This window comes from Loxodonta africana, chromosome 7 (assembly GCF_030014295.1).
Source record: "Loxodonta africana isolate mLoxAfr1 chromosome 7, mLoxAfr1.hap2, whole genome shotgun sequence".
In the NCBI taxonomy this organism is placed as follows: Eukaryota; Metazoa; Chordata; class Mammalia; order Proboscidea; family Elephantidae; genus Loxodonta; species Loxodonta africana.
Window position 1 is genome coordinate 27,461,429 of NC_087348.1, and position 72,089 is coordinate 27,533,517.

Consider the following 72,089-nt stretch of genomic DNA (forward strand, 5'->3'; position numbering starts at 1 on the left):
AAAAAGAATTTCTTTGAAGCCCTGTTTCAGTGTATACTGAGGAAAATGAAATTACAATGTGAGCTTAGTTTTATTTTTATTCATAAGAGAAAAAATATGTTTGCCTTTTATTCAGCCTCCAGAATGTCTCTATTAGTTTAATTCTAACCTCAAAGAGTAATTTATTCTACACTTTGGATGCCTTTTTGTCAATAAAGAGAAATATTCCTAGAGAATCCATTGAATTGACTTACTCATTCATTGTGATCATTTATTGCCTATTTCTTGCTTTAGAAATAGCAATGCTATTTTCAGTGCGGACGCTCATTCTTTCTCTACCTGTGGTTAACTTTCTACCCCAGATTTTTTCCATAGCATTTTTCATCTCAGAATTTCTCAGGGTGTATATCAGAGGATTCAACATGGGAGTAATAACTGTATAAACCACAGTCATGGATTTGTCAACAGGAAATTTGGAACGAGGTCTAACATACATGAAAATACAGGGAACAAAAAAGAGGGCAAACACTGGGATGTGGGAGCTGCAGTTAGACAGGGCTTTGCACCTCCCTTCCTGACTATGAGTCTTCAGGGAGCTTAGAATAACCCCATAGGAGATTAGTAGAAGGATAAAAATTACCATACTGATGGCTCCACCATTGGTAACAACAGTGAGGCCTATAAAATAGGTGTCAGTGCAAGCAAGTTCCAATAATGGGTACATATCACAGCAGAAGTGATCTACAATATTGGGGCCTCAGAAGGGGAGGTTGTACACAAAGAGAAGTTGAACCACAGAGTGAAAAAAACCTCCAACCCAGGCTACCACCAGCAACAGAATGCAAACCTGTTGATTCAGGATGGTCAAGTAATGTAGTGGTTTACAGATGGCCACACAGCGATCATAGGCCATTGCCACCAGAAGAAAGACCTCAGCACCACTAAATAAGTGTCCTATAAAGAGCTGGACCATGCAAGCTGGGAAGGAAATAGTCTTATCACAGAGTAAGTCTAGAATGATTTTGGGGGAAATGGCGGTGGAATAAACAGCATCCATGATTGACAGATAGGCAAGGAAGAAGTACATGGGAGAGCCAAGAGATGGGCTGACAATAACACTCATGACAATGAGCAGGTTGCCCACCATTGTCACAATGTAGATGAGCAAAAACATGACAAATAACACTTTTTGTCCCTCAGGATCCTGAGTGAGTCCCAGGAGTACAAATTCTGTTACATTGCTACTGTGTTCCATTTACTCTTCTGCAAAACCGGTTTCAGAGATGGGAGCTCAGGGGAACAAGCCTGTAATGAAATCATGGACATCACTATGAATATGTCCATTAGGTCATGGAGCACCTCAGTATTAATCTTCTACAGTGGCTTATACATAATAAACATTTAAGAATGTCTACTGGGGTTCTCTTCCAAAGATCCTAATATGTCTTCCCTTAACAATTCTACTTCTTCTCAGATGACTGGATTGGGCCTACGAATATCAAGTTCTATCTCTAAATCTTATCTTATCTCTGAATCTTATCTAAAATCTTTTCTTATCTCTAAATCTTAGTGGACCTTCTGTAGAGAAAATCAGTCAGAGGCCTAACAGACTTTCGTTCATTTAACATTCCTTTTTTAAACATGACCGTGCTTGGTACAGAGGTCAGCAATGACAAAGAGGAAAAGGGTTTCTGCTCTCAAGAAACTTATTCTCTGGTGGCGAAGATAAACTCTAAATTAATAAATTGAAATAGAATCAGTACTTAGAGTTGGTAATATTTGTGATGAGTACCTTTACAGTATATCTATATAAAACCAAATAATAGCACCAAAAATAACCCCTCTTCCGGAATATCTCATACATATTATGATATTCCACTATTAGAAGTGTGAGCCTTCCTGCCTCAAAGGTTGTTCAGTCTTTATGAATCTCTCACTAAATTTGAAGAGCCTGGACTTTGAAATGTATTGGATCACTATAAAATTATTTAGCACACTATTCCCTGAGCAATTATTTGGGCATAGAATGTCTTTTCTTAAGCATCCATAATTTTTTCCATTTCTTCTTTGCTTATCCCACAACTCTTAAAACACTTCTATACCCTACTGACATACAGTTAACACTTCAAGTTGGTAGGATTTGTGGTGAGTACCCTTACAATATGATACATATTTTAAGCAAACATTTTTGAACTGAAGTTAACTGACACATAAGAATTACCAACTAGTACATTAGTAGCCACTATTTTCATACCAATTGGGGGTAAGCTGGGCAGTGATGGGGGAGAAAATAGAAACTGTAAAGAAAGGTAGAAGACAGTGGAACAGAGTTTTGTGTATAATCCTTCTTAGGCACTGAGAGTGGTCAAATTTAAGAACTTCAATGACAAGATTCCCAAAAGGAACATACTCAAAGGAAAAGCCCGGTGTAAAAAAGTATGAGCTTTAGTAATTTTCTAAATTTAGTCACAAGTCTGTCTCAATTTACTCATTGGAAAATAAAGGGTTTAAACGAGATGATCTTAGAATGCTTCCTAGATCAACTGTCTATGATAAATGATACTATCTGTGAAAGCCCATCTTATTTTATTCTGCTGGGTACTTCTATTCGTATATTTGTAATTAAACAACAATCTCCAAGCTCATCGATGTTACTTTAAAAATGCTAGCCAGTGTTGGAATTGGATCATTACTGTGACCAAATATTGGGTAAGGTTTCTGGCGCAGTGTGCACCTTTGTACAGCTCAGGGCTTCCCTGAGGAGAGAGCACAGCACAGTGATGACTAATGTGCACTACAGAGCAACACTGTCTGGGTAGGAATTTCCCCTTCACCAATTAATATCCCTGTGACCCTGAGCAACTTAATAAACCTCTTTGTGACTCAGTTTTATAGTTTGTGAATGGGGAAACCAATCGTACCTATCTCTTAAGTTTTTGTGTGTGTTTGTTTACATGTAAAGTGCCTAGAGCACTCCCTGGATGGTGATAAAGGATCAATAAATAATAGCTTTTTATTATTGTTCTTGAATGTTTCTCCGTGGACATTTGATCAGAACAAATCACCTGGATCTTTGTCACATTAGTAATAAGTATATTACTTACAAAAGGAATATTATATGCCTATAACTCACAGACACAATTTTGGACATAGGATAAATTGTACATTATAAGAATTATCTATTTTATTCTATATGTGTGGTATTATCAGCCTGTCATGGTGTGTATATTGGTGGAAGTTAAGCAGAAAAAAAGGAAAAACTTGTACCCATGCATCAGCTGGAGGCCTAAAGAGTAGAAAATGAAAGAAAAGAAGAATCAAATCAGGAAGCAGAGAAATAATAGTTAAGAAATTAATATACACAAGTAATAGGGATATTAATGTGTTAAGTGGGGTTAGTATTCTTATGAAATCTTCAGAAAGACTTCTTCTAGTGAAAGAGAGCTGAAAGGCCAACCTCTGAGGCTTCCTGAACTTACTCAGGAGGTTTCTTGGGAAACCATTACAAATAGACATAGAGCCCATCCTAAAAAATAAAGAGTAAAAAAAGAAAAGAAAAGGAAAGCAAAAGAAGGGGAAAGGAGAGAAGAGATGAAAAGATAAAAGAGGAGAAGAGAGAAGATGGGAGGAGTGGAGAGGGAAGAAGGAAAGGGAAAGAAAGGGAAGGAAAAGGAGAAAAAGAAAAGATACTTCAATGGAAAAAAAAAAAGAACACTGATTCCTCAGATTCCCAAGCACTTAAGAGAAACTCAAGAGAGAATAGTACAAATGTAGATTCAAACACAATCTTTAGGATTATTCATTGTTACAGAAAATCACTGAATTACTACTCCTCAAGGGTAGACAAGCTGATTTCATTTATATTGGTTTGGTTGAGGGGAAAGAACATGCGCAGATGAATTCTGAGCTTTCTTTTAGAAACCAGCTGTAATGAGCGCTCTGTATGTCTAGGTGATTCAGGAGTTCTATCATTTTTGAAGCTGTAGATTAATAAAGGCACAGCTGTTGAAGAATATAATGGTAAAGATAGTTTATATCTAATTGTTTTTTAACTACTTATTTTCTGCAAGACCTAGTGTCCTTAATCTTAGTAATAATCAATGCTGGATTGCACTGAAATAAATATTCTACTGGCCAGCTAAATTATTTCCATGTAAAACAATCAGTATGTAAAGTATCCACTATAGTTTCAGTCCTCAAAGATTTGATATAATACAAACTAAAATAATTACTAAGCTTTCAACTTAAACCAGTAAGTTTACATCTTTATAGAAAAAAATCATTTAACTTATTTTTATAAGAATATGGCTTTTTACAAAGAGAAAATAAAATACCATAGTAACAAAAATTATCTCTATAGTACATTACAATTACAGTTTAATAAGTCTCTGTAAGTGACAGTAGGCAAGGTACTTCATGATCATTGCTTTCTTTTTGTATATGTAAAAAAGATATATATATATGGTTATTGTCATAATTTTGTATACACACAAAAAGGACATACAGTATAAAGTTGTCATAATTTTAAAATATTCACACTTAAAAGCACATATCACATTTCCAGGCATAACAGGCATTTTTTCTTTACACCTTGACACACTTGATATAATACACAGTTTAAAATTTTCTAGTTCAAATACGGAGCCTTGGTGGTGCAGTGGTGAAGAACATGGCTGCTAACCAAAAGGTCAGCAGTCTGAATCCACCAGCTGTCTTACAGGGTCCCTATGAGTTGGGATTTGGGTTTGGATTTTTTATTTAGTTCAAATATATCTAAATTAATTATAAATCATTATTAACATATCACATACCCTATGAACCAAGATGACAAACCTATTGACTTACTTGTAATGCATAACGTGCTTCTTTTGCTACCTGGTAAAAGGACAGTAAACGTCTATCAGGATAAAATACTAAAGCAGAATAAACTGTGTATGTTCTGGTTTATTTCTGTGTTTTTCTTGCTTAATTTTACAAACTCAAAATTAATATAAATGAAATGTATTTAAGAAATTAGCTCTATTTCAATATATCATGTAAATTTTTATAAGTGTCCTCTGTCAGATGTCTCAAAAACTCACCTCTTGGTTCTTGTCCTTGGTCCTGAAAATCAGGGCTTCTTTCCTTAAGAGTAACTGTAGATACCTCATGCATTTACCTGCAATCACAGAACACATGGCAAAATGTGGGTGATCAGTTACTATCTAGAAATAGTTCCAAGTGGTTACACTTTTCATACTTCCACACAAGCTACCCATCATATCATTTTTTTTTTCAGGTAACTGTAGAAGTGTGTATGTGGATGACTGGAACATGAAGATATTTAAAAATAATAATAAACAGTTGAACGTTCTCACTTGTTGGGAAAATGTGCTGGAAGAACAATGAAGATGCTGTGAGTACATGACTGTAGAAACTGGGCAAATTAATGGAAATTAATCTGGCCAAGACTGTTATTTAGTGACACAAACAAAAAAAAGGAAAAAAATCACTCAATTTAGTTTATTGAAATTTTCTCTTTTTCATCAATTTTGATGAAGTAAGCAAAAATTCCATTATTTTGACTGAGGTTTTAGAGTAACACTCTTATCTCTAGTCATTAAATCTGTACCTAGCAAGGCAAAGGCTGTGATTTAACTTCCCGGAAATGCCAATGATAGAGCTTCTCACAAATAGAAGCAGAACTTTTCAGCAATTCAGTCATTCAAAAACAGTATCCAAAGACCATTTCTTTCTTCATTAGAAGAATGCCCCTATATCTCTCTAACCACACTCTAGAAAATCGTGACATTCCATAAATTCCTACAAGCCATGGGAGGTACGTATCAATGGAAAATATAACAAGAGAACATCTGCAGGATTAGATGCCAGTTAAAGAGAGTGTCTCCAGCCTGGACAGGAATTTGAGTTTTAAGTAATCTCTTGGGTCATTCTGTCAGGACATAATTATTCCATTTATATGTGCAGAGGTAGTGTGTGGCTTTTTACAGCATCACTGTTTTAAATGAAAGACAATGCAAGTTCTTTGTAAATTAGTTTTTTAGAATATTTGGAACAAAGTCAAATGAAATTACCGCTCCTGGACACTTTTCTCCCCTAGATATCCCTAGAGGAAAAAGACTTGGGTCTTGCCAAGAAAAAGTAGCAGATGACCAAGTGATTAGAAAAGTCTGTGATGTGAGGAGAAAATTTTAATATAAAATGAATAATAAATTATGAGTTTTATATTAGTAAGTCTTTAGACAAAGTAAATAATATTTATTCTAAAATGAAGGAAGAACAAGCCCCAGATTCTCTTACCTAACCATATTCCTAGCAGAGGAAGGCCTTACTCTGACTATTAGAGGGTCTAATACCAAAAACCCCTATGACTCAGAGGCAGAGAACATTGGGACTAGGTAAGTTACTGAATTTTACCTTCCAATTCTTGAAAAGGCAGATAATCACAGTTCTGCACTTCTGGATTGAAGGAGATGTTGTTGATCTAAGCCTGAATCTAGGTCAGCTGGAACCGTAATGATCTATTTCTCAAACACAGTCAACAGTTGCTTTCATGAATAGTCACAACATGAAGATTTAACTCCTAATCCAAGAGGATGTCTCTTAACTTAATCACTTTGTTTTCATTTGGACCAAGACTCGACTAGGACTTCAAACTGTTACTTAACTTTGCATAAGCTAAAATTTTACTTACATGCATGGCTCCTTTACACAAAATTGATATACTTTATCAACTCACCCTGAACCTTGTCATAACCTTGAAGTTTATAGATATGGTGACCAAATAATAAATATCTTTATATTTCAAAAAGGTTTTAGTTGAGTTTTCTGTCATTTGTAACCAGAAGCATCCTATCTGAAACACCCTGAATTTAGCTTAGTTTACATTTCTGAGCAGTATCACTTAATTTTAATTTTTATAACATTAGAATCTGTCATATTACCAACAACAGCTCATTGCTTTTTCAAAATTTAGATGCAATTTCCATATTGTTCTTCTTCCAAATGAACTTTTAGAATTAGAGAAATGTTATTTGTGGAAAGAAGTGAATATATATTTACGTTTTTCTTCAAGGATTGACTTAGCAACTTAACAGTTCTGTGAGATAAAAACTTAGACATGATCATACTCAAAGTATGTTAATTCATTACAATCTTCAGGCAGTCCATAGTATGTTAAATATCCTTTGCTAACACCACAATTCAGATGTATCAATTCTTCTTTTGTCTTCTTTTTCTTTGTTCAGCTTTTCATTAGAAAGCCATAATACTAGTGCTCACATAATTTTGGAAATGTCTATTATATAAACATATGCAGATGGTGACACTGGCAGAAGCCGAATACTGCCATCCAGTGTTGAACACTAAGAGGTGGGATTCAAAAATTCCCTGACACAGTGACAAGATGCATGCTACTTGAAAGACTACTAGTGGAAGGTCACTGGGCTTTCATAGAGACACAAGAAGATCACATCATGAGTGCCCTTTAGTTCATGGGTGATGTCAGAGGGTCATTCACTAAAAGACTGAACAGCATAACAAAACACTTCAATACAAAAAATACTACATACAGATATATGACAAAGAATGTGGCTCAGGGGAAGTCTATCACTAAGGTATAATTTTCAGAACAAAATAGAACCTCTGGCAAGATGTCTATTTCTGTTGTTGAGTGATATGAATGATGCAACATTCACCTCCTGAAAGAAAAACACAATTCTTTGTTTTCCAAAGAGAGTTCTCTAATAGAATCATGTGGCTTAGTGGTTAAAGAGCTTTGCTGATAACTAAAAAGTCAGCACTTCGAATCCACCAGCTGCTCCTTGGAAACCCTACAGGGCAGCTATAGAGTGACTATGAATCAGAATAGACTTCATGGCAACAGATTTGGTTTCTTTCATTTTTTTTTGACCAGGTATAAATAATGCTAAAAATATGTGATTACTGAAATAGTGTGTGTTAGTGCCAGAGAAATAAGCCAAAAGGAAAAAAAAAGTAGAAGAAAAGATTGACACTTTTAGATGTATAAAATGACATATTAACAGAAAAAAAATTTAAGTTAGTACTGAAAATAATTAATAAACTATGATGTCAGAATATTTTACTCATTTGGAGAAAACAGGTTTAGGTTCCTTCACCACAAATGAAGATAAATTCTAGATGGTTGAAAGCAAAATTATTTCAAAAGTTATTTACAGAACAGAAAAAAAAAAGGTTAAAGTGTATATAAAGTCAATGAGAGGGAATGGAATTCTCCAAGTATATGTAAATGAAGAAATCAAAAAGTAAAAGAATTCTTAAATATAACATTTGTGTATAAAAAAGCCCATAATTTAATATGAAAAACATGGTACAGTAAACATTTACAGCAAATATCAAAGAAAAGTGCTACTTATATTTAATATATAAAAAGTTCATCAAAATTCTTCAGTAAAAATTCTAACTCCAATAGATTGAGAATTCAAGAATACAAATAATTTACAAAGTTTTTGGGGTGAATTCTTTATCCCAGGCATTGTGCAAGAAACAGAGAGCACAAAAATAATTATCTGCCTTCAGGTAACCTATAAATCAGTGAACATAAATAGCCAATTAACTAGAATTTTTATCTCATCACTTGATATAACTCTACAAATTTGAAAATTGATTAAATAGCCAAAAGGAGAGTGTTTAGTTATACTAACTCAGAACAACCAAATGTTTAATATTATTTAATGAGTAGTGTTATGCTTAGGAAGGGTTGAAATGGTATAAAAAATAGCAATGTAATAATACGGTAGATAAATACCAGGATACAAAGTCAAGCATACAGAACGCTTTACCAGTGTAATGGACTCAACCCCCCAACACATTTAAAAAAATTAGCCCTCATGAAATAACACTAAACAGGGGAGGCAGTGACCAGGAGTGCCTTTGACCACAAGTTTCCTATTATCACAGGGCCAGATAATATTTGAAGCCTGAGTCCAAAGAGAAATGTTCACAAAGATGTAATGAATGAGGTCTCTGTCAAATAAAACAATATATTCCGATGTCTTTATTACCAAATAGTCTTCATTCCCCTAAGAAGAGATGTGAGAATGGAAACAGCATGAATGGTCAGCATCATTCTTGGCAATGAAATGATGCAAGATAACCCAGTGTCAAGATCTGGACTGTATATATGAAGTTCACTGATTATGGATTTTGCTAATTTTCCATGTAAAAGGCAGGGCATGGGTCCATTTGGAAACACTGGTGACATAGTGGTTAAGAGCTACAGCTGCTAACCAAAAGGTCAGCAGTTTGATTCCACCAGGCACTCCTTGGAAACGCTATTGGGCAATTCTACTCTGTCCTATAGGGTCGCTATGAGTCGAAATCGGCAACAGGTTTGCTTTTTGTTTGTTTGTTTGTTTGTTTAAGACCTTTTAGAAGACCATGAAACACTATGAGCAAGAAGGAGATGAGATATTAAAAAACAACAAAGTCTTCATCAGATATTTTAAATGACCTTGGAAGATGAATACATGGTCTTTATGAAAATATAACACCGAACAAAGCTGCTCCACATGAGGAGATGATTAACCAACTGGGAAAAGAAACAAGATAGAGTCATTTTTCAGCCTACCTGTCCTGTTCATTCACATTCTTTATGCATGTTTAGCCTCCTTATGGTTAATTTAGAATTCTGAAGCATTCTTTCTCATAAACCTTAACATGCTAGCCAATATAAGTGAAACTACATATTTCAAATATTTGGCAGATACAAAAATAAATATATAAGCTTCTAAGTAGCAGGAGCTATCTCTGTATGGGGTGAAGGGAAAGATTTTTATATTTCAAAAAGTATTTTACAGAAATCAGCAATGAGCACTATTAATTGTGAAAAAAGGATTAGATTAATTTAAGAAAGAGAAATGAGAGAATCTTCTATCAACTAAAATAAATTTATGGCATTAGCTGTAGCATAAGTCATCACATACAACATAAATCTATAGACTTAACAGAACTAATCTACATCAAAAAAGTATGAATATTTTCTAAGGAAAAGAAAATCTTAAAAATATATTTTCAACAAAATTTATCACTGGAGATATCGCAATATATGTATTTCATCAGGCACAATCACAATGACTTGAGGAAATATTTACCACAATTAAATAATTACATACAACTTCCCTATAATCAACGGGATGGCAAAGGCATTCAGTGTTTTCTATTTTGTTTTCCTGGAAGGGACAGTTCTTTATTGAAAGTAGGTTATGCATTTGCCTGTCACCTCATTTTCTTTTTCTAGTCGAGAGCTTCTTCATGGCATTTTCATCTCTGCATTTCTCATAGATTAAGAGATTCAACATAGGGGTGAAAACAGTGCAAAACACAGTCAAGAATTTATCAATGGGCAAGGTGGAAAGAGGTTTCACATACAGAAAAGTACAAGGGACAAAGAGGACCACAACAGTAATGTGGGAGCCACACATGGATAATGCTTTGTGCATTCCTTCCTGATTAAGGTTCTTCAGGGACTGCATAATGACTCCATAGGAGATGAGTAACAGCATAAAAATGACCACACATATTGCCCCATCATCGGCAATCACAGTGAGACTACTGACTTAAGTATTAGTGCAGGCAAGTTTTAATAAGAGGTACATGTCACAACAGAAGTGGTCAATGACATTGGGACCACAGAAGGGAAGGTGGTAAACAAACAGAAGGTGAACTATAGCATGCACAAAACCTCCAAGCCAGGTCACCAGCAGCAGCAGGACACACACCTGTGGGTTCATGGTTATCATATAATGCAGGGGTCTACAGATAGCCAAGTATCGATCATAGGCCATGACCACCAGAAAGAAGTAAAATCTCAGAACCACCAAATAAGTGTTCTGCAATAAGCTGGGTCAGGCAACCTGAAAAGAAATGGTTTTCTTCTCATAGAGTAAGTCTGTAATTTTATTTGGGGTAGCTGTAGTAAATAAACAGCACCCACTAATGGTAAGTAATTAAGAAAGAAGTACATAGGGATATCCAGTGTTGGGCTCACCACAACCATCACGCCAAAAATTAGGTTTCCCACCATTGTCACAACGCAGATGAGCAAGAACACACCAAAAAATATTTTCTGACCCTGGAGACTCTGAGTGAGCCCTAAGAGGACAAACTCAGTCACATTGTTCCATTGTTCCATGTGTTCTTATGTGTGTCGTTATTTCAGAGTTCAGGACAAATTTACCTGTAAATATAATGGCAACTAGTGACTTTAAGAAATCTCCAGATAATTTATTTACTCATTCAACAAATAGGAATTATGACTTATTATGTTTCAACCCTGTACAATATTTTAGGAATGTAAGGTTGATTAAAATATGCTCTATAACTTCAGTAATCTTATCAAATAATGAAAGACAAACAAGTAATTAGAAACTTAAGGGAAAAGAGTAGATTATGAAATAATTACGGTTACCACACTAACTCGTCACATCTGGTTGAAAATAAAATTGTGTATATATAATTAATACTATTTATAAAAATAAAATCTAAATAGAATAAGGTTTTAATATAAAAATAAAGGAAGATTTACTTAATATTCACTCTCATGTTAATAAAAGAGATTTTTTTTTCGGCATTCTACGAATGGCAGAACCTTTTTAACTAATAACTGAAATCCCCATGGACATCTTCACAATTTTAAAAATTACTGCTGACAAGGTACTGTTGAGCAACAAAGAAATAAGCATAAAATTATGAACAATACTATTATAAAACAAAATAAAAATTTATGAGCATGAATAAAACATGGAAAGATACAATATTTGTTGTAAATAGTTTACTTTTTTTGCTGATGCTGTGTGTGCAGGAGTGAAAAAGATGAGAGAAGAGATTCCAAGGGAAAAATGAAAAAGATGGCGCACACACATACACACAAAGTATATCATAAATATCTTCAATATTAACCAACCCTGGTTTCTCTTAAAATAATCCTAGTAATGATATCCAGTTACTCTTGAAGCCCCTATTGACATTTGCTTCAATATCTGACATCATAATTCTGCTGGACCTCTTCTTAACAATGCATGAATTTTCTGTTTCTATGACCAAAACCTCTGTGTGTGCACTAGATCCCATCTCTTTATCACTCTTAAAATAGTCCTCCTGTAATTATCTCCTCCATTTCCTGCAGTAAAAATTTTTTGATTTTTCTACAGTGTTCTATCTCCATTGTTTAAAATATTAATCCATCTGCTCCACATCTATTTCAAGCACGCACCCCAATTCTGTGCTTTTCTTTATAAACACACCTTCTATTTGGTAAGTCTACTGAACAATTTCAGTCCTCTTCTTACCCAACCTATTACTCCTGTGAATTGAAATAATAACCTGCTTTTCATAAGTATCATCTTAGGTCCTTGAAAGTCACTCATTCAATGTTTAAAGATTTACATTATACTCTAATTATTAACAGATTACAGAGCACTTCTGTTGATACTATATGATATTTGCAAATCTCTGTCCATTAAAATAACCCCCACATACTTACCCTTTAAACTAGTTTCTAAGAATATTGATGTTACAGGAGGTAAATATCCTCTATATATGAATAGTATGAAAATATCCAAAAGGATATTTCAGAATTAAGTCAATCCCCATATTTTTTATCGACCACAAAGGTTCTCTAACATGGCTGATTATCAAAATAACTCCGGAGAACTTTTAAAGGACTACAACTTTCCAAATCACACTACCAATGTACTCTTGCATAATATAAACCCTAGTGAAGACTCTTACGTGTAAAAACATTTCCTGAGTTTCCCTCATAATGAAACAGTCATTCAGTCCAAGTTCTGGATTGTTATTCCTTCTCCCATGTCTTAAAAGATAACAGCCTCATACACTGTTGCCATCTCTGAGAACACAGACAGTAAGATAGTAGACGGACCATCACCTGAACTAGAAATGTTTCTCTGTGGCCAAACTTTCCATGCTTCAGGAAGTCTGCCTCAACCTTTCATAAAATTCTAACCTTTTAAATTATTGGGACTTCTAATACAAATATAAAAAATGTCCCCTAGGAATAAAGAAATTCATAGAATGCAATGAAACTGAAAACACTTCCTATCAAAACCTCTGGGACACAGCCAAATCAGTGTTCAAAGGTCAATTTATTTCAATAAATGCACACATGCATACAGAAGAGCCAAAATCAGAGAACTGTTCCTACAACTTGAACAAATAGAAAGAGAGCAACAAAAGAATCTGTCAGGTGCCGGAAGAAAACAAATGATAAAAATTAGAGCAGAATTAAATGAATTAGAGAACCGAAAGACAATTGAAAGAATTAAAAAAGCCAAAAGCTGGTTCTTTGAAAAAAATAAAAAAAAAAATGATAAACCATTGGCCAGACGGAGTAAAGAAATACAGGAAAGGAAACAAATAACCCGAATAAGAACGAGATGGGCCATATCACAACAGACCCAACTGAAATTAAAAGAATCATATCAGATTACTACGAAAAATTGTACTCTAAGAAATTTGAAAGCCTAGAAGAAATAGATGAACTCCTAGAACCTAAACTAACACAAACAGAAGTAGAACAACTAAATAAACCCATAATGAAAGAAGAGATTGAAAAGGTAATCAAAAAACTCCCAACAAAAAAAGCCCTGGCCCAGAGAGCTTCACTGCAGAACTCTACACAACTTTAAGAGAAGAGTTAACACCACTACTACTAAAAGTGTTTCAAAGCAGAGAAAAGGACAGAATACTCCCTAGCTCATTCTATGAAGCCAGCATATCCCTGATACAAAAACCAGCTAAAGACACCACGAAAAAAGAAAATTACAGACCTATGCCTTTCATGAACATAGATGTGAAAATCCTCAACAAAATTCTAGCCAATGGAATTCAACAACATATCAAAAAAATAATCCACCACGGCCAAGTGGGATTTATACCAGGTATGTTTTTGTTTTTTTATGCAATTTTGGTTCAATATTAGAAAAACAATTAAAGTAATCCACCATATATCCACCATCCACGAAAGACAAAAACCACATGATCTTATCAATTGATGCAGAAAAGGCATTTGACAAAGTCCAACACCCATTCATGAGGAAAACTCTCAGCAAAATAGGAATACAAGGAAAATTCCTCAACATAATGAAGGGCATTTATACAAACCCAACAGCCAACATCATCCTAAATGGAGAGACGCTGAAAGCATTTCCCTTGAGAATGGGAACCAGACGAGGATGCCATTTATCACCACTCTTATTCAACATTGTGTTGGAGGTCCTAGCCAGAGCAACTAGGCTGGATAAAGAAATAAAGGGCATCCAGATTGGCAAGGAAGATGTAAAATTATCTCTATTCGCAGATGACATGATCTTATACACAGAAAACCCTAAGGAATCCTCCAGAAAACTATTGAAACTAACAGAAGAATTCAGCAGAGTATCAGGTAACAAGATAAACATACAAAAATCAGTTGGATTCCTCTATATCAATAAAAAGAACATCGAAGAGGAAATCACCAAATCAATACCATTCACAGTAGCCTCTAAGAAGTTAAAATACTCAGGAATAAATCTTACCAAAGATGTAGAAGACCTATACAAAGAAAATTTCAAGGTACTACTGCAAGAAACCAAAAGGGACCTACATTAGTGGGAAAACATACCTTGCTCATGGATAGGAAGACTTACCATTATAAAAATGTCTATTCTACCAAAAGCGATTTGTACATTTAATGCAATTCCAATCCAAATTCCAATGACATTTTTTTAATGTGATGAAGAAACAAATCACCAACTTCATATGGAAGGGAAAGAAGCCTCGGATAAGTAAAGCATTACTGAAAAAGAAGAACACAGTGGGAGGCCTCGCTCTACCTGATTTCAGAACCTATTATACAGCCACAGTAGTCAAAACAGCCTGGTACTGGTACGACAACATACACATAGGCCAATGGAACAGAATTGAGAACCCAGATATAAATCCATCCACATGTGAGCAGCTGATATTTGACAAAGGCCCAGTGTCAGTTAATTGGGGAAAAGATAGTCTTTTTAACAAATGGTGCTGGCATAACTGGATATCCATTTGCAAAAAAATGAAACAGGACCCATACCTGGCACCATGCACAAAAACTAACTCCAAATGGACCAAAGACCTAAACATAAAGTCTAAAACGATAAAAATCATGGAAGAAAAAATAGGGACAACATTAGGAGTCCTAATAAAAGACTTAAACAGAATACAAACCATTACTAAAAATGCCGAAGAGAAGCCAGATCACTGGGAGCTCCTAAAATCAAACACCTATGCTCCTCTAAAGACTTCACGAAGAGAGTAAAGAGACCAGCTACAGATTGGGAAAAATTTTTCAGCTATGACATCTCAGAACAGCGCCTGATCTCTAAAATCTACATGATTCTGCTAAAACTCAACCACAAAAAGTCAAACAACCCAATTAAAAATTGGGCAAAGGATATGAACAGGCACTTCACTAAAGAAGACATTCAGGTGGCTAACAGATACATGAGGAAATTGTCTCTATTACTAGCCGTTAGAGAAACGCAAATGAAAACTACAATGAGATTCCATCTCACTCCAAACAGGCTGGCATTAATCCAAAAAATACAAAAGAATAAATGTTGAAGAGGCTTTGGAGAGATTGGAACATTTATACACTGCTGGTGGGAATGTAAAATGGTACAACCACTTTGGAAATCGATTTGGCGCTTCCTTAAAAAGCTATAAATAGGACGACCATACGATCCAGCAATCCCACTCCTCCTAATATATCCTAGAGAAACAAGAGCCTTTACATGAACAGATATATGCACACCCATGTTTATTGCAGCACTGTTTACCATAGCAAAAAGATGGAAGCAACCAAGGTGCCCATCAACGGATGAATGGATAAATAAATTATGGTACATTCACACAATGGAATGCTATGCAACAATAAAGAATTAGTGCGGAATCTGTGAAACATGTCATAACATGGAGAAACCCGGAAGGCATTACACTGAGTGAAATTAGTCAGTTGCAAAAGGACAAAAATTGTATAAGACCACTATTATAAGACCTTGAGAAATGGTTTAAACTGAGAAGAACACATTCTTTTGTGGTTACAAGAGTGTGGAGGGAGGGACGATGGGAGAGGGATATTTACTAATTAGTCGATAAGAACTACTTTAGATGAAGGGAGGGACAACACTTAATACAGGGGAGGTCAGCACAACTGGACTAAACCAAAAGCAAAGAAGTTTCCTGAATAAACTGAATGCTTCGAAGGTCAGAGTAGCAGGGGCAGGGGTTTAGGGGCCATGGTTTCAGGGGACATCTAAGTCACTTGGCATAATAAAATCTATTAAGAAAACATTCTGCATCCCACTTTGAAGACTGGTGTCTGGGGTCTTAAACGCTAGCAAGCGGCCATCTAAGATGCATTTAATAAGTCTCAACCTACCTGGACCAAAGGAGAATGAAGAACAGCAAGGACACAAGGTAATTACGACCCCAAGAGACAGAAAGGGCTGCATCAACTAGCGACTACATCATCCTGAGACCAGAAAAACTAGATGGTGCCTGGCCACAACCGATGACTGCCCTGACAGGGAACACAACAGAGAACCCCTGAGGGAGCAGGAGAACAGCGGGATGCAGACTCCAAATTCTCATAAAAAGACCAGACTTAATGGTCTGGCTGAGACTAGAAGGGCCCCGGTGGTCACGGTCCCCAAACCTTCCGTAGGCCCAGGACAGGAACCATTCCCAAAGCCAACTCATCAGACATGGATTGGACTGGACAATGAGTTGGAGAGAGATGCTGATGAGGAGTGAGCTACTTGCATCAGGTGGACACTTGAGACTATGTTGGCATCTCCTGTCTTTAGGGGAGATGGGAGGGTAGAGGGGGTTAGAAGCTGGCAAAAGATCACGAAAAGAGAGACTGGAAGGAGAGAGTGGGCTGTCTTATTAGGCAGAGAGTAATCGGGAGTATGTAGTGAGGTGTATATAAGTTTATATGTGAGAGACTGACTTGATTTGTAATCTTTCACTTGAAGAACAATAAAAATTATTTTTTAAAAAAGGTCTTCTAACCAAAAGAATTCCGAATCTTCATTATAAGCAAAGAGTCAAAAACCCTAATCCTGGCATAATCTGTTCTAAAAAAATCAAATGTTACATAAATCCTATTAGGTGAAAAAAATAAACAAAAAGAAAATTTTGTGGAAGAGAGAACTGTGAATAGTTTAGAGAAACATTTTGCATTTTGTGGTTTAGAAGTGAAGTAACCCTTACAACATTTTGATGCTCAATCTGTTATACTGGCCTGACTTCTTACAACATAGTTAAACTTTGATATGCATGAAGGATGGAGAATAATTTCATTTTAATATTTCATTATGCTTTGGCTCCAACATTTCAATTCCTAAAACAACCAGTCATGTAAATACTCACATAGGTAAGCACTCTCTGGGGTAATGTAAGAACCTTTGGACATTTTATTTACATATGAAGTACAAAAAATATTGTGGAGTCATTTAATTGATGCATCTCAAAGGGTGATGCTTCCATCATTAAATTCATTGGGACCTTAATCGTAATTCTGAGAGTAGGGTCTGCATCTCCAAAGATGCTACAAGAATAATCACCCATGTAAAATAGTATTTACAGACCCAGGTCTTCAGGGGAAAAAAAATCACAAAAGTATATAACCTGAGGTCAAGTCATCCAAAGGGAAGAGTCCAGATTGGGGAGAACCTAAATATGTAAAAATTCTCTTTTTTAAACCTTGACCTCCAAAATAGGCAAACCTTTCGAATGTGTAATACCTATCAGATGACATCTGAACTCGCTCCCACTGGACCAAGAATACTGATTTCAGAACAAATCATTCAAAGTTTAATTCAAATATGCATAAAGCAGGGTTCTCACCTGTTATGGATTGAATTGTGTCCCTCACAAACATAAGTTGAAGTTCAAACGCCTATGCTTGTGAATGTGACTCTGTTTGTAAATAGGTTCATGAAGATGTTATCAGTTAGATCAATATGAGATTTTATTGGAGTAGGGTGGGTCACACTGGTGATCTTATAAAAGAGAAGATACACACAAAGAGAGAGAGATGAAGGATGCCATGTGATGCTGCAGTAGAAACTCAGGAATTCCTGGAGCTATTAGGAGCTAGAAGAGGAATAGAGCAGAACTCCTTCAAAGCCTCAGAAAGAATCAACACAGTTGATACCCTGATGCTGAACCTCTGCCTCCAGAACTGAGACTAACTTTCTGTTGTTTAAAGCTACCTACTTTGCAGAATTTTCTTATCGCAGCCCTAGAAAACTAATATTTCACACTAGCAGTAAGAGTCTTGAGTTTTTTACAGAAGGAGTTTTCAGACAGGCAAATTGGTAAAATCTGTATTGAACAGGAAAAAAAAAGGAAGAATAAAAAAATTAAAGGAGTAGCTTGAAAATCTAGGAATTCTAAGTCTTATCACACAGCCCTTTCTGAGGAAAACACTACCAACTGTTTCTTTTTACAAAAAGCTTCAAGGAACTCTGTCCCTGTGGTTGGGAGGAAATTCCATCACTTGGAAATGGTCATAAAGAGAATGAAAATTTGTAGAAATTGTAGAGTTCTGGTTGCCTTCTTTATATTTTCTATCCCCTCCACCTTAGTGTTATACCTTATACTACCAGGGAAGCCAATAATCCCAGATTTAAAAAAAAAAAAATTAAATTTCCCAGCATTCTTTGAAAATTAATGTGGCATATTTTTATAAGACACAAGTTAAAGTCATTAAGTGAGACACACAGGAAGTGAGATGATTCAACTGGAAGCCAAACTCCCTTTTACCCTTCCTCTTTGATGTTTCTTTAGATCTCACATAAAATGTTCAGAGCTCCAACAGCCATCCTGTGATCACAATCATACCACAAGAATGGAAGTCAAGAGATTGGAAGTTGAGAGTCCTTCTACTCTGTTCCTTTTCAAGATTGTTTAAGCAATTAAGAGCCCTTGGCAGTTCCGTGCACATTTGAGGATTGATTTTTCCATTTCTTCAAAGAAGGCTGTTGAGATTTTTTGGGGGGTGGATTTTCTTGAATTTATAAATTGTCTTAGGTAATACTGACATCTTGACAATACTGAGTCTTCCAATCCATGAGCAGGAAATGTCCTTCCATTTATTTAAGTCATCTTTAATCAATTTTAGTACTCGTTTACACCTTTCTTTACAAAAGTCTTTCTGAGATTACTCCTAGGGGTTATATTCTTTTAGATGATATTGTAAAAGGGAGGTTTTTTTTTCCTTTGTCTTCTCTTTAGTATTTCATTGCTGATGCACAAAAACTCAACTTACATGCATGAGCACAAGAAAATTTTTCCCAGAGATATTCTTACAGTTTTAAATCTTAAACCAAAACTATCCCCTGAAGTCTTCTTTGAACTAAAAAATAGATTATTTTAATTAGTAAATTATCTCTGCTTTGAGCATTCCGCTCTTTTAAAGAATGATGTTTGTGAAATCAAATTTAGAAATGGCAACTCAAAACATTGGATGGGAAACTTAGGTAGCAGTTAGTTTAAGATAATGGTGGTAGGATAATGTGGAAAGGTAACTAGCAAAATGGTGGCACAATTTGAATAATGTAACCAATGTCACTAAAATGTACATGTAGAAATTATTAAAATGATGTATCTTTGGCTCAGTGTACGTTCTCCAAAATAAAGAAATTAAAAAATAAAATAAAATAACATGGAAGTCAAGAGTTAATAATAACTGAGTTGAAGAATTCAGTCTCCATGAGCATTTGGGACTCAATTCAGTCAACTTACTCTGTATTTCTTTTATAAACAGAAAATCAAAACTCTACTTTGTTAAAGTCACAGTTCTTTTAGATCTTTGGTATAGCCGGCCCACAAACCATCTTAATTACACTTCAAAATGTATGCTGAAGGATTCTGTGGCATGTCCCAGTTCTCCTTCAGGCAGCTCAGTCTTGACAGAAATGAAAATTGTTACATACATTGATGGTTCCCCATTATCTAATTTCCCTGAGTAATCAAAGCCTATTGTCAAAAATCACATAAAAAAATAAATAGGATATTATGAACGAATACATGCCAATATTTTTGCCAACTGACAAGAAGTGGAGGAAACCTTCGGAAAATACAAATTTCTGAACACAACACACAAAATTAAAAATCATAATAACATGATACCTGTTAAAATAAATGACACTTTAATTTCTCCCCTCCCCCCAAAAAAATCAATTCACATATAGTTTTATCAATGAGTTCTACTCACCATTTCAGCAAAAAATACTTTGGGACAAAAAAAAATTAAAATACTTTCCAACTCATTCTGTGTAACAGCATAACTTTTAAGCAAAGATGAAAAAAGGAGTTATGAGATTTTGTAAAAGTTCATCAATACAGCCTCAAAATTTCTCAAGTATTATTTAGGAATTCAAATACTGCCATATATTTAAAAAATCTAATATGAAAAGTAGGTTTTATTTTAATAATAAAAGCTCGGCTAATGTTTGCAATAGACGTAATTCAACTGACTACAGGAAGCACCATAGTCTTTCGCTTGCCACTCTTTTGAAGTGTAGTGCCTATTTTGATAATCTTGCATTCCCTCCCATTGTATGTTGTGTGTGTGAAAGAGAGAACATGACTCCAGTTCATATATCTTTAAATACAGAAAAACAATAATTTAGGAGCTATATGAAATGAACCGTACCCTAGGAGCCAAATCCATACCTGATATGGATTTAGAAATTGAGATCCTGAACTTCAAGCTGATGCAATGAAGAGATAAGATGTTGGTGAAGAGGATGGGTGTCCCTCGCCTGTGTGAGTATGTGTGTTATTGTGACCTCTGGTGAACTGGTAAAAATTGTATTTCTAAAGGTGGACACAACTCTTCTATCTTATGCTTTTCTACATGTTACATTACAACCACCCAAAGATATGGTGTCAATTTCTTCACCCTTATCAATCTGGACAAGTATATGGTTGCCTTGATCTCTAGAATATGACAGAACATTGAGCCATTTGGGGGAATAGCCCTTACCTAGCCTGGCAGCTTCTGCCTTCACCCTCTGAGAGGCATGAGTAGCCATTTTAGGAGTCTAAAAAGCTTGCTGGAGAACCTTATCTACATAGGTCTACACGGACTACAAAACAAATGTAATTAATACTCTCTTATGCTGTTGCACAATTAGACAAATAGTTGAACAAAATCAAACACGGAGTCTAGAAATAGAACCACACATACATGCTCATGTATTTTCAACAAAGTTTCATTAAATTCTTTAGGGACTAGAAAGACTTTAAAAGAATGGGTATTCAAAAAAGTAGATATTCATATTAAAAAGTGAATCACGTGAATCCAGCCTATATTACATCCTAGACAGTGAACCATGCCATCTCTCTGCAGCAAAGACCCAAAAGAACTAAGTAAAACAGACACTAATGTCAATCCTGGAACTTTAACCATCAAATGAAGGGATGAGGAATTAGGTCAAATACTGAATGAAAGAAGATATTGACAAAAAACAGAGAACTAGGAGAGACATGAAGTGGAGGTCCCCAATCAACTGATATGGAACAGTGTCGCCGTCTTAAAGCACACCCAACAATGATCCCAGGCAGGGAAGATGGGAAGGAACTTCATGGAGCTCACAACAGGATACAGAACACTTTATAACCAGAAAAACAAGCTTTTTCACACCTCACCCTTCTGCCACATATGCCACTTCCTCCCCTTTATCTTCCTTCCCAGCTGCCAAGGCCATAGCATCCCTGACACTCAGTCATACCTCCACCCCAGACTCCCATTGCACATGCCTTCCCACCAATTGACAAACAGCTGAATGGTGGTAAGTAAGCCTGTACCACACTGCATCTGAAACCCCCACCCATCTGGTGAGGAGCTGTGAATGCTCCTACACCTCTGGGCCAATATTGGAAGGCAAATAGCATGCACCCAGGCCACCTTCACCCACCTCACCAAATAAGTGTAGAAAGATGTGGCCTTGCCCTGACTGCCGCTGCTCTGCCCACCAGACAATGCAGTGAGAGTCATCGTACCCACAACAAGCAAGCAGCAAGCATGCCCAGCCTACCCATCCTGATATCAAAACAAAAGAGAAAAACAGGATGAAACAAACAAATATACAATCAATAAATAAAGAAAAAAAGACCTTAATGTCTCAGACACAGCAGGAAAAGAGGGTTCCAGCAAGTGACCAAAATAAAGATTCAGACGAAGTTCTGGCAGAAGAAAAAGCAGTGGAACTACCTGATAATTCAAAATAGTAATATTTAGAGCTCTCCAAGGCATTAGGAAAGAGATACAGGGAAAAAAACACAAGGAAAGAAATACACAAAATCATGAAAAAAAAAATAGAATGAACGAAAACATAGCCTAAGAAAGGGAAAACACAGACAAAAATATGGAATAATTCAGGAAAATAATACAAGAATAAAACATCACAATAAATAATCAGAAATCATGAGAAAAAGGCAACTAGAAATCAGAAAGATAGCAAATTTCAGAAATAGAGAACTCAATAGAAGGCTTAAGAAGCAAATTTGAAATAATGGAAGACAGAATCGGCAATGTTGAAGACAAATATATGGATACCACTTTGAGGAAAAATTAGAGAAGACAAAGAAGAAAAATTAAGAATTATGTGGGACACAATCAAGAGGAAAAAACTGCACTTGATTGGCGTTCCAGAGCAGGGGGAGAAAGTGGAAAACACAGAGACGATTGTTGAAGATATGCTGACAGAAAACTTCCAAAATAGCATGATAGAAGAAAAAGTGGTCATCCAGTAAGCTCAAAGAAGCCCATATAGGATGGACTCCAAAAGAAGTCACCATGATATATCATAACTACACTTGCCAAAGCCAAAGATAAAGAAAGAATCCTGAGAGCAACTCTAGAAAAAACAAAAAGTCGCTTACAAAGGGGAAAAACAAGATTAAACTATGATTACTTGGCAAAAATAATGCAGGCAAGAAAGTGATGGGAGGACGTATATAAAACCCTGAATTAATAAAATTGACAGCCAAGAATAATATATCTTGTAAAACCCTCCAATAAAAAAGCAAAATTAGTATTTATCAGATAAAAATAAATTCATGGAATTCTAAAAAGCCAAAACAAACTTACAAGAAATATTAAAGGGAGACCTTCTGTAATAGAACCAACATCAGACAACAACCAGAGTCTAGGACATAGGTAAGCATCAGCCAGATACCAACCTAGGTAAAAACTCTCAATACTAAAATAAAGCTAAAGACTCAGAAAGTAAAACAGAAACGTCAATCAGTAAATGATGACAATGTCAAAACAATAAAAAGGAGAATAAATGGGTAGGTATAGAACTTTCAGATGGAGAGGAACTCAAAGCAATATCAAGTAATAAATGACTGATTCAGACAAAGGAAGATAAGGGTAAATTTCAAGGAAACCAGAAAGAAACTTAATAAACCTAACCATCCAAATAAAAAAAAAAAAGATAATAATAAAGAGTAAACACAAAATCTACAATAACGAAAGAAGAAAAGAAAATCCGCAAAAAAAGGAACTCGGCACGGGAAAGTAAGAGGCACAAAGAAAACGTCAGCACCACAGAGGAAAAGCATAGTATGACAGCAATAACTTCATACCCATCTATCAATAATTACACTGAATGTAAATGGCTTAGATGCACACATAAAGAGACAGAGAGTGGCAGAATGAATTTAAAAAAAGATTCACCAATATGCTGCCTACAAGAGACATATCATTGGCAAAAACACACAAATATACTGAAAATGAAAAGATAGGAAAAATGTATCAAGCAAACAGTAACCAAAAAAGAATAGGAGTGGCAAAATTGCTCTCAGATAAAATAAAATTTAAGGCAAAATTGAACAGACAGACAAGGGAGGACATTATACTATGATTAAAATGACAATCAAATATCTATACACTCAAAGACAGGGTTCCAAAATACATAAAACCAACTCTAAGAGCATGGAGAAGAGAAATACTCAGTTCCACAATAATAGTGGAAGACTTCAACACACCACTGTATAAAAGACAGCACATCTAGAAAGAAACGCAGCAAAAATACAGAAGATCTAAAGGCCATGATCACCCAACTTGACCTCGGAGACATATATAGAACACTCCAAGAAACAGCAGCAAAGTGAATATTTTTTACAACACACATGAAACATTCACCAGAATAGACCACATTTTAGGCCAAAAAATGCCCTTGATAAAATCCAAAATATTAAAATAATACAAAACTTTCTAATCACAATACCATAAAAGTAGAAATTAACAACAAAAGAGCAAGGAAAAAAATTAAATACGTGAAACCTGAATAACATCTTGCTTAAAAAGCACTGATTAATGGAGGAAATCAAAAATTTCCTAGCATTAAATGAGAATGTAAACATAACATATCAAAGCCTTTGAGACACAGCAAAGGCAGTGTTCAGAGGTCAATCTATAGCAATAAATGCAAACATCAAAATAGAAGAACACACCAAAATAAAAATGATAGCTGTATGAGAATAACAAAAAGAGGCCACAGTCAACAGAAGAAAGGAAGTAACAAAGATTAGAGCAGAAATAAATGAAATATCTGGAAAAAAAATAGAAAGAATCAACAAGACCGAAGCTTTGTTGTTTGAAATGATGAAAAAATTCAGCAAACCACTGGACAAACTAACAAAAGAAAAACACGAGAGGAAACAAATAGCCCAAAGAAGATGAGAAGAGAGACATTACAGCAAACCTTGCTAAAAAATGACGATCATAACAGAATACTATGAAAAACAGTACTCCAACAAATTCGAGAAACTAGAGGAAATAAATTTCTAAATACACACTACCTACCTAAATTAACAAAAACTGAGAGAGAAAATCTGAAAAATGCATAACAAGAGAAGAGATTGAAAGGAGTTTAAAAAAACAAAAACAACAACAACAAAAAAACTCCCAACAATTAAAAGCCCTGGCCTGGACAGATTCACTGAAGAATTCTACCAAATATTCGGGAAGAACTCACACCAGTACTATTTATTCAAACTATTTCAGAGCAAAGAAATGAAGGAAATCTCCCAAATTCATTCTATAAAGCCAGTAAAACCCTGGTACCAAAGCCAGGAAAACACACAAATATAAAAAATAAAAGTACAGACTAAATTTCATCTCTCATGAACGTAAAAGCAAAAATGCTCAGCAAAATTATAGCCAAAAAAATTCAGCATCATATTAAAAAACTGATACAACACTACCAAGTGGGATTCATACTAGGTATACAAGGATGGTTCAACATTAGAAAATCAATCAACATAATCCATCATACAAAAAGAAGAAAATAATCACATGACAAAACAATTGACATTTGATAAAGCCCAACACTTATTCCTGATTAAAAAAATAAAATAAAATAGGAATAGTAGAGAAATTTAAGGAACATTTATACAAAACCAAAAGCCAGCATCATTCTCAATGGATAGAGGTTGAAAGCATTCCCCCTGAGAACAGGAACAAGACATGGAGGCCCTTTATCACCACTCCTATTTAACCTAGTGCTGGAAGTCCTAGCTGGAGCGATAAGGCAAGAAAAATAAATAATGGCATCCAAATTTAAAAAGAATTGTTAAAACTATCCATACACACAGATGATATGATCCTACACATAGACAACACACAACACGACATCAAATATTCCATAAGGAAACTACTGGAATAGGAAAATCTAAACAATATTCTTTAAGGATACATAAATACATAAACTGTTTTTTAACTATGGTTAAAAATTAGGATTGGGATTAATTCTGAGAAGAGGTGGAGAAATGGCATCAGAGAAGTGCAATCACGTAGTTTCAATGATATTGATAATATTGTAGGTAAGAGGCTACAAGATTTATAAATAATTGCATATGTTGCTGGATATACATGAAAAATTACACACTAAGATTTAAAAAATACGAAATGTTTTAAAATCTTTCTTTTAGTTAGAAAAGTAAACTCTTGTTAAGCATAATGTTCCATATTACACTGAGAAAATTCTTTCTGCTTTCTGGTTTTGGGATGTTCCTGGATGGACTGTAGACTGAGAAAAACTTATATTTTTTACATAAAATTGAAAAACAAAATTTTATTTTAAACAAAACAAATCATTTCTAAGTCTCCATGTAAAAAAGTATTTTAGTTTAATACAACTTTTAGGGAACATGCTGCTTACGGAAAATCACACATTTCTTTCCATATCTTCAATTTCATGGAGATAGAATCAGGAGCTCTAACTAATATTTTAAGAGTTACAAAAAATGCACATAATAACTAATGAGGGAAACATGAATGTTTATAACATAGATTAATGTTATTCTCAAATACAAAGTGAAAGAGTAGTATCTGTCCTCTAATCAAGAACTAGATTGAGTTTTCTTCATCAATGACATCCAATCTACAAAATTGCTCACTGATGGTGTCTGAAACCAAACACAATTTCATGTTCCACTAAAATATGCAGAATTGTAAATATGTAGACATTGCCCAGAGGAACAGAAGTAATCTTAAACACAAAATGCACAGTGGAGCTAAAAAAAAGCTGTTGTGCTCATACAATAATGAACAGTAAAATCTTAAAACCACACCATGGGCCTTAAAATTTGTTCTAAGTATTGGCCAAATTGTTTTCTCATTAATTGGAATGATAGAAAATTTTTGAAAGTAACTAGTTTTTTTTTGTTTTTAAAAGGGAAAAAAAAATTCTAAGTCCTGTTTTAGTATATTCTGAGAAAAATAAAACTACAATGTGAGCTTAGTTTTATTTTTAACTATAACAGGAAAAATACTTATGGCTATTGTCCAGCCTCCAGAATGTCTCTATTAGTTTCATTCTAATGTCAAGGATAATTCGTTCTACATTTTGGATGTCTTTGCATCAATAAAGAGAAGTATTCCTAGAGAATCCATTGAATTGATTTAATTGTTCATTGTGATCGTTTATTGCCTAGTTCTTGCTTTAGAATTAGCAATGATATTTTCAGTGTGGATGCAAATTCTTTTATATGTGGTTAACTTTCCACTCCAGGTTTTTTCCATAGCATTTTTCAACTCAGAATTTCTCAAGGTGTATATCAGAGGATTCAACATGGGAGTAATAATTGTATAAACCACAGTCATAGATTTGTCAATGGGAAAGTTGGAAACAGGTCTAACACACATGAAAATACAGGGAACAAAGAAGAGGACAACCACTGTGATGTGGGAGCTGCAGGTAGACAGGGCTTTGCGCCTCCCCTCCTGACTGTGAGTCTTCAGAGAGCGTAGGATGACTCCATACGAGATTAGCAGAAGGATAAAAATTACCATACAGATGGCTCCTCCACTGGCAAGAACAGTGAGTCCTACAAAATACGTGTCAGAGCAAGCAAGTTCCAGTAACGGGTACATGTCACACATGAAGTGATCAATGACTTTGGGGCCACAGAAGGGGAGGCTGTACACAAAGAGAAGTTGAACCACAGAGTGCAAAAAACCTCCAACCCAGGCCACCACTAGCAACAGAATGCAAACCTGTCGATTCATGATGGTTAACTAATGCAGTGGCTTACAGATGGCCACATAGCAGTCATAGGCCATTGCCACCAGAAGAAAGACCTTGACACCACCAAATAAGTGCATTATAAAGAGCTGGCCCATGCAAGCTGGGAAGGAAATAGTCTCTTTATCACAGAGTAAGTCTAGAATCATTTTGGGGGAAACGGCAGTGGAATATACAGCATCCATGATTGACAGATAGGCAAGGAAGAAGTACTTGGGGGAGCCCATGGGGGCTGACAACAACAGTCACGACAATGAGCAGGTTGCCCACCATTGTCACAATGTAAATGAACAAAAACATAACAATTAACACTTTCTGGCCCTCAGGATCCTGCATGAGACCCAGGAGGACAAATTCTGTTACATTGTTACTGTATCCCATTTACTCTTCTTTAAGACCTGCTTCAGAGATGAGAGTTCAGAAGACCAAGACCTGTAATGAAATCATGAAGACCACTGTGAATATGTCCATTAAGTCATGGAGCTCTTCTTCACTATTAATCTTGTACAGTGGCTTATTCATAATAAACATTTAGAAATATCTACTTAGTTTCTCTTCCAAAGATCCCAGTATGTCTTCTCTTAACAATTCTACTTCCTCTCAGACAACTGGATTGGGCCTATGAATAAGAGGCTCTAACTCTAAATCTTAGTGGACCTTCTATAGAGAAGATGAGTCAGAGGTCCAACAGTCTTTCATTCATTTAATACTCCTTTTATAAAACATGACAGTTCTTGGTGCAGAGATCAGCAATAACAAAGAGGGAAAGGATTTCTGCTCTCAAGAAACATTCTCTAGTGGTGAAGATAAAGTCTAAACAAATAAATTTACATAGAACCAGTACTTAGAGTTGGTAATATTTGTGGTGAGTCCCTTACTATATGATCTACATACCACCAAAAATAACCCATCTTCATGAATATCTCACTAAATATTATGATATTCCACTATTAGAAATTTGGTCCTTCCTGCCTCAAATGTTTTTCAGTCTTTATGAATCTCTCATTAAATTTGAAGGGGCTGGGCTTTGAAATGTATCAGATAATTACAGAATTTTTTTGTAGATTTCTTACCTGTAGCAATTATTTGGACATAGATTGTCTGTCCCTTTTTAAGGGTCCTTTTCTTATCCCACAACTCTTAACATACTTTTATACTCTACTGAAATACAATCAGCACTTTGAGTTGGTAGTATTTGTGGCGAGTACCCTTACCCTTACCCGATAGCACTGTTTTTCTTTTTTTACCCTTACAATATGATCTATATTTTCAGCAAACATTTTTGAACTGAAGTTAAGTGACACATAACAGTTAACAACTAGTACCTCAGCAGCCAGCATTTTTCAAATCCATTGCAGGTGAGCTGGGTAGCCATGGGGGAGAAAATAGACACTGTAAAGAGAGGTAGAGGACAATGAAAGAAGGATTTATAGATAATACTTCTTAGGCACTGAGAGTGGTCAGAATTAGAACTTCAATCTCCACATTCCGAAAAGGAACATACACAAAGGAAAAATTGAAACTCAGTGTAAGAAGGTATGAGTTTTAGTTATTTTCTATATTTAGTCTCAAATCTGTCTCAATTTACTCATTGAAAAATAAAGATTCAAACTAGATGATCTTAGAATCCTTTCTAGTCCAACTGTCTATGACACTATCAGTGAAACCCCATCTTATTTTATTCTGCTGGATGTTTCTATTTATATATTTGTAACTAAACAACAATCTCCAAGCTCATCAATGTTACTTTAAAAAATGCTAGTCAGTGTTGGAATTTGATCATTCAAGTGACCAAACAATGGTTAACTTTCTCACTCAGTGTGTGCCTGTTTAAGGCCCAGGACACCCTTGGAAAGAGCGCACAGCACAGTGACGAATAATGCGTACTCTGGGGCAACACTGTCTGTGTTTGAATTCCACCTTCACCGCTTACTGTCTCTGTGACCTCGTGCAACTTCATAAACCTCTTTGTGTGTCAGTTTCATAATTTGTAAAATGGGGAAACCAATCGTACATATCTCTGAAATTTGTGTGTGTGTGTTTTCACATGTAAAGTGCCTACATCACTGCTGGATCCTGGTGAAGAATCAATAAACAATAGCTTTTTATTATTGTCCTTGAATGTTTCTCTATGGACATTTGATCAGACCAAAGCATCTGGATCTTTTTCACATTAGGAATAAGTATATTACTTATAAAAAGAATATTGTATATCTATAACTCAGAGATACACATTTTTGGACATAGAATAAAACTGTAAAAGAATTATCTATGTTGTTGAATATATGTCATAATATCTACCTGTCACAGTGAGTATATTGATAAAAGTTAAGCAGAAAAAAGGAAAAACTTGTACCCACACATAAGATGGAGAACTAAACAGTAGAAAATGAAAGAAAAGAAGAATTAAATCAGGAAGCAGAGAAATTATATTTAAGAAGTTAATATACACAGGTAATGGGGATGTTAATGTGTTAAGTGAGGATAGCTTTTGTAAGAAATCTTCAGAAAGACTTCTTGTACTGAAAGAGTGCTGGAAGGCCAACCTCTGAGACCCTGAACTTAGGAGACTTCTTGGGAAACCATTACAAATAAACACAGAGCCTATCCTAGAAAATAAAGAATAAACAATGAAAGGAAAAGAAGGGGAATAGGGAGACCAGAGTAAAACAGAAAAAAAAAGAAGAAGAAGAAGAACAGGAGAGAGAAGATGGGAGGAGAGGAGAGAAGGAAAGAGAAAGGAAAGGAAGGAAAACAGGAAAAAGAAAAGAAAATTCAAAGGAAAAACAAAACAAGAACATTGATCCCCCAGAGGCCCTAGCATTTATGGTTAAAGACAAACTCAAATAAGAGAGAATAGATGTATATAGATAGAAACACGATCTTTAGGGTTATTCATTCTTGCAAAAGATTGCTGAATTACTACTCCTCAAATGTAGACGAGCTGATTTCATTTTATTGATTTGCGTGAGGGGAAAGAACATGTTCAGAAGAATTTTGAGCTTTCTTTTAGAAACCAGCTGTAAAGGGCACTCTATATGTCTGGGTGATTCAAGAGTTCTACCATTTTTGAAGCTGTAGATTAATAAAGGCACAGCTATTGAAGCATATAATGGTAAAGATAGTTTATATCTAATTATTTTTTAACTACTTATTTTCTGCAAGGTCTAGTGTCCTTAATCTTAGTAATAATCAATGCTGGATTGCACTGAAATAAATATTCTATTGGCCAGCTAAATTATTTCCATGTAAAATAATCAGTATGTGAAGTATCCACTATAATTTCACTCCTCAAAGATTTGATACTATGAAAACTAAAATAATTACTAGGCTGTCAACTTAAACCACTAAGTTTACACCTTTCTAGAATAAAAATCATTTAATTTATTTTTCTAAGAACATGGCTTTTTACAAATAGAAATTAAAATGTTATAGTAATAAAAATAACCTCTATATTACATTGCAATTACAGTTTCATATGTCTAAGTAACCAAAAAAAAAAATTTTTTTTTTTTGGTGGGTTACGTCTAAGGGGCAGTAGGCAAGGTAACCTCTCATTACCAGTTTCTTTTTGAATAAATATAAAAAAGGTATATATATGTATACCTCATTACGGTTGTCATAATTTTGTATATATACAAAAAGATATACATATGTATGTGTGTATATACATGTAAATGTTGTCATAATTTAAAATATTCATACTTAAGAGCACATATCAAACTTCCAGACATAACATTTCTTTTTACATGCTGACACACTTGATATAATATATAGTTTTAAATTTTCTAATACAAATACACAGCCTGGGTGGTGCAGTGGTTAAGAGTATGGCTGTTAACCAAAAGGTCGGCCTTTTGAATCCACCAGCTGCTCCCTGGAAACTCTATGGGGCATTTCTACTCTGTCCTTCAGGGTCACTATGAGTTAAAATCCACTTGATGGCAATGGGTTTGGTTTTGGGATTTAGCTCAAATACATCTAAATTAATTATAAATCTTTATTAACATATCGCATATCCTATGAACCAAGATTACAAACCTATTGACTTCCTGTAGTACACAGCATGCTTCTTTTGTTATCTGGCAAACGGACAGTAAACGTCTATCTGATAAAATACTAAAGCAAAATAGACTGTGTAGGTTCTGGTTAATTTCTGTGTTTCTCTTGCTTAATTTTACCAATTAACAATTAATCCAATAAAATATTTTTAACAAACTAGCTCTATTTCTGTATATCATGTAAAATTTTTAATGAGTGTCCTCTGTCAGATGTTCCAAAAACTCACCTCTTGGTTCTTGTCCTTAGTCCTGAAAATCAGAGCTTCTTTCATTGAGAGTAATTGTAGATTCCTCATGTATTTATCTGAAATCACAGAGCACATGGCAATGTACATCTGATCAGTGGGCCCAGAAATAGTTCCAAGTCGTTAACACTTTTCATACTTCCACACAAGCTGCCCAACATACCTTTTTTTTTTTTTTTCAGATAGCTGTAGAAGTATATATGTGGATGCCTGGAACACAAAGACATTTAAAAGTAACAGTAAAAAGTTGAACGTTCTCACCTGTTGGGAAAATGTGCTGGAAAAACAATGAAGATGCTGTTTGCATGACTATGTAAAAACTGGGCAAAATAATGGAAATTAACCTGGCAAAGCCTGTTATTTAGTGACACAAACAAAGAAAAAAGGAAAAATCACTGAAATTAGTTGTTTGAATTTTTCTTTTTTTAATCAATTACGATGAAGCAACCAAAAATTACTGTACTTTGACTGAGAATTTATGGTCATACTCATGCCCTTAGTCATTAATTCTGTACCTAACAAGGCAAAGGCTGGGATTTAACTTCCTGGAAAAGCCATTGACAGAGCTTCTCACAGATAGGAGTAGAAATTTTCAGCAATTCTGTCATTCAAAAAGCATATCCAAAGACTATTCCTTTACTCATTAGAAGAATGCCCCTACATCTCTTCAACCTCACTCCAGAAAATCATGACTTTCCAGATTCCTACAAGCAATGAGATATACATATCAAGAAAAAATATGACAAGAAACCATCTACAGGACTAGATGCCAATGAAAGACAGTCTCCAGCCTGGACAGGAATTTGAATTTTTAGAAATTTCTTGGGTCATTCTATTAAGAAATAATTCTTCCATTTATATGTGCAGACATAGTGTGTGGCTTTTTACATCATCACTGTTTTAAATGAAAGACAATGCAAGTTCATAATAAATTTGTTTGTTAAATATTTGCAAGAAATTCAAATGAAGTTACCTCTCCTGGACAGTTTTCTTCCCTAGACAATCCCTAGAAGAAAAAGGTTTGAGTCTTGCCAAGAAAAAGTAGCGGACAAGCAAGTATGAGAAAAGTATGTAATGTGAAAAGAAAATTCTAAAAGTGAATAATAAATTATGAATTTTATATTAATAAATCTTTAGATAAAGTAGATAATATTTATTCCACAATGAAGGGAGAACAAACCCCAGATTCTCTTGACTAACCATGTTCCTAGCAAAGGGAGGCCTTACTCTGACTGTTAGAGGGATTATACCCAATAAACCCTATGGCTCAGAGGCAGAGATCATTGGGGCAGGTAAGTTACTGAAACAGGCAGATAATCACAGCTCTGCAGTTCTGGGCTGGAGTAGATGTTGTTGATCTAAGTCTACATCTAGGTCAGCTGGAGGCATAATGATCTATTTCTCAAACGCAATCAGCAATTCCTTTCATAAATAGTCACAACATGAAGATTTAATTGTTGATCCAAGAGGATGTGTCTTAATCACTTTACTCTCAGGTGGACCAAGACTCATCTTGACTAGGACTTCAAACTGGAACATTAACTTAGAGTAAGCTAAATTTTACTTGTGTGTATGGCTCCTTTACACAAAATTGATACACTCTATCAACTAACCCTGAAGCTTGCCATAACCTTGAAGTTTATAGCTATGATGACAAATTAATGATTATATTTATAGTTCAAAAGTTTTTAGTTGAGTTTTCTGTCATTTGCAACCAAAAGCAGCCTAAATGAAACACCCTGACCTTAAATGCATATGTGAATTTAGGTTAGTTTATGTGTATGAGTGTGTTTTTGAGCATTATCACTTGATTTTAATTTTTACATTATAATCTGTCTTATTATCAACAACAGTTCATTACTCTTTAAAAATTTAAATGCAATTTCCATATTGTTCTGCTTCCAAATGAACTTCTAGAATCAGAGAAATGTTAGGCATAGTTATATGTAGAAAGATGTGAAATATATATTTACATTTTTCCTCAAGGATTGACTTAGCATAGCGTCACAATTCTGTGAGATAAAATTTAGACATGGTCATACTCAGAGTAAGTTAATTCATTACAACTTTCGGGCAGTCCATAGTATGTTAAATATCCTTTGCTAACACCACAATTCAGATGTATCAATTCTTCTTCTTTGTACAGCTTTTGCATTAGAAAGCCATAATCCTGGTGCTCAGATAACTTTGGAAATGTCCATGACATGAATATTTGCACATGGAGAGACTGGCAGAAGCCTAATACTGCCACCCAGTGAGGAACACTAGGAGGCGGGAATCAAAAATTCCCTGATACACTGGTAACATGCATGCTATTTGAAAGACAACTAGTGTAAGGTCATTGGGTTTCATAAGGACACAAGGAAATAACACCATGAGTGCCCTTTACGTCATGCTTGATGTCAGAGGGCCATTCACTAAAAGACTAAGCAGCATAACAAAACTCCTTAATAAAAACAAAATTGTATGTACAGATGTATATCCAGGGTTGTGGCTCAGGGGAAGTATATCACATTCATAAGTATAATTTTCAGAGCAAATGAAACCTCTGGCAAGATTTCCATTTCTGTTGCTTAGTGATATGAATGCAATGCTAACTTCCTGAAAGAAAAACAAAATTTTTGCTTTCAAAAAAGAGTTCTTAAATAGAAGTGTGTGGCATGGTAGTCAGCTCAGCCGCTAACCCAAGAGTCAGTATTTTGAATCCACCAGCTGCTCCTTGGAAACTCTATGGAGCAGTTCTGCTCTGTCCTATACAGTAGCTAGGAGTCAGAATAAACTTGATGGCAATGGATTTGGTTTCTTCTTTGGGGAGGGGGAACAGGTATAAATAACATTAAAAATATTTGATTACTGAAAGGGTGCGTTTTAGTGGCAGAGAAATAAACCAAAAAAAAAGTAGACGACAAGGTTAATTCTTTTAAAGATGCATAAGACAACATGTTAACAGAAAAAATTAAATTTGTACTTAAAATAATTAATAAGCTCTACGGGCAAAATATGTTACCAATTTGGAGAAAGTAGGTGTAGATATTCTCTTTCCACAAATAAAAATAAATTCTAGATGGGTTGAAAACAGAATTATTTGAAAAGTTACTTACAAAACAAAGCAAAACAAAAAAAAGATTAAAATGTATAAAGTCAATGAAAGAGAATGGAATTCTCCAAGTATAAGTAAATGAAGAATTCAAAAAGTAAAAGAATTTTTAAATAGAACATCTGTATGTAAAAACACTCATAATATGAAAAACGTGGTAAGATAAACATTTGTAGCAAATATTAAGGAAAACTGGTACATATATGTAATATATGAAGAGTTCATCAAAATTCATCACTAAAAATTCTGATTCAAATAGATTGAGAATTCAAAAATATAAATAATTTACAAAGTTTCTGGGGTGAATTCTATACCCCACACATTGCACAAGAAAGAGAGAGCACAAAAATAATTAACTTTTCCATCGTCAGGTAACTTATAAATTGTGAACATAAATAGATAATCAACTAGATTCTTATCTCATCATTTACATAACTATGCAAATTTGAAAATCTACTGAATAACCAAAAGTGGAGGATGTAGTTATGTTAACTCAGTCCAAACAAATGTTTGATATTATTTGATGAATAGTGTTAGGAAGGGTTGAGATGGTATAAGGAATAGCCATGGAATAATACTGGAGATAAATACCAGGATACAAAGTCACGCATACAGTGTGCTTTACTGTGAAATGGATCCAATCCCTATCATCACATTAAACCATCATAAAATAAGACTAAATAGGGAACGCAGGGACCACGAGTATGTTTGACCACAAGTTTCCTACTATAACAGGTGTAGATAATATTTTAAGCCCGGTTCAAAAAAGATATGCTCACTAAAATGTAATGAATGAGGCCTCTGTCAAATAAAACAATATATTCCAATCTCTTTTTCACCGAATAATCTGCTTTCCTGTAAGAAGAGATGTGAGAATGGAAACAGCATGAATGGTCAGTATCTTTCTTGACAATGAAATCATGCAAAGTAATCCAGTGCCGAATTCTGAAGTGTATACTTGAAGATCATTGATTATGGGTTTTGTTAATTTTCCATGTGAAAGGCAGGGTCTAGGTCCTTTTGGAAACACTGGTGGCATAGTGTTTAAGAGCTAAAGCTGCTAACCAAAAGGTAGGCAGTTTGATTCCAAGAGGCACTTCTTGGAAACCCTATGGGGCAATTCTACCCTATCGTATGGGCTTACTATGAGCCAAAATTGGCAACACGTAGGTTTTTATTTTTTTGGTTTAGGATCTTTTAGAAGACCGTGAAACACTATGAGCAAGAAGGAGATGGGATATTGAAAAATGAGAAAGGCTTCATCAGATATTTTAAAAGATGTTGGAAGATGAATGCATCATCTGTATGAAAATATAACACCAAACAAAGCTGCTCCACTTGAGGAGATGATTTCCCAATTGGGAAAAGAAGAGCAAGGTTGAATCATTTTTCTGCCTATCTGCCTTGTTCATTCACATTCTTTTTGTATGTTTAGCCTCTTTACGATTAATTTAGAATTCTGAAGCATTTTTTCTATAAACCTTAACATGCTAACCAATATATGGAAAACTACATATTTAAAAGATCTTGCAGATACAAAAATAAAAATATAAAATTCTAATGTAATATGAGGTATCTCTGTATGGGGTGGAGTGAAACATAATTTTATGTCATATTTTAAAATGTGTTAATCTAAAATCAGCCATGAACACTATTAATTGTGAAAGAGGATTAGATTTATTTAAGAAAGAGACATGAGAGACTCTTCTATTAACTAAAATAAATTTCTGGCACTAGCTGCAGCATAAGTCATCACATGCAACATAAATCTATAGACTCAACAGAATTATTCTACACCAAAAAAGTACGTATATTTTCCCAGGAAATGAAACTCTTTAAAATATATTTTCAAAAAAATCATTGGAAGCATCCTAATAAATGTTTCTCATCATGCACAATCATGATGAAGTGAGGAAATATTTACTACAATTAAATAATTACATGCAGCCTTCCTGGAACTGACTGGATGGCAGTGGATTTCAGTGTTTTGTTTTGTTTTCCTGGTAGGGACAGTTTTTTATCGAAAGTAGGTGGTGCATTTGTTTAAGACCTCATTTTCTTTTTCTGGTCCCAAGCTTTTTCATGGCATTTTTCATCTCTGCGTTTCTCAGAGTATAGATTAAGAGATTTTACATAGGGGTAAAAACAGTGCAAAACACACTCAAGAATTTATCGATTGGTAAGGTGAAGGAGGTTTCAGATACAGAAAAATACAAGGGACAAAGAACAGGACCACCACGGTAATGTGGGAGCCATAGGTGGATAAGGCTTGGTGCTTCTCTTCCTAAGTTTCCTCAGGGACTGCAGAATGACTCCATAGGAGATGAGTAATAGCATAAAAATGACCACACATAACACACATATTGCCCCATAAATGACAATCACAGTGAGACCAATGGCATAGATGTCAGTGCAGGCAAGTTTTAATAAGGGGTACGTGTCACAGCAGAAGTGGTCAATGACATTGGGACCACAGAAGGGAAGATTATAAACAAAGAGAAGATGAAGTATAACATGCAGAAACCCTCCAACCCAGGTCACTAGCAGCAGCAGAACACATACCAGTTGGTTCATGACGGTCATAGAATGCAAGGGTTTGCAGATAGCCACATAGTGGTCATAGACTATGACCATCAGAAGTAAAACCTCAAAACCACCAAATAAGTGTTCTGCAAAAAGCTGGGCCAGGCAAGCTTGGAAAAAAATAGTCTTCTTCTTTCATAGAGTAATTTTTTTTTTTCATAGAGTAAGCCTATAATCATACTTGGAGTAACTGCAGTAGAATAAACAGCATCCATCCATGATAAGTAGCCAAGAAAGAAGTACATAGGGATATCCAATGTTGGGTTGACCACTACAGTCATGCCAATAAGTATGTTGCCCACTATTGTCACAATATAGATGAGCAAGAACACAACAAATAATATTTTCTGACCCTGGAGGCTCTGAGTGAACCCCAAGAGGATAAACTCAGTCACATTTTTCCTTTGTTCCATATGTTCTTCTATGTGTCCTTATTTCAGAGTTCAGGACATATTTACATATAATTATAATGACTAGTGACTTTATGAAATACCCAGAAAATCTGTTTATTCATTCAATAAATAGGCATTATGATTTATTATGTTTCAGCCCTGTACAATATTTTAAAAATACAAGGCTGGTTAAAATATGGTCCATGACCTCAGTGATCTTATCAAATAACAAAAGACAAAAAAGTAATTAGAAGCATAGGGGAAAGGAGCAGATTATGAAATAAATAGAGTTACCACTCTAACTTGCCACATCTGGTAGAAAATAAAATTGTGTATACATGGTTAATGCTATGTATAAAAATAAAATATAAATAGAATAAAGTTTTAACATAAAAATAAAGGAAGATTTACTTAATACTCAATTTCATGTTAGTAAATGCGATCATTTTCTACATTCTAGGAATGGCAGAATCTTTTTAACTAATAACTGAAATCCCCAATGGACATATTTCACAATTTTGAAAACTGGTACTGACAAAGTACTGCTGAGGAACATAGAAATAAGCATAAAAGTACATATAATACTATTATAAAACAGAAATAATTACATGAGCATGAATAAAACATGGAAAGATTCAATTTTTGTTGTAAACAGTTTACTTTTTTACTGGTGCTGTGTGTGCAGGAGTGAAAGAGATGAGAGAAGAGATCCCAAGGAAAAGAAGAAAAAGATCACACACATGCACACACACACACTCACACAAAACTATATCATAAATACCATCAATATTAACCAGCCCTGCTATCTCTTAGAATAGTCCTAGTAATGATATCTAGTTACTCTTCAAATCTCTGTTGACAATTACTTCACTATCTAACACAATAATTCTGCTGGACTTCTTCACAATCCATGGATTTTCTGTTTCTATGGCTAAAAGAAAAAGCTTTTTTCTTTTTTATGGCTAAAACCTCTGTGTGTACACTAAATCCCATTCTTTTTGTCACTCTTCCTCCTGTAATTGTCTCCTCCATTTCCTACAGTAACAATTTTCCTCACTATATTTACACAGTATAGTATCCTCATTGTTTAAATTATTAACACTTCTACTCTACTTTTTTAAAGCAAGCAACCCAGTTCTCTGTTCTTCTTCATAAAAACACCTTCTATTTGCTAGGTCTACTGATCAATTTCAGTCCTTTTTTTTTTTCTTACCCAACCTATCACTCCTATGAATTGAAGTAATAACCTGCTTGGATAAGTATTATTTTAGGTCTTTGAAAGTCACTCATTCAAAGTTTACAGATTTACACCATACTCTAATTATTAACAGATTACTGAGAACTTCTGTTGATCTTTTATGAGATTTACAAATCTCTGTCCATTAAAATAACCCCCAAATACTCGCCTTGAAATTAGTTTCTAAGAGTGTTGATGTTAGAGGAGGTAAATATACTCTAGATCTTTACAGTATGAACATACCCAAACAAGTAACACAGAATTAAGTCAATCCCCATATTTTTATTGACCACAAAGGTTCTCTAATACAGCTGATTATCAGAATCACTCAAGAGAACTTTTAAAAGACTATGACTTTCCAAGTCACACTAGCAATGTACTCCTGCATAATATAAACCTCAGTGAAGACTCTTATGTGTCAAGACACTTCCTTGGTTACCTGCATAAGGAAACAGTCATTCAGTCCAAGTTCTGGATTGTTGTGCCTTCTCCCTTGTCCTAAAAGATAACAGCCTCATACACTGATGCCATCTCTGTGAACACAGACAGTAAGACAGTACGTGCACCATCACCTGAACTAGAAGTGTTCCTCTCTATCCAAACTCTCCATGCTTCGGGAAGTCTGTCTCCTCTCAATCTTTCATAAAATTGTTACCTTTTAAATTATTGGGACTCCTAATACAAATATCAAAAAAGTCCTCTAACCAAAAGAAGTCTGAATCTTCATTATAAACGAAGAGAGTCATAAAAACCAATGCTTGCCTAATTTGTCCTAAAAAAATCAAATGTTCAATAAGTGTATGAAGTTAAAAATAAATCAATACAAAGTAAATTTTGTGGGAGAGAGAACTGTAAATAATTTAGAAAAATATTTTGCATTTTGTGGTTTAGAAGTGAAATAGCATTTACAACATTTTGATTCTCAATCTGTTATACTGGCCTGATTTCTTCCATAGTTAAACTTTGGTTTACCTGAAGGATGGAGAATAATTTCATTTTCATATTTTGTTACACTTTGAGTCTGACATCTCAGTTCCTGAAACAGTCATGGAAATACTCAGATAGATAAGCACTCTCTGTGGTGACCTAAGAGTCTTTGGACCTTTTATTTACATTTGAAATACAAAAAAAATATTGCTGAGTCATTTAAGTGATGCATCTCAAAGGGTTACTCTTCCATCATTAAACTCATTGGGACCTTAATCATAATTTTGAGAGTAGGTTCTGCATCTCCAGAGATGCTACAAGAATAATTACCCACATAGAACAGGATTTACAGGACCAGGTACTCAGGGGAGAAAAATCACGAAAGTATAACCTGAGGTCAAACCATCCAAAGGGAAGAGTCCAGAATGTGAAGAATTTGAATACGTAACAATTCTCTTTTTTAAATCATAGCCTTCAAAATAGGCAAACCTGTTGAATGTGTAATTTTAAGTTATACCTTTGCACATGACGTCTGAACTACTCCCACTGGACCAAGAAGTTAATTTCAGAACAAATCATTGAAAGCTTAATTCAAATGCATGTAAAGCAGGGTTCTCACCTCTTATGGATTGAGTTGTGTTCCTCACAAACATAAGTTGAAGTTCAAACCCCTATACTTGTGAATGTGCTTCTTTTTTGTAAATAGGGTCTATGAAGATGTTATCAATTAGATTAATATGAGATTTTGTTTGAGTAGGGTGGGTCACACTGGTGCTCTTATAAAAGAGAAGACACACAGAGACAAAGACAGACAGATGAAGGATGAAATATGATGCTGCTGTAGCAACTCAGGAATTCTTGGAGCTACTAGGAGGTGGGAGAGAGGAGTAGAACAGATCTCCATCAAAGCCTCAGAAGGAATCAACAAAGTTGACACCCTGATGCTGAACGTGTGGATCCAGAACTGAGACTAACTTTCTGTTGTTTAAAGCCACCTACTTTGCAGAATTTTGTTATGGCAGCCCTAGGAAACGAACATATCACCCTAGCAGTAAGAGTCTTGAGTTTGTCACAGAAGAGTTACAGACAGGCAAAATGGTAAAATCTATATTGAACATTAAAAAAAAAGAAGTATAAAACATTTAAGGGAATACCTTGAAAATCTAGGAATTCTAAGTCTTATCACACAGCACTTTCTGAGGAAAACATCACCAACTGTTTCTTTTTACACAAAATTTCAAGGAACTCTGTTCCTGTGAGAGGAGGAAATTCTACCTTTTGGAAATGGGCATAAAAAGAAAGAAAATTTGTAGAAATTGTAGAGTTCTGGTAGCCTTCTTCATATTTCTGCCCTCCCCCCCTTTACCTTAGTGTTAGGCCTTATATAACCAGGGAAAGCAATTGTCCCAGATTTAAAAAAATTAAATTTCCCAGCATCCTTTGAAAATTAAGGTGGCCTACAAGATTTTTTATAAGATACATAAGATACAAGCTAAGTCATTAAGTGAGGCATGCAGGAAGTGAGATGATTCAACTGGAACCCAAACTCCCTTTTACCCTTCCTTCTTAATGTTTCTCTAGATCTCAGGCAAGTTGTCCAGAGCTCTAACAGCCATCCTGTGACCTTGGTCATACCACAAGAATAGAAATCAAGAGATTGGGAGGTGAGAGTCCTCCTCTTCTGTTGTTTTTTCAAGGTTGGTTAGGCTGTTTGGAGCCCTTGGCAGTTCCATACACATTTGGGAATGGATTTTTTTTCCATTTCTCTAGAGAAGGCTGTTGGAATTTTGAGGGGGATTTTCTTCAATTTATTAATTGCTTGAGGTAGTATTGACATCTTGACAATATTGAGTTTTCCAATCCGTGAGCATGAAATGTCTTTCCGTTTATTTAGGTTATCTTTAATTTCTTTTAGTACTCTTTCACAGTTTTCTGTGTGGAAGTCTTTCACTTCCCTGCTAAAATTATTCCTAAGAATTTTATCCTTTTAGATGCTATTGTAAAAGGGATTTTTTTTTCTTTGTTTCCTTTTAAGCATGTTCACTGTTGATGCAGAAAAACTCAACTTATATGTGTGAGCACAAGAAACTTTTTCCAGGAGATAATCTTTAAACTTTAAACCTTAAACAAAAAGTATCACCTGAGGTCTTCTGTCAACCAAAAAATAGATTATTTTAATCAGTAAATTACCTCTGCTTCAAGCATTGTGCTCTTTTAAAGAATTATCTATGTTAGATCAAATTTACAAATGGTGACTCAAAACATTGGATGGGAAACTTAGAGGGCAGTTAGTTTAAGATAATTGTGGTGGAATAATGTGGAAAAGGAAACTAGCAAGAATGGTAGCACAATTTGAAGAATGTAACCAGGGTCACTGAATTGTACATGTAGAAATTGTTAAAATGTTGTATCTTTGGCTCAGTATACTTTCTCCAAAATAAAGAAATTAAAAAAAAAAATTAAATAACATGGAAGTCAAGAGTTAATAATTACTGAGTAGAAGAATTCAGTGTCCATAAGCATTTGGGACTAAATTCAATCAACCTACTCTGTATTTCTTTTAAGACAAAAAATCAAAACTCTACCTTGTTATTGTCACAGTTCTTTTAGATCTTTGTTACTAGCAGCCCCCAAATTATCTTAATTACACTTTGAAATGTATGCTGAAGGATTCTGTGGCATGTCCCAGTTCTCCTTCAGGCTGCTTTGTCTTTACAGAAATGAAATTCATTACATGCATTGATGGTTTCCCCACTATCTAACTTCCCTGTGTAATCAATCCCTATTGTCAAAAATCACATGAGTGTGTCTATTTACAAGTCAAAACACCTAGCTTCTTTTTTTTTAATATTTCATAAAATTTTATTAGCCAATGTCCATGAAGGTGTGCTTAAATTGACAATTTCCTATATTCCATGGTGAAGAAATTTATGGAAATAAATATTTTTAGATTGGAATATAATTATAGATATAAATTTCATTTTGGAATTCATTTTAAGGAAATGATAAAAAAAAATCACAGCAACTTATACTGCAAGAAGAATATGTATACAATTATCTCAACATTAAATCTGATTATAAAACTGAACTCAAAATCCCTATAATAATTCTAAAATGAGAAGATACTTCGTAGAATAAAATGCTGGGTAATGATTATCTGAATCTAAATCTTTATATTAAACCATTAAAGACAAAAGTAAGGTGATGGTATGGCAATAGAAAAGAGAAAGGAAATGTTTGACTATTCTATTTATCACAAAGTCCTCATGGAACATTCACCAAAATAGACAATATTCTAGTAGAGAACAAGTTACAATACATTTCAGAGGACTTATATAGATATATGTCTGATAATAATAATATTCAACTAGAAAATTTGATTAAAAAATATACACTCCCCAATTATTTACAAATTAAACAACACACTTCTTAATAAGCTGTGGATTAAAGAAGAAATCACAATGAAAACTAGAAAATATTTTGTACAGTAGTATAATGAAAAAATACTAAAATTTATTAGATGCATCATAGATAGTGCTTAGAAAGAAATGTATAGCTTGAATTGCAAATATTAGAAAATAGGAAAGATTATTTAAAAATCAACTAGCTTCTATCTTAGGAAGCTAGAAAGAGCAAAATAAACCTGGAGATATGGTAGAATCGAAACAGTAAATATAAAAGAGAAATTATTACTATAGATATTAATTAAAAAATAGAGAAAATATGTAAAACTAGGAGTTGGTTTTTGTCAAGACTAATAAAATGGATAAGCATCTAGCAAAAGGGATTTAAAAAATAAGAGGAAAAACAAACTGCCAGATTTGGTAGAGAAAAATGGGCCATCACTGCAGATTCTGTATATTCCAAAATGATAATAAGAGGATATCATAAACAAATGTATGCCAATATTATTGCCAACTGAGAAGTGGAGGAAACCTTTGAGTAACACAACTTGCGGAACACACACACAAAAATTTTAAAATCAGAATAACATAATATCTGTTAAATTAATTGATAATTTAAATAAGACAATTCTTCCCCACTCTACCCCCCCCAAAAATCCATTCATATATAGCTTTATCAATGAATTCTACTCAGCATTTCATTAAAAAATACTTTTGGAACAAGAGAAAATAAAAATACTTTCAAACTAATTTACTACACACAGCATAACTCTTAAGCAAAGATGAAAAAGAAAGTTACAAGATTTTGTAAAAATTCATCAACATAGCCTCAAAATGTCTCAACTATTATTTAGCAATTCAAATACAGCCATATATTTTAAAAATCTAACATGACAAAATAGGTTTCATTTTAAGAATTAAAGCCAGGCTTAATGTTTGAAATAAATTGATATAATTTCATTGACTACAGGAAGCAACATAAACTTTCGCTTTCCACTCTTTTGAAAAGCAGTGTCTATTTTGGTTATCTTGAATTCCCTCCCATTGTACGTTGTGTGTGTGGAAGAGAGAACACGACTCCAGTTCATATATCTTTAAATATAGAGAAATTTAGGAGCTGTATGAAATGAACAGTACCCAAGCAGCCTCATCCATACCTGATATGGATTTAGAAATTGAAGTCCTGAACTACAGGCTGATGCCATGATGGGATAATATGCTGATGAAAAGGATGAATGTACCTTGCCTGTGTGAGTATGTGTGTTATTGTGACCATAGGTAAACTGATATAAATTGTATTTCTAAAGGTGGACACAATATCTTCTACCTTATGCTTTTCTTCATGTTATATTAAAGCTGCCCAAAGATATGGTGTCAATTTCTTCACCTTTATCAATCTGGACAAGTCTGTGGCTGGCTTGATCACTACATTAGGACAGAATGTTGAGCCTTTGGGGGAATAGCCCTTACCTAGCCTGGGACCTTCTGCCTTCTCCCCCTGAGAGCAATGAGTAGCCATTTTAGGAGGCTAAAAAACTTGCTGGAGAAATCTTCTCTACATAGGTCTACATGGAGAAGAAGAGGGATCCAGCAGAGCCCAGTATTCAAGACATTCCTGCCAGGGCACCATTCATATGAGTGACGTCATCTCAGTCCCACTGTAATAAGGCCATCAGCAGAATATCAAACGCTGAACTAAGTCCATGCTGTATGGAGCAAAATTGATCAGTCAAGTTCTGCCTAAATTTCTAACATACTAAAAATGTGAGATATAAAAAAAAAAAAAAGAAAATGTGTTTTTTTAAGCCACTAAGTTTTAGGGTAGTTGGTTATGCATCAATGCGTAACTGGAACAGTTGAAATGAGAAAAGAGATTTTAAAATATATATTAAAATGAAAAGGTCCTACAGCTAAAATAATCTTGAAAATAAAAGTGGTAGAATAACACTACATGATTTAGAATTTACTACAAAACAAATGTAATTAATACTCTGTTATGCTTCTGCACAGTTAGACAGAGTTGAACAAAATTGACCACAAAGTCTAGAAACAGAACCACAGTATATGCTCATATATATTCAAAAAGTTTCATTAAATTCAATAGGGACGAAAAAGGCTTATAAGGAATGGGTATTTGATCAACTGGATACCCATATTACAAAATGAATCATGTGAATCCAGCCAACATGATGCTCTAGACAGAAGCACCATCCCATCTCTCTGTAGCAAAGACCCAAAAAACTAAGTAAAACAGATACAAACGTCAATCCTGGAACTTTTACCATCAAATGAAGGGGTAAGGAACTACGTCAAATACTGAGTGAAAGAAGATATTGACAGAAAACAGAGAACCAGGGGAGACATGAAGGGAGGTCACCTGTCAATGAATATGAACACTGTTGCCATCTTGAAGCGCAGCCAGAAATGACCCAAAACAGGGAAAATGGGAAAGCAACTTCATGGAGCTCACAACAGGATATAGAACAGTTGAAAACCAGAAATACAAGCTTTTCCACACCTCACCCTTCTGCCCCATATTCCACTTACCTCCCTTTTCTTGGGCCCCAACCCAGATACCAAGGCTAGAGCATCCTTGACACTCAGGCACACCTCTACCCCAGACTTGCATTGCACGTCCTCTCCCACTGCTCGACCAATTGCTGAATGGTGGGAAGTAATCTTGTACCACACCCCGTCTGACATCCCATCCATGTGGTGAGGAGCTGTGAATTCTCCCACAGCTCTGGACCAACATCCAAAGGAAATAGCACCCACATGGTCCACCTTCACCCACCTCATCAAATCAGTGTAGGAAGAAATGGACTCACCCTGACTGCTACTGCCCTGCACACCAGACAAGGTGTGCAAGAGCCTACCCACACTGACATCAAAGAAAAAGATAAAAATAGGATGAAACAAAAAAATACAATCAATAAATAAAGAAAATAAGACCTTAATGACTTGGAGTCAGCAGGACAAGATGGCTCCAGCAAGCGAGAAAATAAAGAATCAGATAAACTTCTGGTAGAAGAAAAGGCAGTGGAACTACCTGATAATTCAAAATACTAATATTTAGAGCTCTCCAAGACATTACGAAAGAGATCAAGAAAAACACAGGGAAAAAAAAGTAAAAAATACATAAAATCATGGAGAAAGAACAGATGAAACCCACAAAAACACAACCAAAATCAAGGAAAACAAACACAAAAATATAGAAGAATTCAGGAAAATAATACAAGAACAACACATCACAATAAATAAACAATTAGAAATTATGCAAAGAAAGGGCAACTAGAAATCACATAACAAAAGTTCAGAAATAGACAACTCTATAAAATGCTTTAAAAGCATATTTGAAACAATGGAAGACAGAATCACCAACATTGAAGACAAATATATGGACGTTGCTTTGAGGAAAAAATAGAGGAGAAAATGAAGAAAAATTAAGAATTATACGGGACACAATCAAGAGCAAAAATTTGCATGTGATTGGAGTCTCAGAACAGGGGAGAAAGTGGAAAACACAGAGAAGATTGTTGAAGATTTGCTGACAGAAAACTTCCAAAATAGCATGAAAGGTGAAAAACTGACCATCCAATATGCTCAAAGGACCCCCTATAGGGCGGACTCCAAAAGCATGTAACCACAATATATCATAATCACACTTGCCAAAACCAAAGACAGAAAGAATCCTGAAAGCAGCATTAGAAAAACAAAAAGTCAGTTACAAACAGGAAAAATAAGATTAAATTCTGATGACTTGGCAAAAACAGTGCAGGCAAGAGGTGATGGGATGACATATATAAAACCTTGAATTGATAAAACTGCCAACCAAGAATATATGCTGCAAACTCTACAATATGATTGCAAAATTAGTACATATCCAGATAAACAGAAATTGGGGGAATTCTAAAAAACCAAACAAAACTTGCAAGAAATATTAAAGGGAGACTATCTGTTAGAGAACCAGCAACATCAGACAACAACCAGAGTCTAGGGCATAGGTCAGCATCAGCCAGATACCAAAGTAGATTAAGGATTCTCAATATTAAAACAAGGCTAAAGACATGGAAAGGAAAACAAGAATGCCTATTAGTAAATGATGACAATATCAAAACAATAAAAATGGAGAATAAATGGGATAGACCTAGAACTTTCAGATGGAAGGCAATATCAAGTAATAAAAGACTGATTCAGACTTAGGAATTTAAGGGTAAATTTCAAGGAAACTGCAAAGAAAGTTAACAAACCTAACCATCCTAATAAAAAAAGAAGAAACACATAAAGACTCGTTAAAACAAAACCTATGACAACGAAAGAAAAGAAAATCCACAAACAAAAGGAACTCAGCACAGGAAAGCAAGAGGAACAAGAAAACATCAGCATCACAAAAGAAAAGCACAACATGTCAGCAATTAACTCATACCTATGAAACCCTGGTGGCATAGTAGTTAAGTGCTGCGGCTGCTAACTAAAGGGTCAGCAGTTCAAATCTGCCAGGCCTTGCTTGCAAAATCTATGGGGTAGTTCTACTCTGTCTTACTACTCTGTCTTACACTGTCGATACGAGTCGGAATCGACTCGACAGCACTGGGGTTGGGTATCTATCGAAAATCACACTGAATGTTAATGACTTAAATGCACCCATAAAGAGACAGAGAGTGGCAGAATGGATCAAAAAAAAAATTCACCTATATGCTGTCTCCAAAAGACATATCATTGACAGAAAGTCATAAACATACTAAAAATTAAAAGAAAGAAAAATATATCAAGCAAACAGTAACCAAAAAAGAGTAGGTGTAGCAATATTACTCTCACATAAAATAGACTTTACAGCAAAATTGATCATAAAGACAAGGGATGGCATTATATAATGATTAAAAAGACAATCAACCAAGAACACATAACCTTAATAAATATTTATACACTCAATGACAGGGTTCCAAAATACATAAAACCAACTCTACAAGCACAGAAAAGAGAAATGCTCAGCTCCATAATAATAGCAGTAGACTTCAACACATCACTTGATAGTGGGCAGAACATCTAGAAAGAAACACAGCAAAAATGCAGAAGATCTAAAAGCCATGATCTCCCAACTTTATCTCAAAGACATATACAGAACACTCCACTAAGCAGCAGCAAAGTGTCCAGTTTTTCCAATGCACATGAAACGTTCTCCAGAATAGACCACATTTTAGGCACAAAACAACCCTCAATAAAATCCAAACCGTTAAAATAATACAAAACATTCTCTCTAATCACAACACCATAAAAATAGAAATCAACAAGAAAAGAGCAAGGGAAAAAAATCAAATACGTGAAGACTGAATAACACCTGGCTTAAAAACCACTGGGTAATAGAAGAAATCCAAGAAGGAATCAAAAAATTCCTAGAATCAAATGAGAATTTAAACATATCATATCGAACCCTCTGAGACACAGCAAAGGCAGTGTTCAGAGGTCAATTTATAGCAATAAATGTACACATCAAAATAGAAGAACACACAAAAATAAAAATGTTAGCCCTATGACTTGAACAAATAGAAAGAGAACAGCAAAAAGAGGCCAGAGGCAACAGAAAAAAGGAAGTAATAAAGATTACAGCAGAAATAAATGAAATATCAGGAAGAAAAAAACAAAGAATCAACAAGACCAAAACTTCATTCTTTGAAAAGATCAAAAAATCTGGCAAAGCACTGGACAAGCTTACGAAAGAAAAACAGAAAAGGAAACAAATGACACAAATAAGATGAGAAAAGAGACATCACAATAAAAAAAAAAACTAAAACAAAGAAGATCACAATAGAATACTATGAAAAACTGTACTCCAAAAAATTTTAGAAACTAGAGGAAATGGACTAATTCCTAGAAACACACTACCTACCTAAACTTACAAAAACTGAGATAGAAAATCTGGAAAATGCATAACAAGAGATTGAATGGGGTAAAAAAAAAAGACTCCCAACAAAAAAAGCCCTGGCCTCAACGGCTTCACTGGAGAATTCTACCAAACATTCAGAGAAGAGCTCACATCAGTGCTATTCAAATTATTTCAAAGCATAGAAATGAAGGAAGTCTCCCAAATTCATTCTATAAAGCCAGTATAACCCTGATACTAAAGCCAGGCAAAGACACAAACTTAAAAAATAAAAATACAGACTAATATCTCTCATGAATATAAAAAAAAAAATGCACAGCAAAATTCTAGCCAAAAGTATTCAGCATCACATTACAAAGGTAATACACCCCTACCACGTGAAAGTCATACCAGGTATTCGTGGATGGTTCATCATTAGAAGATCAATCAACGTAATCCATCATATAAATAGAACAAAAGAAAAAATCACATGATAACACAGTTTACATTTGCTAAAGCTCAACACTTATTCCTGATAAAAACTCTCAATAAAATAGGAATAGTAGAGAAATTCCTCAACATAATAAAGGGCATCTATGCAAAACCAAAAGCCAGCATCATTCTCAGTGGAGAGAGGCTGAAAACATTCCCCCTGAGAACATGAACAAGACAAGGAGGCCTTTTATCACCAGTCCTATTTAACATTGTACTGGAAGTCCTAGCTAGAGCAGTAAGAGAAGAAAAAGAAATAATGGCATCCAAATTGAAAACGAATTGGTAAAACTCTCTCTATTTGCAGATGATATGATCCTACACATAAATTTTTTTTTTTTTTTTTTTTTTTTTTGACACATAGACAACACCAAATATTCCATAGCGAAACTACTGGAATAAGAAAATCTAAACAATATACTTTAAGGATACATACAGACATAATTAAACTATTTTTAACTATGATTTAAAAATTAGAATTGGGATTAATTCTGAGAAGACATGGAAAAATGGCATCACAGAAGTACGATCAGGTAGTTTCAATGATATTGATAATCTAGGTAAAAGACTACAAGATTTATAAACAATTGCATATGTTATGGGATATACATGAAAAATTACTCACTAAAATCTAAAAATAAGAAAAGTTCTAAAGTCTATCTTTTAGTTGGAAAAGTAAACTCTTGTTAAGCATAGAGAATGCTCCATACTACACTGAGAAAATTCTTTCTGTTTTCTGATTTTGGGATGTTCCTGGATGGGCGGTAGACTGAGAAAAACTTTTTTTTTTTACATAAAATTGAAAAAACAAAATTTTCTTTTTACCAAACAAATCATTACTAAGTCTCTACATAAAAAAAGCCTTTAAGTTTAATACAACTTTTAGGGAAAGTGCTGCTTATGCAAAATAACACATTTCTTTCCATATCTTCAAATTCATGGAGATAAAATCAGAAGCTCTATCTAATTTTTTAAGAATTACAAAAAATGCACACAATAACTAATGAGGAAAAATGTAAATGTTTAGAACTCAGATTAATATTATTTTCAAATCTAAACTGAAAGAGTACTATCTGTCCTCTAATCAAGAACTCATGGGTTTTCTTCATCAACCACACCCATCTATCAAACTTGCTCACTGGTGGTGTCTCAAACCAAACACAACATCATGTCCCACTAAAATATGCAGAATTGCAAATGCACAGACACTGAACAGAGGAACAGAAGTAATCTGAAGCACAAAATACATAGTGGAGCTTTAAAGTAGCTGTTGTGCTAGTAGAATAATGAACAGTAAAATTTTAAAATTTGTTCTAAGTATTGGTCAAATTGTTTTCTCATTGATTTGAATGATACAAAATTTTCCAAAGTAATTTGTTTTTTCTCTTTTTAAAAGAAAGTCCTGTTTTGGTATGTACTCAGAAAAACAAAATTACCATGTGAGCTTAGTTTTATTTTTATTTATTTTCTAATTTTTATTGTGCTTTAAGTGAAATTTTACAAATCAAGTCAGTCTCTCACACAAAAACTTATAGACACCTTGCTACATACTCCCAATTACTCTCCTCCTGAGACAGCCTGCTGCCTCCCTCCACTCTCTCTTTTTGTGTCCATTTTGCCAGCTTCTAACCCCCTCCACCATCTCATCTTCCCTTCAGGCAGGAGATGCAAACATAGTCTCAAGTGTCCGCCTAATCCAAGAAGCTCACTCCTCACCAGCATCCCTCTCCAACCCATTGTCCAATCCAATCCATGTCTGAAGAGTTGGCTTCAGGAATGCTTCCTGTCCTGGGCTAACAGAAGGTCTGGGGACCATGACCACCGGGGTCCTTCTAGTCTCAGTCAGACCATTAAGTCTGGATTTTTTATGAGAATTTGGGGTCTGCATCCCACTGCTCTCCTGCTCCCTCAGGGGTTCTCTGTTGTATTCCCTGTCAGGGCAGGCATCGGTTATAGCCAGGGACCATCTAGTTCTTCTGGTCTCGGGATGATGTAGTCTCTGGTTCATGTGGTCCTTCTGTCTCTCGGGCTAGTAATTACCTTGTATCTTTGGTGTTCTTCATTCTCCTTTGATCCAGGTGGATTGAGACTCATTGATGCATCTGAGATGGCCACTTGGTCGCATTTAATACCCAGATACCAGTTTTCAAAGTGGGATGCAGAATGTTTTCTTGATACATTTTATTACCCCAATTGACTTAGATGTCCCCTGAAACCATGGTCCCCAGACCCCTGCCCCTGCTAAGCTGGCCTTCGAAGCATTCAGTTTATTCAGGGAACTTCTTTGCTTTTGGTTTAATCCAGCTGTGCTGACCTTGCCTGTATTGCGTGTTGTCTTTCCTGTCACCTAAAGTAGTTCGTATCTACTATCTACTTAGTGAATATCCCACTCCCACCCACCTCTAGTAACCACAAAAGAATGTTTTATTTCCAGGTTAAACTATTTCTCAAGTTCTGATAATAGTGGTCTTATACAATATTTGTCCTTTTGCAACTGACTAATTTCACTCAGCATAATGCCTTCCAGGATCCTCCATGTTATGGAATGTATCACAGATTCCTCACTGTTATTATTCAATGCATAGTATTCCATTGTGTGAATATACATAATTTATTCATCCATTCATCCATTGATGGGCATCTTGGTTGCTTCCAGTTTTTGCTATTGTAAACAGTGCTGCAATAAACATGGGTGTGCATATATCTGTTCGTATAAAGGCTCTTATTTCTCTACAGTATATTCCGAGGAGTGGGATTGCTAGTTCGTATGGTGGTTCTATTTCTAGCTATTTAAGGAAGTGCAAAATCGATTTCCAAAATGGTTGTACAATTTTACATTCCCACCAGCAGTGTATAAGTGTTCCGATCTGTCCACAGCCTCCCCAACATTGATTATTTTGTGTTTTTTGGATTAATGCCCCCCTTGTTGGAGTGAGAGGAAATATCATTGTAGCTTTGATTTGCATTTCTCTAATGACCATGTGCATTTACTCATGTATCTGTTAGCTACCTGAATGTTTTCTTTAGTGAAGTGTCAATTAATACCTGTTGCGCATTCTTTAATTGGGTTATTTTTCTTTTTGTAGTTGAGTTTTTGCAGTATCATGTAGATATTAGAAATCAGGCGCTGATTGGAAACGTCATAGCTAAAAACTTTTTCCCAGTCTGTAGGTAGTCTTTTTACTCTTTTGGTGAAGTCTTTGGATGAGCATAGGTGTTTGATATTCAGGAGCTCCCAGTTATCTAGCTTTTCCTCTGCATTCTTAACAAAGTTTTGCATACTGTTTATGCCTTGTATTGGGCTCCTAAGGTCAAGCGGGTAAAGCAAAAGGAAGAAATGATGAAGTAAAAGAACTGAACAGAAGACTTCAAAGGGTGGCTCCAGAAGACAATGTAAAGTACTATAATGACTTATGCGAAGAGCTGGAGATGGAAAAACAAAAGGGAAGAACAAGCTCGGTGTTTCTCAAACTGAAAGAACTGAAGAAAAAATTCAAGTCTTGAGTTGCAATAGTGAAGGATTCCATGGGGAAAATATTAAACGACACAGGAAACATCAAAAGAAGACGGAAGCAATACACAGTCATTATAGCAAAATGAATTAGTTGATGTTCAACCATTTCAAGAGGTGGCATGTGATCAGTAACCGATGGTACAAAGGAAGAAGTCCAAGCTGCTCTGAAGGCATTGGTGAAAAACAATGCTCCAGGAATTGATGGAATATCAAATGAGATGTTTCAACAAACAGATGCAATGCTGGAGGTGCTCACTCGTCTATGCCAAGAAATATGGTAGAGAGCTTCCTGGCCAACTGACCAGGAGAGATCCATATTTATGCCTATTCCTAAGAAAGGTGATCCTATCGAATGGGGAAATTATAGAACAATATCATTAATACCCCACGCAAGTAAAATTTTGCTGAAGCTCGTTCAAAAATGGCTGCAGCAGTATATCCACGGGGAACAGCCAGAAATTCCAACTGGTTAAAGAAGAGCATGTGGAACAAGAAATGTCATTGCTGATGTCACATGGATCCTGGCTGAAAGCAGAGAATACCAGAAGGATGTTTACCTGTGTTTTATTGGCTATGCAAAGGCATTCGACTGTATGGATCATAACAAACTATGGATAACACTGCGACGAATGGGAATTCCAGAGCACTTAATTGTGCTCATGAGGAACCTTTACATAGATCAAGAGGGGTTTGTTTGGACAGAACAAGGGGATACTGATTGCTTTAAAGTCAGGAAAGGTGTGCGTCAGGGTTGTATTCTTTCACCATATCTATTCAATCTATATGCTGAGCAAATAATCCGAAAAGCTGGACTATATGAAGAAGAACGGGCCTCAGGATTGGAGGAAGACTCATTAACAACCTGCGTTATGCAGCTGACACAACCTTGTTTGCTGAAAGTGAAGAGGATTTGAAGCACTTACTAATGAAGATCAAAGACCACAGCCTTCAGTTTCGATTGCTGAATCATATGGTAGTTCTATATCCAGCTGTTTAAGGAAGCACCAAATCAATTTCCAAAGTGGTTGTACCACTTTACATTCCCACCAGCAGTGTATAAGTGTTCCAATCTCTGCACAGCCTCCCCAACATTGATTATTTTGTGTTTTTTGGATTAATGGCAGCCTTGTTGGAGTGAGATGAAATCTCATTATAATTTTGATCTGCATTTCTCTAATGGCTAATGATCGTAAACATTTCCTCATGTATCTGTTAGCTACCTGAATGTCTTCTTTAGTGAAGTGTCTATTCACACCTTTTGCCCATTATTTAATTGGGTTATTTGTCTTTTTACAGTTGAGTTTTTGTGGTATCACGTAGATTTTAGAGATCAGGTACTGATCAGAAATGTCATAGCTAAAAACATTTTCCCAGTCTGTAGGTAGCCTTTTTACTCTTTTTTTTTTTATTAACTTTTATTGAGGTTCAAACGAAAGTTTACAAATCAAGTCAGAATGTCACATATATGTTTACATACACCTTACTCCGTACTCCTACTTGCTCTCCCCCTAAGGAGTGAGCCCTTCCAGTCTCTCCTTCCATAACAATTATGCCAGCTTCCAACTCTCTCTATCCTCCCATCCCCCCTCCAGACAGGAGATGCCGACACAGTCTCAAGTGTCCACCTGATATAATTAGCTCACTCTTCATCAGCATCTCTCTCCTACCCACTGTCCAGTCCCTTTCATGTCTGATGAATTGTCTTCGGGAATGGTTCCTCTCCTGTGCCAACAGAAGGTTTGGGGACCATGACTGCCGGGATTCCTCAAGTCTCAGTCAGACCACTAAGTATGGTCTTTTATGAGAATTTGGGGTCTGCATCCCACTGATCTCCTGCTCCCTCAGGGGTTCTCTGTTGTGCTCCCTGTGAGGGCAGTCATCGATTGTAGCCAGGCACCAACTAGTTCTTCTGGTCTCAGGATGATGCAGGTCTCTGGTTCATGTGGCCCTTGCTGTCTCTTGGGCTCTTAGTTATCGTGTGACCTTGGTGATCTTCATTCTCCTTTGCTCCAGGTGGGTTGAGACCAATTGATGCATCTTAGATGGCCGCTTGTTAGCATTTAAGATCCCAGACGCCACATTTCAAAGTGGGATGCAGAATGTTTTCATAATAGAATTATTTTGCCAATTGACTTAGAAGTCCCCTTAAACCATGGTCCCCAAACCTCCGCCCTTGCTCCGCTGACCTTTGAAGCATTCAGTTTATCCCGGAACCTTCTTTGCTTTTGGTCCAGTCCAGTTGAGCTGACCTTCCATATATTGAGTATTGTCCTTCCCTTCACCTAAAGTAGTTCTTATCTACTAATTAATGAGTAAAAAACCCTCTCCCACCCTCCCTCCTTCCCCCCCTCATAACCACAAGTGTTCTTCTCAGTTTATACTATTTCTCAAGATCTTATAATAGTGGTCTTATACAATATTTGTCTTTTTGCCTCTGACTAATTTCTCTCAGCATAATGCCTTCCAGGTTCCTCCATGTTATGAAATGTTTCACAGATTCGTCACTGTTCTTTACCGATGCGTAGTATTCCATTGTGTGAATATACCACAATTTATTTAACCATTCATCTGTTGATGGACACCTTGGTTGCTTCCAGCTTTTTGCTATTGTAAACAGAGCTGCAATAAACATGGGTGTGCATATATCTGTTTGTGTGAAGGCTCTTATTTCTCTAGGGTATATTCTGAGGAGTGGGATTTCTGGATTGTGTGGTAGTTCTATTTCTGTTTAAGATGACACCAGATAGATTTCCAAAGTGATTGTACCATTTTACATTCCCACCAGCAGTGTATAAGAGTTCCAATCTCTCCACAGCCTCTCCAACATTTATTATTTTGTGTTTTTTGGATTAATGCCAGCCTTGTTGGTGTGAGATGGAATCTCATCGTAGTTTTAATTTGCATTTCTCTAATGGCTAATGATCGAAAGCATTTTCTCATGTATCTGTTAGCTGCCTGAATATCTTCTTCAGTGAAGTGTGTGTTCATATCCTTTGCCCACTTCTTGATTGCGTTGTTTGTCTTTTTGTGGTTGAGTTTTGACAGAATCATATAGATTTTAGAGATCAGGCGCTGGTCGGAGATGTCATAGCTGAAAATTCTTTCCCAGTCTGTAGGTGGTCTTTTTACTCTTTTGGTGAAGTCTTTAGATGAGCATAGGTGTTTGATTTTTAGGAACTCCCACTTATCTGGTTTCTCTTCGTCATTTTTGGTAATGTTTTGTATTCTGTTTATGCCTTGTATTAGGGCTCCTAGGGTTGTCCCAATTTTTTCTTCCATGCTCTTTATCGTTTTAGTCTTTATGTTTAGGTCTTTGATTCACTTGGAGTTAGTTTTTGTGCATGGTGTGAGGTATGGGTCCTGTTTCATTCTTTTGCAAATGGATATCCAGTTATGCCAGCACCATTTGTTAAAAAGACTATCTTTTCCCCAATTAACTGACACTGGGCCTTTGCCAAATATCAGCTGCTCATATGTGGATGGATTTATATCTGGGTTCTCAATTCTGTTCCATTGGTCTATGTGTCTGTTGTTGTTCGAGTACCAGGCTGTTTTGACTACTGTGTCTGTATAACAGGTTCTGAAATCAGGTAGAGTGAGGCCTCCCACTTTCTTCCTCTTTGTCAGTAATGCTTTGCTTATCCGAGGCTTCTTTCCCTTCCATATGAAGTTGGTGATTTGTTTCTCTATCACATTAAAAAATGACATTGGAATTTGGATTGGAAGTGCATTGTATGTATAGATGGCTTTTGGTAGAATAGACTTTTTTACTATGTTAAGTCTTCCTATCCATGAGCAAGGTATGTTTTTCCACTTAAGTATGTCCTTTTGAATTTCTTGTAGTAGAGCTTTGTAGTTTTCTTGGTATAGGTCTTTTACATCCTTGGTAAGATTTATTCCTAAGTATTTTATCTTCTTGGGGGCTACTGTGAATGGTATTGATTTGGTGATTTCCACTTCGATGTTCTTTTTGTTGATGTAGAGGAATCCAAGTGATTTTTGTATGTTTATCTTATAACCCGAGACTCTGCCAAACTCTTCTATTAGTTTCCGTAGTTTTCTGGAGGATTCCTTGAGGTTTTCTGTGTATAAGATCATGTCATCTTCAAATAGAGATAATTTGACTTCCTCTTTGCCAATCTGGATGCCCTTTATTTCTTTGTCTAGCCTAATTGCTCTGGCTAGGACCTCTAGCACTATGTTGAATAAGAGCAGTGATAAAGGGCATCCTTGTCTGGTTCCCATTCTCAAGGGAAATGCTTTCAGGCTCTCTGCATTTAGGATGATGTAGGCTGTTGGCTTTGCATAAAAAAAAAAAAAAAAAAAATTTTTTTTTGTTGCATAGATGCCCTTTATTATTTTGAGGAATTTTCCTTCAATTCCTATTTTGGTGAGAGTTTTTTGTCATAAATGGGTGTTGGACTTTGTCAAATGCCTTTTCTGCATCAATTGATAAGATCATGTGGTTTTTGTCTTTTGTTTTATTTATATGGTGGATTACATTAATGGTTTTTCTGATATTAAACCAGCCTTGCATAAAATTTTTTTTTTTTTTTGGTATAAATCCCACTTGGTTGTGGTGGATTATTTTTTTGATATATTGTTGAATTCTATTGGCTAGAATTTTGTTGAGGATTTTTGCATCTATGTTCATGAGGGATATGGGTCTATAATTTTCTTTTTTTGTGATGTCTTTACCTGGTTTTGGTATCAGGGAGATGGTGGCTTCATAGAATGAGTTGGTTAGTATTCAGTCATTTTCTATGCTTCGAAATACCTTTAGTAGTAGTGGTGTTATCTCTTCTCTGAAAGTTTGGTAGAACTCTGCAGTATAGCCATCCGGGCCAGGGCTTTTTTTTGTTGAGAGTTTTTTGATTACCGTTTCAATCTCTTTTTCTGTTATGGGTCTATTTAGTTGTTCTACTTCTGATTGTGTTAGTTTATGTAGGTAGTGTTTTTCCAGGAATTCATCCATTTCTTCTAGGTTTTCAAATTTGTTAGAGTACAATTTTTCGTAATAATCTGATATGATTCTTTTAATTTCAGTTGGGTCTGTTGTGATGTGGCCCATCTCGTTTCTTATTCGGGTTATTTGTTTCCTTTCCTGTATTTCTTTAGTCAGTCTGGCCAATGGTTTATCCATTTTGTTAATTTTTTCAAAGAACCAGCTTCTGGCTTTGTTAATTCTTTCACTTGTTTTTCTGTTCTCTAATTCATTTAGTTCAGCTCTAATTTTTATTATTTGTTTTCTTCTGGTGCCCGATGTATTCTTTTGTTACTCACTTTCTATTTGTTCAAGTTGTAGGGGCAGTTCTCTGATTTGGGCTCTTTCTTCTTTTTGTATGTGTGAATTTATGGATACAAATTGGCCTCTGAGCACTGCTTTTACTGTCTCCCAGAGGTTTTGATAGGAAGTATTTTCATTCTCGTTGCATTCTATGAATTTCCTTATTCCCTCCTTAATGTCTTCTATAACCCAGTCTTTTTTCAGGAGGGTATTGTTCAGTTTCCAAGTATTTGATTTCTTTTCCCTAGTTTTTCTGTTATTGATTTCCACTTTTATTACCTTGTGGTCTGAGAAGATGCTTTCTAATATTTCGATGTTTTGGATCCTGCAAAGGTTTGTTTTATGACCTAATATGTGGTCTCTTCTAGAGAATGTTCCATGTGGGCTAGAAAAAAAAAGTATACTTTGCAGCAGTTGGGTGGAGAGTTCTATGTAAGTCAATGAGGTTAAGTTGGTTGATTGTTGTAATTAGGTCTTCCGTGTCTCTATTGAGCTTCTTACTGGATGTCCTGTCCTTCTGAGAAAGTGGTGTGTTGAAGTCCCCTACTATAATTGTGGAGGTGTCTATCTCACTTTTCAGTTCTGTTAAAATTTGATTTATGTATCTTGCAGCCCTGTCATTGGGTGCATAAATATTTAATATGGTTATATCTTCCTGATCAATTGTCCCCTTTATCATTATGTAGTGTCCTTCTTTATCCTTTGTGGTGGATTTAAGTTTAAAGTCTATTTTGTCAGAAATTAATATTGCTACTCCTCTTCTTTTTTGCTTATTGTTTGCTTGATATATTTTTTTCCATCCTTTTTTGAGTTTTAGTTTGTTTGTGTCTCTAAGTCTAAGGTGTGTCTCTTGTAGGCAGCATATAGATGGATCGTGTTTCTTTATCCAGTCTGAGACTCTCTGTCTCTTTATTGGTGCATTTAGTCCATTTACACTCAGCATAATTATAGATAAGTGTTTAGTGTTGTCACTTTGATGCCTTTTTATGTGTGTTGTTGACAATTTCATTTTTCCACTTACTTTTTTGTGCTGAGACATTTTTGTTTGTAAATTACTAGATCCTCTTTTTCATAGTATTTGACTTTATGTTTGCTGAATCGTTATGTTTTTCTTGGTTTTTATTTTGAGTTATGGAGTTGTTATACCTCTTTGTGGTTACCTTAATATTTACCCCTATTTTTCTAAGTAAAAACCTAACTTGTATTGTCCTATATCGCCTTGTATCCCTCTCCATATGGCAATTCTATGCCACCTGTATTTAGTCTTTCTTTTTAATTATTGTGATCTTTTACATATTGACTTCAATGATTCCCTGTTTTGAGCATTTTTTTTTTTTAATTAATCTGAATTTGTTTTTGTGATTTCCCTATTTGAGTTGATATCAGGGTGTTCTGTTCTGTGACCTTGTGTTGTGCTGGTATCTGATATTATTGGTTTTCTGACCACACAATTTCCTTTAGTATTTCTTGTAGCTTTGTTTTGGTTTTTGCAAATTCTCTAAGGTTGTGTTTATCGGTAAATGTTTTAATTTCGCCTTCATATTTGAGAGAGAGTTTTGCTGAATATATGATCCTTGGCTGGCAGTTTTTCTCGTTCAGTGCTCTGTATATGTCATCCGATTGCCTTCTTGACTGCATGGTTTCTGCTGAGTAGTCTGAACTTATTCTTATTGATTCTCCCTTGAAGGAGACCTTTCTCTTCTCCCTGGCTGCTTTTAAAATTTTCTCTTTATCTTTGGTTTTGGCAAGTTTGATGATAATATGTCTTGGTGTTTTTCTTTTTGGATCAATCTTAAATGGGGTTCGATGAGCATCTTGGATAGATACTCTTTTGTCTTTCATGATGTCAGGGAAGTTTTCTGTCAGCAGATCTTCAACTATTTTCTCCGTGTTTTCTGTCCTCCCTCCCTGCTCTGGGCCTCCAATCACTCGCAAGTTCTCCTTATTGATAGAGTCCCACATGATTCTTAGGGTTTCTTAATTTTTTTTAATTCTTTTATCTGATTTTTTTTCAGCTATGTTGGTGTTAATTCCCTGGTCCTCCAGATTTCCCACTCTGCATTCTAGTTGTTCGAGTCTGCTCCTCTGACTTCCTATTGCGTTGTCTAATTCTGTAATTTTATTGTTAATCTTTTGGATTTCTGCATGCTATCTCTCTATGGATTCTTGCAACTTATTAATTTTTCCACTATGTTCTTGAATTATCTTTTTGAGTTCTTCAACTGTTTTATCAGTGTGTTCCTTGGCTTTTTCTGCAGTTTGCCTTATTTCATTTCTGAGGTCATTCTTGATGTCTTGAAGCATTCTGTAAATCAGTTTTTTATATTCTGTATCTGATAATTCCAGGATTGTATCTTCATTTGGGAAAGATTTTGATTCTTTTGTTCGGGGGGTTGTAGAAGCTGTCATGGTCTGCTTCTTTATGTTGTTTGATATCGACTGCTGTCTCCAAGCCATCACTAAGATCCATCACTAAGATATAGTACTGATTTATTCTATAATTGCTCACTGAGTCTTATCTCGTTTTGGTTTCTTTCAATATACGTGGATGGGCTACTAGATTGTGCTGTCTTGTTTGTTGTAGCCCTTGACTTACTTATGACCTATTACCAGCTGGCCTCCCACTTTGTTCTTGTTTTTCTGTAATGCCTTATTTATCCAGGGCCTCTTTCCCTTCCACCTGAAGTTGGTGATTTGTTTCTCCATCTCCTTAAAGAATGTCATTGGGATTTGGATGGGAATTGCATTAAATGTATAGATCGCTCTAGGTAGAATAGACATTTTTATAATGTTAGGTCTTCCTATCCATGAGTAAGGTATATTCTTCCACTTATATAAGTCTCTTTTGGTTTCTTGCAGAAGTGTACTGTAGTTTTCTTTGTATAAGTATTGTGCATCTCTGGTAAAATTTATTGCTAAGTATATTATCTTCTTGGGGGCTACTGTAAATTACATTGATTTGGTGATTTCCTCTTCGATGTTCTTTTTGTTGGTATAGAGGAATCCAACTGATTTTTGTATGTTGTATCCCGATACACTGCTGAGCTCTTCTATTAGTTTCAGTAGTTTCCTGGAGGATTTCTTAGGGTTTTCTGTGTATAAGATCATGTCATCTGCAAACAGAGATACTTTGACTTCTTCGTTGCTAATCCGCATGGCCTTTATTTCTTTATCTAGCCTAATTGCTCTGGGTAGGACTTCCAGCACAATGTTGAATAAGAGTGGTGATAAACGGCGTCCTTGTCAGGTTCCCAGTTTCAATGGGAATTCTTTCAGGTTCTCTCCATTTAGGGTGATGTTGGCTGTTGGCTTTGTATAAATGCCCTTTATTATGTTGAGGAGTTTTTCTTCTATTCCTATTTTGCTGAGAGTTTTTACCATGAATGGGTGTTGAAATTTGTCAAATGCCTTTTCTGCATCAATTGATAAAATCATGTGATTCTTGTCTTTTGTTTTATTTATGTGGCGGTTGCATTAATTGTTTTTGAATATTGAACCATTCCTGCATACCTGGTATGAATCCCACTTGGTCATGGCGAATTATTTTTCTGATATGTTGTTGAATTCTATTGGCTAGAATTTTGTTGAGGATTTTGCGTCTATATTCACTAGGGGTATAGGTCTATAATTTTCTTTTCTTGTGGTATCTTTACCTGGTTTTGCTGTCAGGGATATGGTGGCTTCATAGAATGAGCTTGGTAGTATTCCGACCTTTTCTATGCTCTGAAATACCTTTAGTAGTAGTGGTGTTAACTCTTCTCTGAAAGTTTGGTAGAACTCTGCAGTGAAGCCGACTAGACCAGGGCTTCTTTTTGTTAGGAGTTTTTCGATTACCTTTTCAATCTCTTCTTTTGTTATGGGTCTATTTAGTTGTTCTACCCATTTGTGTTAGTTTAGGAGGTAGTGTGTTTCTAGGAAATCATCCATTTCTTCTAGGTTTTCAAATTTGTTCAGTATAGTTTTTCATAGTAATCTGATAAAATTCTTTTAATTTCAGTTAAGCCTGTTGTAATATCACCTATCTCATTTCTTATTCAGGTTATTTGCTTCCTCTCCCGTTTTTCATTTGTCATTTTGGCCAGTGATTTATCTATTTTGTTGATTTTTTTCAAAAAACCAGCTTTTGGTCTTATTAATTCTTTCAACTGTTTTTCTGTTTTCTATTTCATTTTCTTCAGCTCTGATTTTTATTATTTGTTTTCTTCTGGTGCCTGGGGGTTTCTTTTGTTGCTCTCTTTCTATTTGTTCAAGTTGTAGGGAAAATTCTCTGATTTGGGCCCTTTCTTCTTTTTGGATGTGTGCATTTATTGATATAAATTGCCCTTTGAGCACTGCTTTTGCTGTGTCCAAAAGGTTCTGATGTAAGTGTTTTCATTCTTATTGGATTCTATGAATTTCTTTATTCCATCCTTAATGTCTTCTATAATCCAGTCTTTTTTGAGCAGGGTATTGTCCAATTTCCAAGTGTTTGATTTCTTTTTCCTGCTTTTCCTGCTAGTGATATCCACTTTTATGGCCTTATGGTCAGAGAAGATGCTTTGTAATATTTCAATATTTTAGATTCTGCTAAGGATTGCTTTATGACCTAATATGTGGTCTATTCTAGAAAAGAAAATATAGTTGGTTAGTGTTGGGTGGAGTGTTCTGCATATGTCTACAAGGTCAAGTTGGTTGATTGTGGTATTTAGATCTTCCATGTCTTTATTGAGCTTCTTTCTGGATGTCCTGTCCTTCACTGAAAGTGGTGTGTTGAAGTCTCCAACTATTATTGTGGAGCTGTCTATCTCACTTTCCAATACTGATAGATTTTGTTTTATGTACCTTGCAGCCCTGTCATTGGGTGCATAAATATTTTGTATGGTTATATCTTCTTCATGCATTGTCCCTTTAATCATTAGTGTCCTTCCTTATCCTTTCTGATGGATTTAACTTTAAAGTCTATTTTGTCAGAAATTAATATTGCCACTCCTGCTCTTTTTTGATTGTTATTTGCTTGATATATTTTTTTCCATCCTTTGAGCTTTAGTTTGTTTGTTTCTCTAAGTCTTAAGGTGTGTCTCTTGTAAGCAGCATACAGACGGATGTTGTTTTTTTTTATTCACTTTAATTTTTTTAATAATTTTTATTGAGCTTTAAGTGAACGTTTACAAAGCAAGTCCGTCTGTCACATATAAGCTTATATACACCTTACCCCATACTCCCACTTACTCTCCCCCTAATGAGTCAGCCCTTCCAGTCTCTCCTTTCGTGACAATTTTGCCAGCTTCCAACCCTCTCTACCCTCCTATCTCCCCTCCAGACAGAAGATGAGATGCCAACACAGTCTCAAGTGTCCACCTGATACAAGTAGCTCACTCTTCATTAGCATCTTTCTCCAACCCATTGTCCAGTCCCTTCTATGTCTGGTGAGTTGCCTTCGGGAATGTTTCCTGTCCTGGGCCAACAGAATTTTTGGGACCAAGACTGCCAGGGTTCCTCTAGTCTCAGTCAGACCATTAAGTCTGGTCTTTTTATAAGAATTTGGGGTCTGCATCCCACTGCTCTTCTGCTCCCTCAGGGGTTCTCTGTTGTGTTCCCTGTCTGGGCAGTCATTGGTTGTGGCCGGGCACCAACTAGTTCTTCTGGTCTCAGAATGATGTAAGTCTCTGGTTCATGTGGCCCTTGCTGTCTCTTGGGCTCATAGTTGTCGTGTGACCTTAGTGTTCTTCATTCTCCTTTGATCCAGGTGGGTTGAGACCCATTGATGCATCTTAGATGGCCGCTTGTTAGCATTTAAGACCCCAGACGCCACATTTCAAAGTGGGATGCAGAAAGTTTTCATAAAAGTATTATTTTGCCAATTGACTTAGAAGTCCCCTTAAGCCATAGTCCCCAACCCCCCGCCCTTGCTCCGCTGACCTTTGAAGCATTCAGTTTATCCTGGAAACTTCTTTACTTTTGGTCCAGTACAGTTGAGCTGACCTTCCGTGTATTGAGTATTGTCCTTCCCTTCGCCAAAAGTAGTTCTTATCTACTAACTAATCAGTAAATAACCCTCTCCCACTCTCCTTCCCTCACCCCTCATAACCACAAAAGTATGTGTTCTTCTCAGTTTTTACTATTTCTCAAGATCTTAAAATAGTGGTCTTATATAATATTTGTCCTTTTGCCTCTGACTAATTTCACTCAGCATAATGCCTTCCGGGTTCCTCCATGTTATGAAATGTTTCACAGATTCGTCACTGTTCTTTACCGATGCGTAGTATTCCATTGTGTGAATATACCACAATTTATTTACCCATTCCTCCGTAGATGGACACCTTGGTTGCTTCCAGTTTTTTGCTATTGTAAACAGAGCTGCAATAAGCATGGGTGTGCATATATCTGTTCATGTGAAGGCTCTTATTTCTCTAGGGTATATTCTGAGGAGTGAGATTTCTGGGTTGTATGGTAGTTCTATTTCTAACTGTTTAAGATAACGCCAGATAGATTCCCAAAGTGGTTGTACCATTTTACATTCCCACCAGCAGTGTATAAGAGTTCCAATCTCTCCGCAGCCTCTCCAACATTTATTATTTTGTGTTTTTTGGATTAATGCCAGCCTTGTTGGAGTGAGATGGAATCTCGTCGTAGTTTTAATTTGCATTTCTCTAATGGCTAATGATCGAGAGAATTTTCTCATGTATCTGTTGGGGGCCTGAATATCTTCTTTAGTGAAGTGTGTGTTCATATCCTTTGCCCACTTCCTGATTGGATTGTTTGTCTTTTTGTGGTTGGGTTTTAACAGAATCATATAGGTTTTAGAGATCAGGCGCTGGTCGGAGATGTCATAACTGAAAATTCTTTCCCAGTCTGTAGGTGGCCTTTTTACTCTTTTGGTGAAGTCTTTAGATGAGCATAGGTGTTTGATTTTTAGGAACTCCCACTTATCTGGTTTCTCTTCGTCATTTTTGGTAATGTTTTGTTTTCTGATTATGCCTTGAATTAGGGCTCCTAATGTTGTCCATATTTTTCTTCCATGATCTTTGTCGTTTTAGTCTCTATGTTTAGGTCTTTGATCCACTTGGAGTTAGTTTTTGTGCATGGTGTGAGGTATGGGTCCTGTTTCATTTTTTTGCAAATGGATATCCAGTTATGCCAGCACCATTTGTTAAAAAGACTATCTTTTCCCCAATTAACTGACACTGGGCCTTTGTCAAATATCAGCTGCTCATATGTGGATGATTTAAATCTGGGTTCTCAATTCTGTTCCATTGGTCTATGTGCCTGTTGTTGTTCCAGTACCAGGCTGTTTTGACTACTGTGGCTGTTTAATAGGTTCTGAAATCAGGTAGAGTGAGGCCTCCCACTTTCTTCTTCTTTTTCAGTAATGCTTTACTTATCCGAGGCTTCTTTCCCTTCCATATGAAGTTGGTGATTTGTTTCTCCATCACATTAAAAAATGTCATTGGAATTTGGATCGGAAGTGCATTGTATGTATAGACAGCTTTTGGGAGAATAGACATTTTTACTATGTTAATTCTTCCTATCCATGAGCAAGGTATCTTTTCCCACTTAAGTAGGTCCTTTTTAGTTTCTCGCACTTGTACTTTGTAGTTTTCTTTATATAGGTCTTTTACATCTTTGGTAAGATTTCTTCCAGAGTGTTTTATCTTCTTGGGGGCTACTGTGAGTGGTATTGATTTGGTGATTTCCTCTTTGATGTTCTTTTTATTGATGTAGAGGAATCCAAGTGATTTTTGTATGTTTATCTTATAACTGAGACTCTGCCAAACTCTTCTATTAGTTTCAGTAGTTTTCTGGAGGATTCCTTAGGGTTTTCTGTGTATAAGATCATGTCATCTGCAAATAGAGATAATTTTACTTCCTCCTTGCCAATCTGGATGCCCTTTATTTCTTTGTCTAGCCTAATTGCTCTGGCTAGGACCTCTAGCACAATGTTGAATAAGAGTGGTGATAAAGGGCATCCTTGTCTGTTTGCTATTTCCATTGTTCTAGTCTTGGGTTGATACCTGATATTATCGATTTTGTAACCAAAGAACTCCCTTTAGTATATCTTTTAGTTTTGGTTTGGTGTTTACGAACTCCCTCAACTTGTGTTTTCGTGGAACTGTGTTAATTTCCCCTTCATATTTAAGAGACAGTTTTGCTGGATATCTGATTCTTGACAGGGAATTTTTTTTTTCCTTCAATTTTTTAAATATGTCATCACATTGCCTTCTTGCCTGCATGGTTTCTTCCAAGTAGTCCAAGCTTATTCTTATTGCCTCTCCTTTGTAAGTGACTTTTTGTTTATCCCTCACTGCTTTTATATTTGGAAACCCTGGTGGCATAGTGGTTAAGTGCTACGGTTGCTAACCAGAGGGTCAGTAGTTCGAATCCGCCAGGCGCTCTTTGGAAACCCTATGGGGCAGTTCTACTCTGTCATATAGGGTCGCTATGAGTCGGAATCGACTCGACGGCACTGGGTTTTTCTGGGTTGGGCTCTTATAATTCTCTCTTTGTCTTTGGTTTTGGCAAGTTTGATTATAATATGTCTTGGTAACTTTATGTGGAGTTCAAAGAGCATCTTGGATAGATATCTTCTCGTCTTTCACAATATCAGGGAAGTTTTCTGCCAACAAGTCTTCAACAATTTTCTCTGTATTTTCTGTTATCCCTTCCTGTTCTGGTACTCCAATCACGAGTAGGTTATTTCTCTTGATAGAGTTCTAGGTGATTCTTAAGGTTTCTTCATTTTTTAAAAGTTCTTTTATGTGATTTTTCTTCAAATATATCAGTGCCAAGTGATTTATTTTCTGTTTCAGAAATTCTAGCTTCTACTTGCTCAATTCTGCTCCCCTGACTTTCTATTGAGTTGTCTAATTCTGTAATTTTATTGTTAATCTTCTGAATTTCTGATTGGTGTCTGTCCATGGATTTTTCCAGTTTATTAAATTTTTCATTATGTTCCTAAATAATCTCTCATTTCTTCAATTGCTTTATCTGTGTGTTCCTGGGCTTGCTCTGCATATTGCCTCAATTCCTTACTGATGTCTTGAAGGGTTCTGTATATTAATGTTTTGTTTTCTGTCTCTGGTAATTCCAGGAATACACTTTCATCTAGAAGATCTCTGGATTCTTTGCTTTGAGAGCTTGTTGAGGTGATCATGGTCTGTTTCTTTGTGTGACTTGATATTGACTTCTGTCTCCAAGCCATCTATAAGTGATCGTATTAGTTTATGATTGCTTACTGTGTCGTAGGTTTTCTGCTTTGTTTTGTTTTGATATACCGAAATGGGTTGCTTGAGTGAGCTAGCTTGATTATTTTTGCCTTTGGAGTTCTGATGTCCTGTCCTCAGATGGCTAGAGCTGTTATCAGGTGTATCAGTCTAGGAATGTATTCACTTTTCTTGTATGAATTCAGTTCAGGTTTCCAGGTAGCTGATCATCAAGTGTGTGGTACAGGCTCTGTCCTACAGCCCTAGAGGGGCAGGGTGCTCAGTGTATGTACCAGAATCTGATTGCAACAGGGGGTCATGCTCTGAGCAAGGTAGGGGGCTGAGAACCAACCCACGAGTGTCTCTGAGAAAAGCACATCCCTGTTCCCTAGAGCATGCAGTGGGTGTGTTCTGAAGATGGAACTTGAGCACCCAAAGTTTTTGGTTGTAAGGACTGGGAGGTACCAGTTATCTTTGGATCCCTGTCATGGGAGCCTGGGTGACCTGAGTGGAGCTATGAGTCCTTAGGTCCCTGATGTGGGTAGGCGAGGGCCATGTTTAATAGGCAAAGCAATGTCAAACATCACTCACCTCTCCACCACACAGCTGAAATGTTTGGAGTCTGCCAACAAGGGCCTATTCTCTTGAAATAGACTCACACAGGTCAATGCAGAAGGGAAACCTGCTCACAGTCCACAGACCATTTATGCCTGGACAGGAATCACTTGTGTCCTGAGCTCCCTCAGTTAGTAAATATATTTTCTCCCAATTGCAAATTTCTTACTTCTCCAAGGCTGGGAGGATTGCTGTAGGTGCTCAATGGGTCCTATCTAAGGCCCATGGAATTCAGCTGCTGAAGCCGGCTTCAGCGTGTGCGGACATGGTAAAACATACACAAGTACTTAGTTTTTGCTGGGAGCACCATTCTTCTCAGGTTCTGGAGGTGTGAGTAGCCTGTGTGGCTGGCTGCTTCTCCTGCGGAAACTAAGGCCGAACACTAGCACCATCCTGCTGACGACACTCCGAGAATGGTGCCTCTCTGCCTCTGAATGGTCTCTTCCTCCCCCTCCCCCTCAGTTCATTTTCTAATCTTGCCTTTGAAGCTCAGGGCTCCCAGCTGGTCACAAATATAGTCGTTTCACTTTCTTTTTCTGGACTTTGTTGTAAAGAGGGCTCGCTGGAAGTGTCTGTCTATTCTGCCATCTTGGCTCAGCCTCCTATTTTTATTTATAACATTAAAAATATGTATGCCTTTTATCCAGCTGCCAGAATGACTCTATTAGTTTAATTCTAACCTCAAAGAGTAATTTATTCTACATTTTGGATGTCTTTACATTAATAAAGTGAAATATTCATAGAGAATCCATTGAATTGACTTAATCTTTCATTGTGACCATTTATTGCCTATTTCCTGCTTTAGAATTAGCAATGATATTTTCAGTGTGGGTACACATTTTCACTCTACCTGTAGTTAACTTTTTACTTAAGATTTTTTCCATAGCATTTTTCATCTCAGAATTTCTCAGGGTGTATATCAGAGGATTCAACATGGGAGTGATAACTGTATACAGCACAGTCATGGATTTGTCAATGGGAAAGTTGGAAACAGGTCTAACATACAAGAAAATACAGGGGACAAAAAAGAGGACAACCACTGTGATGTGGGAGCTGCAGGTAACCAGGGCTTTGCGCCTCCTTTCCTGACTGTAAGTCTTCAGGGAGCTTAGGATGACCCCATAGGAGATTAGGAGAAGGATAAAAATTACCATACAGATGGCTCCTCCGTTGGCAACAACAGTGAGGCCTATAAAATAGGTGTCAGAGCAAGCAAGTTTCAATAACGGGTACACGTCACAGCTGAAGTGATCAATGGCGTTGGGGCCACAGAAAGGGAGGCTGTACACAAAGAGAAGTTGAACCACAGAATGCAAAAATCCTCCAACCCAGGCAACCACCAGCAACAGAATGCAAACCTGTCGATTCATGATGGTCAAGTAATGCAGTGGCTTACAGATGGCCACATAGCGGTCAAAGGCCATTGCCACCAGAAGAAAGACCTCAGCACCACCAAATAAGTGTTCTATAAACAGCTGGCCCATGCAAGCTGGGAAGGAAATAGTCTTTTTATCACTGAGTAAGTCTAGAATCATTTTGGGAGAAATGGCAGTGGAATAAACAGCATCCATGAGTGACAGACAGTCAAGGAAGAAGTACATGGGGGAGTCCAGGGAGGGGCTGACAATAATGATCATGACAATGAGCACATTTCCCACCATCGTCACAATGTAGATGAGCAAAAACATGACAAATAACACTTTTTGGAGCTCAGGATCCTGAGCGAGTCCCAGGAGGACAAATTCTGTTACATTGTTTCTGTGTCCCATATACTCTTCTACAAGACCTGTTTTAGAGATGGGAGCTCAGGAGAACAAACCTGTAATGAAATCGTAAAGACAATTATTAGTATGTCCATTAGGTCATGGAGCACTTCTGCACCATTTATCTTCTACAGTGGCTTATACATAAGAAACATTGACAAATGTCTACTGAGATTCTCTTCCAAAGATCCAAATATGCCTACCCTTAACAATTCTAGTTCTTCTCAGATGACTGGATTGGGCTTACAAATAAAATAAAAAACTCTATCTCTAAATCTTAGTGTATCTTCTATAGATAAGTCAGAGGCTCAACAGTCTTTCTATCATTTAGTATTCCTTTTTTAAAACATGACAGTACTTGGTACAGAGGTCTGTAGGACAAAGAGGGGAAGGATTTCTGCTCTCAAGAAACTTATTCTCTGGTGGCGAAGATAAACTCTAAATTAATTAAATAGACATAGAATCAGTACTTAGAGTTGGTAATCTTTATTGTGAGTCCCTTTACAATATGACCTATATAGCACCAAAAATAACTCCTGTTCAGGAATATCTCACTAAATATTATGATATTCCACTATTAGAAGTTTGGGCCTTCCTGCCTCAAAGGTTGTTCAGTCTTTATGAATCTCTCACTAAATTTGAAGAGCCTGGACTTTGAAATGTATCAGATTACTATAAAATTTTTTGCACATTATTCCCTGTAGGAATTATTTGGGCATAGTCTTAAGGATCCACAATGCTTTCCATTTCCTCTTTGCTTGTCCCACAACTCAACACATTTCTATACTCTAGTGAAATACAGTCAGTACTTTGATTTGGTAGTATTTGTGGTAAGTGCCCTTACAATATGATCTCTATTTTAAGCAAGCATTTTTAACTGAAGTTAACTGCCACATAACAGTTACCTACTAGAACATTAACAACCAGCATTTTCAAACCAATTGGGGGTAAGCTGGGAGAAAATAAAAACTGTAAAGAGAAGTAGAGGACAATGGAACAGGGTTTTATGTATAATGCTTCTTAGGCACTGAGAGTGGTCACAATTAAGAACTTCAATGTCAAGATTCCAAAAAGGAACATATTCAAAGGAAAAGTCCAAACTCAGTGTAAGAAAGCATGAGCTTTAGTGATTTTCTAAATTTAGTCACAAGTCTGTCTCATTTTACTCATTGGAAAATAAAGGGTTAAATAGATGATCTTAGAATCCTTCCTAGACTGACTGTCCTTGATACTATCAGTGAAACCCCATCTTATTTTATTCTGCTGGATACTTCTATTTATATATTTGTGTTTAAACAACAAACTCTATGCTCATCGATGTTACTTTAAAAATGCTAGCCAGTGTTGGAATTGGATCATTACTGTGACCAAATATTGGGTAAGGTTTCTCGCTCAGTGTGCGCCTTTGTACATCCCGGGGTTTCCCTGAGGAGAGAGCACAGCACAGTGATGACTAATGAGCACTACAGAGCAACACTGTCTGTGTAGGAATTTCCCCTTCACCAATTAATATCCTGGTGACCCTGAGCAACTTCATAAACCTCTTTGTGCCTCAGTTTCATAATTTGTGAATGGGGAAACCAATCGTATCTATCTCTGAAGTTTTCGTGTGTGTGTTTTTACATGTAAAGTGCCTAGAGCACTCCCTGGATCCTGATGAAGAATCAAAAAATCATAGCTTTTTATTATTGTTCTTGAATGTTTCTCTATGGACATTTGATCAGAACAAATTATCTGGATCTTGGTTACATTAGTAATAAGTATATTACTTATAAAAAGAATATTATATACCTATAACTCACAGACACACAATTTTGGACAT

General features: G+C 35.8%; 1 protein-coding gene and 3 pseudogenes across 1 annotated transcript; all 4 read right to left on the reverse strand.

The window, feature by feature from the left end:
* Nucleotides 1–250: 250 nt before the first annotated feature.
* Nucleotides 251–1,240, reverse strand: LOC100661695 (olfactory receptor 4A5-like; annotated as a pseudogene).
* A 25,770-nt stretch (nt 1,241–27,010) lies between these two features.
* LOC100663112 (olfactory receptor 4A5-like) lies at nt 27,011–27,992 on the reverse strand (annotated as a pseudogene).
* A 9,073-nt stretch (nt 27,993–37,065) lies between these two features.
* Nucleotides 37,066–46,356, reverse strand: LOC100663394 (olfactory receptor 4A47-like; annotated as a pseudogene).
* A 22,930-nt stretch (nt 46,357–69,286) lies between these two features.
* On the reverse strand, nt 69,287–70,276 carry LOC100676283 (olfactory receptor 4A5-like). The gene has a single exon (XM_023541533.2). The coding sequence runs from the start codon at nt 70,271–70,273 to the stop codon at nt 69,287–69,289; it is 987 nt and encodes a 328-aa protein (XP_023397301.2). The 5' UTR covers nt 70,274–70,276.
* Nucleotides 70,277–72,089: the final 1,813 nt, after the last annotated feature.

Coding starts and splice junctions, on each gene's coding strand:
- LOC100676283 (XM_023541533.2), bottom strand. CDS start 70,273: ATGGGACACAGAAACAATGTAACAGAATTTGTCCTCCTGGGACTCGCT.